Source organism: Papaver somniferum, chromosome 5, assembly GCF_003573695.1.
Source record: "Papaver somniferum cultivar HN1 chromosome 5, ASM357369v1, whole genome shotgun sequence".
NCBI classification, from domain to species: Eukaryota; Viridiplantae; Streptophyta; class Magnoliopsida; order Ranunculales; family Papaveraceae; genus Papaver; species Papaver somniferum.
In genome coordinates, this window is record NC_039362.1 from 83951198 (window position 1) to 84023286 (window position 72089).

A 72089-nucleotide genomic window follows, 5' to 3' on the forward strand; every position below is an offset into this window, starting at 1 on the left:
ACCTGAGAATGCCTGGCCTGGCCTTAACATCGCCCCATCAGACACAGAGACAGACAGGATATCTGATCCGCCCAACTTACTATAAAAAGTAAAACAGAACGAAGAGAGAGAAATCTTAATCAGGCCTGTTACTGTATTTTCCTTTTATCCCACAGTTTTTACCATAAATACCAAGACAGTAATACTAATATACCACTGCAAAGTGCGCAGCTGACCTTTTTTCCAAATATAAAACTAAGTAATATTTTAGCAATAATTAAATATAATTAACTAATAAATTCATTTGTGAGTTCCTGTTTCTTGCTCGGCTTGGACTCAACCATGCCCCATATATCTTCCTCAACTGCGCCCTTTCACCGGAGGTATATGCGAAATCAAAAGATCTGTCTTCCCCTATGAGTTATTTAGAAATGGTGCCAACCCGCACAAGTGATAATGTGCCTACTAAAATCAGTAACGATTTCACACATTTGATGAAAATGATGTTTAACTGAATCGAGAGTCCACGGTGTATTCTATTGTAAGCCAACAAGGCTGACTTCCTCAACCACTGTCAAAATACTTAAAAGGGTTTTTACTTCTTAACTTACCAATACAGGATTTTCTTTGAAGCAAAAAATATTTGGACTATTTTTTGATCTGTGCATGTCATTCTTGTTAGGAGGCCATGCTAATCTTTTCTATATCGTCCAATTTTATCGGATACCCTCGAAGGAACGCAATAGAGATATCATTTAAACTTACCTTGTTTGGCCTCGGCCTAGCTTCCATGTTGTTAAGGGGTACCATTCACCAATGCCATTGTTATAGAAAAGAGATTGACAGTCTGTGCAAGGTTTGAAAGACGGCCGTTTTTCCGAGAAAACGGTCGTTCAAAAGGTTATATCCGTATAACGTGTATGTGAGGGTCGTCGATACCTGTGTCTATATAAGACTGATAAATAGGAAATAACGGTGTTATTTAGTCCAGTAGTAACCGTTTTCAAGTATGTGATAACTGTTTTTTTTAAATTGAATTTTGTTTTTTTCTTCTAGATAACATTTTAACGTGAGTACTTTAGTTTGTACTTATGATTTTCACGCCCGTATAACCGTTTTTCCAGAAGAAAAAAAATTCTTACATAATTCTTTATAAATAAAAATAAATCATACAGAACTTTTGGTTGGTAACCTAGCAACAAGCTGGGCTCCAACTCCCCTTTGAATAGCAATGCCTAATCTACAAAAAATAAAACTACCCAAACCGCTACTAGCATCATTGCTGATAAGACAATTCTTCAGACACTTGAAGAATCTCAAAGTGTCCTCGCCAAGTTCTTCTAAAGTAGAGAAAGCTAGGACCCCAAGGCCATACCCATGTGAAACGCATTTGTCTAAATATTTAGCACGTTTTCGTGAAACCGCACTAGAAATGGCTTTACCTGGGACAAAAGAGCGAACACCTTCACCAGTGAAAGGCGAGACACATGCGACATCCATACAAACATCTTGTCCATTATCCCAATTAAGAACAAGGATATCAGCGGGCTTCAGATCTCTGTCGTCGTCTGTCAGAAAACCAAGAGAAACTTCCTTGCGTGCAGGTACATTAGCCTTGTAGAAAATGTCAGCAATAACATCTCGAACAAGATCATGTCGAAACTTGTGACCAACATCTTTAGCACAATGAAGCGCATGATCACCAAAGATATCCATAGATTTGCTACAATATGGGCATAAACTATTCTCAACAAACAGAGGGATACCAAGGCGATATCAAAGTACAGCTCTGAATTGTCTTGGACCGAGACACTGATTAAGTCCACTAATTGGTACTGCTAACAAATAATCTTGCGCATGCTTGACCCGGTTGCACTGCCATAAGATAGAATCTCTTACAGACATAGAAAAGCGGTCTGGGATTTGCTTCTTAACTGCGTCGAAATAAGTGACTGCCAGGGAGTGCATGGAAGGGGGGGGGGGGGGGGGGGGGGGGGGGGGAGTGTCATTAACACAGTATGAAGAAGGTAGTCCACATACCTGGATAAAAGTCTGAAGAGTCAACTGATAGGCAGAGCATTTGTCCGTTGAGAAAAGATCACCAATGATTACCTTTTGCAAAGAAGTAGTCTGACTCTGAGAGGCGAGGTAGCAATAGGCACGAGTGTCCGCCATGGTATAAATGCCAATTCCGCCATCTTTGATAGGCAAGGTAGCTAATCTCTGTTGTAAAGGACCAAAGCCCGCACCATCACCAGTAATAAGGAGTCTCAAATACTGATGCAACTGGTCATCAAAAAGATCAGTGGCTGCTTGCAAGTCCGTAGGATTGGTAGTACGCATTGCAAAATATAATCTAGACACGCCAGTGCAATTGCGAAGTAATAGCATCTCACTTTGAGGATCCTTGAGTTTTTTGATCGCCTCCATTAGATGAACAGTCTTGTGCACCCTGCTCAACATCATATTACTAATAAAATCCAAATCCAAACTCACAGGACCACCCAAAAGTTTAACACCATTAGAAGGTCTAGTAATGTCCGTGGAGAAACACCATCTGTTATACTTCTGGGATCAATAGAAAGCCAAAAGACCTCCTTTTTCTTTATATTGAGATGTAAACCCCTGCCAGGCCCCTCAGTTTCAATTATGCTCAAGGTTTTAGCTACCTCCAAGCTATCACCAACTATTGTACCATCATCAAGGTACCAGGCATGCAAATCAAGTTTGCAACGAGAAGCAATAGTCTTCACCAAAGGATGAAGTGTCAAAGAAAAGAGCAAGGGACCGAGAAAATAAGCAATATTCTTTAATTTTAAAATTAAGGATTAAAAATTATAATTACAATCTTAAAAATGAAAGAATAAAATAAAAAAAAAACATAAAAAAGATTGTAACAACGTTATTAGACCTGCTATAAGTCTATAACTATTCTGACACACGTTATAACCGTTAGATAGGAATTTCATATCTTAATTATTTTCTATTGTCTCATTTGCTGTTTTAATGCCTGTTAAATTAAATAACATATAGAAAACGCGTTTTTGGTTCGAAACATGCTTATACCCATTGAAAACCGTCACAACTGAGTCGTGACCGGTTTTTCAGACCTTGGATTTTGATGAGAAAAGGTACTTACTGTTTTTCAATATTGAACCGGTAGCCAGTTTCGCGAAAAAAAAGTAATTATCATGAGAAGTTAAATACGCCAGGTCCGTAGCATGGAAACAAGTCTAACCTCATTATAAATTTTAATTGCTCATACGTTAGACTACATCCAAATAGGGCATCTTGTAAGGAAATTGGGTCTCTGCATTAATAACTTAACTATTATAATTATAAATTTATTATATTAAACTATATATTTGATTTTTATCATTTTATTGTTGGCATATATACTTAAATAACTATATGAAAAGGATGTGTAAGTATTTTAATGGCATTTCATCAATATGAAATTATTTTAACAATATTTGAAATAAAATATTAAGAATAAAATTACATCTTGATCGAGATTAGTGATCGATACATTTATTATTTTATAATAAATATGATAATATATATTGCTAAGATTCGTATATAGTAATCTTTGTCATTGACATCGATATCAACACGTTAAAATCATATATCGAGATAAAATTGCCTTTAGATACTTGGAAAGAAAACAATTTTATTAATAGGAAACTTTCTCTATTGGATCCTTCTAAACAAACTTGCGTATGGATATTTGGAAAATGTTTTAAATGAAAAAAGAAAAAAAAATCCATGTTGGTTGAGTGTCGTGAACCAGGTAAAGATGAGATTTGCAAAAAAATAAATGGCAGAACAAAGCTAAGAAAATATACTCACTTCCATAATTTTGTGGACGCGGGAAGGAAAACCCGATTCGCGGATGCTTAATATCCATCCCTCTGGGAATATCCAGTGGAAGTGAGCAAACTCAGTTTTGTCAACGAGGAAAAGGCTTACCATACCAAAATAAACCTAACGTATTAAATAAGGACGGTCGTCTCAAATTGTGATGCTATAGTTGCAACTTGAGCCGGGGCTCGGTTCACATTGAGCTGACTGTCCCTAAATGAGTTGATAACGGTTATTTCCAACGGGCAAGATTTTCCCTTTATAAATAACGCACCCATTCAAACACTAAAACTTACACTGAAATTCAATCTTTTCTTGAATTTTCACCAGTAAAAATCCTTCAAATTTTCATTCTAGTATTTTAGATTTTCTTAATTAGAATGTCTCACAAAGCTATTCCACATTTTTGGTAAGCGAAACTTAAAGCTGTTGTTAATAAGATATATGCTAATTTTAAAAAAGTTGAAAATAGTAACAGGAATGGTGCAATTAGAAGTTAATCCGGGAAAATGTCCTGTTAAAAATCAAAAAAGAGCTCAAGTTTTGAAAGTTAACAATCAAAAGTACAAAAACAAAGGAAAAACAATTCACGATCGCGTTGAGTGAAAGATACGTCAAATGAAGATAACCAGGAGGCCAAAGATTTCACTAGATTTTTATTGAAGTCATTAATTAATTTCTTATACTAGATTATTATTGTCTAAATTTATATCTTGTAAAAGAAGTGGCACTGATATTAATTAATGAAAAATATTTAGACCTTAAATAAGACTTCCTTTTTATATTACGCGACACTTGAGCGACAAGCCTTGATTTATTTCGGACCGTTGTACCGAATTCATCTAGCTAACTTGTCCTTATATATCCATTTTGTACCAACAATATTAATGTTAGAGGGATAGAGCTGGAAAACGGGCGGGCCGGGGCTGGCTTGTTACGGGTTACACGGGTTCGGGTTAACACGGGTCAAAATCCGCGGGTTGATATTCTTCACGGGTGGTCATTTCTTCAACCCGCACCCGTAACGGGTTAAACCTACGGGTTCACGGGTTAACCCGTTTATGGTGAGTCAACTCGTCAGAAACCGATTTGACAGTTTCCTCAGTTTCCTGGTTTATTTTCGGCCACATTCAGGCCATCTAAAGCACTTTCCCTGCAACCTAACATTCATCTAACTCATTCACTGCACTCGCACATTCAAGATCAAGACATTACACACTGCTACATTACACACTGCTACAATCTCTACTTCAGTAGCAACAACAACAATTGCGGAAGGAGAAAGAAAAGAAGAACATCAGTACAACACCACCATATGAAAGAAACTAAAAAATGGAAAACAATGTCATACACCATCACTAATTAAGGGGTCAAAACAAGCCAAGAATTTATTAAAAAGGTTCACGCTTCCTAACTGACTGTAAACGCTTCCTAGTGAATGACTCCTTAACTGACTGTAAACGCTTCCTCTTCCTGGCAGAACGTCGAAGGTTTGTCCCACCTAACTGTAAACAAAAGCAAGAAAGGGGGAATGATAATAAGTCAGCGACAAGGAAACTTCCATTTTTAATAAGCATATACATGCCAAATAAATTCAGAACCAAATGTAGCACAAATGACACTAGCTGAAATTGCTCAACAAGTCCAAACCCATCTTTTCACAAAATCCTTGAAAGCCGAAACCAATACTCTACTATATGTTATAAAAAGAACAAAGAACAAAAAGATTCACCCCACAAGCCAAGATATATAACATTCTCTGAAGTTCAAAATAGCGACAAATATTTCCACCCAACATTTTACTTAACCAACCAAACAGCCACCAGTTCCACTTCGCTGGCTAAACAATCTAGCTTGTCAACTTGTCAGTTATATAAAGCTGACAATACAATCCCAATAATATTATTGTGTACCTATAACCAAAATTGCCATTTTATAGGAATCCAAATACTCTTTTCATATAACTGACATGCACACCTAAATTATTAAGACCAACTGAAAGAGTGGAATCTGTCTTTTCATTTCTTTTTCTCTAATTCAAGCTAAAATTCTTAGTGTTGGCAAAAATGAGATAGGCTTTTGCCATTGTAACTTACATTTTTATACAAAACAACATCACTGACTGCCGAATTTCAAAGAATACTTCACCAAAATCACAAGTCTATATAATCAATTACTAGGTTAATACAAAAACTAATCATTGAATAGGTTATCTGCATCAACATTAACTAGAACAAAACAACCAAAGGAGGGATAACTAATCAATTGAATGGGTCTGTATATATTTCTTTACTTTAATACCAAAAATCTAAATTTTGATTAGTATAATTAAACAAGATTGCATATAATTCTTCGGCTTGTTTGGTTTTAGCATGGGGATTAATTAGATTTACATACCGGTGGCGTCACAGAATAAAAGAAAAATGCAGAACACTGAGAAAAATACCTATCTAACATCGCTGCACAAGGTTGGTGTATGGTATTTCACAAATAACTGCCAAGAAAGAAGAACAATTAGTATATCACACAATATAAAAAACCAATTCAAAATCGAACTCAGATTCAAAATCAATTTCAGATTCAAAATCAAGGCAATCAAAATCTATTCAAGAAGAATAATCTTTGAAAATTGAAATAGAACAGAGAGAGACTTACCAATTCTATATGATCAATAGCCAACAAATCCTTGTTTCATCTAACAAATCGATTACTAGATTAAAGGGGCTTCTGTAAATATCGACCATTTAATGGCAAAGAGCTTCTGTAAATATGATCAAAAACACGTCAATAAGGTGAAGGGTATGAATTGCTTTGAAGATTACGTATCCAAATTTGAAGATTCGGCTGCCGAAGAACGGAGGAGAAGAGAAGGAGCAGAAGAAGAAAAGAGAGAAGAAAAGAGAACGATATCTCTTCATTTAGGTTTAGGTTTAGGTTTATCCTTTTATACCTTTAACGTATGGATAAGATTAACCCTAGAATAATCTGACGGTAGGGATTAAATATAACTTATTAATTAGGTGTTGTAGACGGGTTGACGGGTTTAACCCGCGGGTTTACGGGCCGGGACGGATAAACCCGTTTTTTCACAAGCCGCTATTTCTCCAACCCGCGCCCGGATTGTTTAGGACCAAGCCAAGCCGGGCTCGGGTTTTCACGGGCCGGGTACGGGTTAATCCGCGGGTTTCAGCTTGTTTGCAAGCTCTATAGAGGGACAAGGTACCAGTTCCCATACGTTTTGTCTTTTAAATGGATTTATCTCTTCATGCATACCATTCACCCAAAAAGGATCATTCAGAGCTTCACCAACATTTTTAGGTTCCACTTGCCAGAGATAACATCCAAAATTATAAATATTTCGGAGTTGATTTCTTGTTTTAGCAGTGGATTTCGTACCTCTAATAATATTGTCAGCATCATGATTTCTTTGAACCCACAAATATTGTGGAGTGGCACGTTCAATAGGAATACCCTTACTAGGGATTTTCTTCTGGCCACCAGAAACATCAGGATCGGTAACCGTTGGTACAACTTACACCGATTCTGGAACTTTTTTGACTTTCTCAGTTGTCTCCAACGGAGGTAACTCAGCAGGAGAGTCATCATAACGAAATTCTTTCAAATCATCAATGATAACATTTGTTGATTCCATCATAACATCAGTTCTGAGATCGTATACTCTAAAACCATGACTGTCAGATGCATAAAAATACCTTCATTGCTTTTTGAATCAAATTTTCCTCTCAGTTCTCGATCCTTAAGAATGTAGCATTTATTACCAAACACACGAAGATAATGTAAGTTAGGTTTCTTACCGTACCATAACTCATACGGAGTATATAGGGTTCGTGAGCGCAAATAAACACAATTGATGAAGTAACATGCTATAAAGATACCTTCTCCCCAAAACTTTAGAGGTAAATTTTTGTTGTGGAGCATTACTCTGGCCATTTCCTGTATACTTATATTCTTCCTTTTTGCATCTCCATTGGCTTGTGGAGTTATGAGTGGTGAATATTGTTGAATAATACCCAGTTGGTCACAGAATTCGAACACTTTAGTATCATGGAATTCAGTTCCCCGATCGCTCCTAATTTTCTTTTTTCTGCAACCTTGTTCATTCTGGATTCTATTAACAATAATCTTGAACTCACTTATGGTCTCATTCTTGTGTGCCAAGAACGCCACCCAAGTAAATCTGGTATAATCATCAACCATTATCAAATCATATTTCTTCCCTCCAACAGTAGGTTGTTGAATGGGTCCAAAGATATCCATATGAATTAAATCAAGTGGAGCCTTGGTGGTAATTCTCGAGATGATTTATGTGGAACTCTTACTTGTTTACCTTTTTGACAAGCTCCACAAACACCATCGATCTTAACATTGATTTTAGGAACACCTCTGACAAGTTTTTTGTTAATGATCTTGCCAAGAAGGCGAAAATTGATGTGACCAAAACACTCATGCCAAAGATGCGTAGATTTCACCTTTGTCAGATTGCAACAAAGATTAGACTGAATATATAAAACATAACAGTTAATTTTGCCATGTATTCCCCGAAAAATTACTTTCCCAGACTTATCTTCAATGTCACATCCTTCAGCACCGAAGATAACTTTATGGCCTTTATCACAAATTTGACTAACAAAAAGAAGATTTGCAGTCATACCTCTGACATAAACAACATCATGGATTTCAGGTACACCAGGAAGCTTGATCGTTCCATTTTTTTTAATGTAGCAACAACTCCCGTATTCGAATGTTACAAGTCCTCCATTAAAGTCTCTCGAATTCATGAACTAGAAAGGTCTCCTGTTATATGCCGGCTACATCCACTGTCAAGAAGCCATTGAAAGGGTGAAGTTGACTTGAAAGCAAAATCTCTCATACTAACATTATTGTTCCTAATGAATATTCTGTTAGATTATTAAGACTCGTAAGGTTAGAAAAAAGTTTTCTTGTTAAGAGTGCTAGTAACCTTTAATTTCTTCCTGAAGAGCTTACATGTATGTTGGTAATGATTGAAAACACCACAAAACATACAGGAGCCAACGATTGTTGAAGTAACATCATTAGATTCTTTCGAACCAATCTGAGTCGCATTGGTTTTAATGAAGCCTAAGCCTCGTTTATCTCCAGTCTGACGACAATTCTTCAGACACGATTTAAGAGAATTTCTCGAATCCTTAGAGAGATTGAAAGATTTTTCAACAGAGTTCGAAAACCCAAGAGTTTTAACGAGAGAAGACTTGGAGTGATCTGCTTCTGCAGTAATCTCTTTATTAATTTGAATATGTTCATCCAATTTATCTTGGAGAGTGTTTTCCCTTTTAGATCATTATCGAAGGTCAGAATCTTTAATATAAACTTCACATATAAGTCCAACGATTTTCCTTATCAATCGTTGTTTCTTATGACAAAGCTTTTCGATCATCTTCTTCAGATCACTGCCAAAATCATCATCGATGGTTTCTAGAACACACTCGGGACTTGGAATAATCTGAACTGGTGATACGTTTATCGAGATTTCACTCCTTCCCATATAGTCAGATTGCTTTAAACACAGACTTCTTAGGTCTTAACCGTGTTTGCCTGCTCTGATACAAATTGAAAACACGGGGGTACCAAAATACACCGCCAACTTTTTCTTAGGAAACTTGTATGGATAAACTTAAATACAGTTCTGAGAGTTTAACTTAATGACTCTACTTCTCTCACAATCAAAAACTTTACAGAGAGAAGTCTGTGAACCTGATTTACGTGTCAGAGTTCTTAGACGATTCCAAAAATCAATATCCAAGATTCAATCAAGTTGTATCCAACAAACAAGAATGCATGTATCTACTTTGATTGATTTATGTACAACCTGTGATATTTCAATTATAAAGATAAACAATATAATGCAGAAAAGAAATAACACAGACACCATAAATTTTGTTAACGATGAAACCACAAATGTAGAAAAACCCCGGGACCTAGTCCAGATTTGAACAACAAACTGTATTAAACCACTACAGACACTAGCATACTATCAATTAACTTCGGACCGCAATGTAGTTGAAACCGAATTAAACCCTCACAGGAATTCAGTTACAGTCGCGCTCCTTATGCCTCTTGAATCCCAGCAGGACTCCTCGCAATTGATTCCCTTAGATGACGTCCTTTACAGTCTAAGAGTTGCTTCAACTTAATTGAAGACTTTAAACCAATCTTCCTCCCACAGATAAGCTTATATCGTGATTTCCTTTTTGATTATAGTTCAATGTGAGACTGGAAATCGATAACAATAGAAAAAGTCTAGATAACCTCAAAACCCGGATTTATGCTTCCCGAAGAGCAACCTAGATTATTATTCACCTCAAAAGTATTAAACCTGTAGAATCACAAAGTCTGCGACGAAGAGAACGTTGCGATTTATATGTATCTTGTTCGAGTGAGCAGCCCAACAATAAAACAAGATCAGGATACACGAACTATCAAGATAAAAGATAATTAGACCTGGCTTCACGAATCCCTAAGTTGAATTTTTTTTTCGTCGCTAAAGCCTATAAGGGTTTTAGGAAGATGCCGACTCTAGTTTACAACTAGGACACACAAAGATAGTGTCAGGGATTCAAAGATCCCAGTTGCATGAGGTTCCCCTTATATAGACTTTCAAAGTATAGGTTGTTACAAGTTTAAGCTAAGATAGCTTTGGAACCAGGTAAACAATATCCACCGTTTGATGAATCTTTGAAATGAGATTAACATATCAAGATATACACTCTGGTTAGGATGAACCGTAACTGAACTGTGTACAAAGACATTGTTCATGAAAGGTTAGCCAAAACTAGCCGATTGCACCATAAGCTTAATCATTTTCATAAACACGTAAGACTTTTAAGCTTGAGTCACAACTATAGGTTATAATGTGATCAATCATGTCTATATAGTGTTTTTAGAGATTATTCAAATGCTAATTATCTAAAAAAAAATAGTTTTATGTGCATCTGAAAATATTCGACAGCGCAAGTACGTGTACTCTACCTTGTTCGTGACTATTTTTGTCATGGTACATGTACTGGGTATGTGTACCCTTAAGACAAAAATAAGTATCGGATCTTACAGAACTTTATCAGTTTGCATATGGGGTATGGATACCACACCGGTTTCAAAACCACAGTTCTTTTTCTGTATGCATACTAGGTATGCGTACCAATCCAGGTTCACGAGTTCACAGACTCTTTGTGGTATGGATATCGGATATATGTACTACTTAGTCACTATCGACATATAGCTACGCCGGTATGCATACTGTAATACGGCTCTGGACCTATAACAGTTTTCCCAGTTTGTGAAACTGATATGCATACTGCCTTGTATCCAGATTTTTAGTAGTTCTATATTTCTCTCTAAATTAATTCGAAACATTCCCAAATAACATCAACGAAACATATCACCGTTCCATGCTATTTTCGAATGATAATCTTGAATCACGATTTAGACTATGAACAATAAATTGTTCTTAACCGAAATTCATCAAGTATGAACAAACGTTCATTAAGCTTAGTCATATATATTTCGAGAACTAATTACCAAGATAAACTTGACTCGAAATTCTTTATATGCTTGCAATAGTCTAATTATTCACGCGACATCGTCTCATAGATAGAGACATGAATATAACTCGAGAAAGGTGGTTCGGTCTTCACTTACCTTTTTTTGAAGAAGTTCTCCAAAAGCTTCGGTTGATCTTCGATTTCAAACGGTAGGACGCCGTGATATCCGATTCTCAACTACACATTTATCCTAATCCGAGACTTAACTAATTGTAGACTAGAAATCAAGATATAACTTTGATAAACTAAATTTGACAACAAGCTTGATATAGATACACTTGTGAGTTCGACCGAGCAATTCTCTAACACACCGAACATTATTATTTGGCTCCATATAACAAACTCAAGAAAATACAACATTTGCTTTGACTATAAACCCTCATCCTAACCCCAAAACAACAACCGCTCGTTGTTATCAACTTGCTATGGACACCTCCTTGTCTCCCAGAAATAAAACTTTTTTTTGTGGAAAATACCAAATGAAGGAATACCTACCTTTGTCGTGTCCACCTCACCAATACCAGTATATACTCAGGGTGAATATCTTGCACCGCCTAAGGATCGTAGATGGGGAAAAAATGGACTTGATTTGCAGGAGTTTCATATGGGCTTGGTACGCATGTGCCCCAAAAAAGTCTTATATTAAGTAGGGGTCTGTGCGGTGCACCTCTTACACCGCCTCAGGGACGGCCATGTTCTCAGAGGTGAACCACCGAAAATTATTATTTGGCACCATATAACAAACTCAAGGAAATACAACATTTGCTCTGACCATAAACCCCTGTCCAAAGCCAAAAATAACAACCGCTCGTTGTTATCAACTTTCTATGGGCACCTCTTTGTCTCCAAAAAATAAAACTTTTTTTATGGAACACTAAATGAAGGAATACCTACCTTCGTCGTATCCACCTCACCTTTGTGGAACACTAAATGAAAGACTACATACCTTCGTCGTATCCACCTCACCAATACCAGTATATACCCAGGGTGCCACTTAGCCTCTAAATCTGCAGAAACACCTTATTCTTCACTGCAAGATAACCACTAGACCTTGGAATCAACTCGTTTCCCACCTCTTGCATGTCAATGGGCTCAGCAACAACGAATAACCTACTCAAACAGACCATTCTGCCATAATCCTTAAACAATTTCAAATCAAAGTCCCCCCAGACATCTGTACCAATCTATTTTTTGTTTTGTTTTGGCCCTATGTTAGTCAGGATGGTGCTCTAGCTACAACAAGATTTCACTTGGGAAAACAAGATCCTTTCTTCAGACCTTCCCGATATGCAACCAGAGGTAAACAACAACCGTCCAATCCTACCATTTTTACGCGCATGATTCCTCTCAATCCAGATTGGATCAAAATAAACATGGACAAAGTTGCTAAAGGACATTATGAACCCGCTGGAGGGGGGTTTATATGCAGGGACGCGATGACATCAACAGTCAATTTAGTGGGAATGCTTATGGCATAGTATATAGAGAGACAATTGTCAAAGGTTTGTTTCAAAACAGACTCATAGCCTCTCATACACACTTCATTATGAAGAGGAAGAAACCACTTTGATGAGATTTGAAGATGCATTACACCTACAAAGAAGTCAATCATGCAGCAGACGGGCTATCCAATCATGCAGCAAACGACAGTTAGCAACACACTTTTAGGATAACGACATGGGATCACTTGATCCATAATTTTTTAACCCAAATTATACTAAATGACTCTTGGGAATGACTTATCCTCGTGTAATTCTAATTTAACCTTCAACATACATATTACTCTCTCATTTTATTACTCTCTCTTTTTTAAGCTTCAAAGGAAAAGAAAAAAAGGGATGTTAAATAATAAACTAGATTTTGTGCCCGTGCTACGCACTGGACGGACCCAAAAATAATCCACCATCATAATTCTTTTTACCATATTTTGATTATGTGTGGTTCGGCTTCGCCTCGCCCAGTCGCGTAGGATTGTTGTGGCTCCGCCTCGCCTCGCCCTGTCGCTTAGGATTTTTAATTTGTTGTGGCTCGGCTTCGCCTCCACTCATCTCGATGCATGCTTAGGATTTTTGATTTGGTATGGTTAAATTATGAAGTGTGTAAAGTAAACCCCAGAAGAAATTGAGAGTACATAATCCAGGTTAAGAAATGATTAACAAAAATCAGTAATGAAAATAAGAAAATTTAAAATGACCTCCATGGAAAGACCGGACTATCTAAAAAAATGCATAATATTGGATCATGTGGAGTAGAGGATCAAACAATAACCATATAAGAGATATGACTTAAACTGCATTCACTTAAACTCAATTCAAATAATAAATTCAATATATTCAAGCATATACATTTCCCTATGAGCACCTATATCTACTATGTTTTGAGTCGGAGTGCCAGAATTACTCCAAATCGTGAAAAATGGCTCCACGAAGTGTAATCAATGTTTCAAATGGGCAATTGTAGCTGTGAGTCCATCTGAAGCATGCACTAATCCTATAACGATGATAGTTTAAAGTTAAACTAAACACATAAATATCCAAACTTTCAATTAACGAGTTTTAAATCATATTTAACTACAATGGGTTTTATTTAGTTCAGTTCATAGATAAAGAATTAGACAATTATCTCTTCCCAGCACCATGCAGCAAACCCTGGTTTTGCAACACCAACCATGACACGACCATCTCTACTTTCGAAAATTCAAATACCAACATTTAACTCCGTCTCAAGTATACCAAACACTTAGCAGGCTTCAACAGCTCAAGGCAACAGCGATATCACTCATACCAAAGATGATTGTATAAGCTCAGAGATCATCCTCAAGCGAAGTATGATATTATAAATAAACTGATCCCTCTTATGTGCATCAAACGCATGGTCTAAAATATACTTCTTGCAAAATATTTCACTCATTTGAAAGCCAATTTAAAACTATTCTTGAATATATGGGAGCAGCAGAGGCATTAAGTCATACTGATAAGAGTAAAACAGATCACCGTGTGCAATGGCATGTGTTAACATCTGTAATAACAGTAACAAATACAACCTTCTTCTGAAGGCTCTGCCATTTAAGCACCCATAAGGGAATGTGTTGCATAAGGGGATGCACACTAATGATGATGTCTAGTTTGTATTCCATCAGACCAGCTTCCACAGCTTCCACCTCTCTGCACTCACAAAATAAAAAACATATTCCATTAAACATTTTACGACTTCACTTGAATCAGATTCAGTGTTCTCTCATCATTGTATATCTGAGTCACAAAAACATAATTAGGCCTCCCCCATGATTTATGACCTAACTACTTTTTAAATTGTCAAACAAATATAAACATAATTCTAAATCAGAAAATGAATCTAGGTTTCATGTAAGCTGCAGGTGATTCGAGCGGCCAGATCAAAAATCAATATTTGATTTCAGCTAGAAGTGGCTGACATGGCTCTCATTAAAAAAATCCAAAGTCAGACCTACCTCATGATTTGTGCACCACCAGCAGAATTATATAAAGGAATCTCTCCATTATATATGAGTAAATTACCATCCACTTGCAAAGCATACAGATAATTTAACAGAAAATTTTTGTTTGTTTCTTTTGGTTTTCCTAATCAACATTTTGTTGTTATAAGATTGATGAACATGGCATAGGAAGAAAAGCAAACCTAGGGTAAAAAGAGCCAAACCCACTGCTCCCAGACCTTCATTCATTACCATCAACAATACACTCTTGTCATAAATCCCAATCGATTCCAAGAGTTTCTCCCAGATAACCATCACCAGAAACAATTGGTTTTCTTGGAGTTGGATGAAACCTATAATTTTTTTTAGGTACGTACTCAAGGGAGTTTGAACACAATCAGGCAATCTGAAACCAAAACTTTCACAAAAACTAATAAATTCAAACCGTACTTCTGTTGTAGTATTGTCATATATGAAAATTATCAAATTGATGAACCTTTTCCATGATGCTTCCCTCATCCTGCTATTCTCACCGACCATTTTTACTTCTAATCTTGCTCCTCTTGTTGAGTTGTCAACTGTTTGAGAGCATCGTTCTCTTCTTATGATATTCACACATTTCAGATTTTTCGAAACCTAAAGGATGATCCTGAGGAAATAAACATGAACATTAAAGAAAGAGAACGCCGTTCTCAATCTGGCTTTTGGTTTCTATTTGAAAATTGCCAAATTCTATTCTTCCTCTTGAGTACACAGTCCCTTCACTGTGTTTCACCATATTTAATAAATTAAACAATTACTTAAGGATAAGGCAGTACTTAGGTACATATAAATAGGTTCTACACATAGTACAGATTAGGAAATGATTTTTCTTGCAAAAAAAAAGGAATGATTTTTTCTTGCATATTTCAGGAACAATGGACACATATAAATAAATAATTTCAAAACATTGAGCATTAGTTTTGCGAATGAAAAAGAAGAAATAGTATACTTCATCTAATCCAGAGATGTGTACAAAGTTTCAGCTCTTCAAAGCTGACATGGTCATATTTCTAAAAGATTAGAACAAACAAAATTTCTGAAAGGCTAATAATAAGTTGTTCATTTTCTGAAAGGCTAAAATGATGTTCATCAGTTAATGTCACCTCATAAACCCTAATAAACATATTAGGGGCAACAAAATACTAAAGTTAATTACTTAAGCCTTCAGGTACATATGGGCACAATTTTTTGTTTTGCACTTACAGGAAATAAAGAGAGCCTCAGAAGTCCAACCAAACGAAGTACGATCAGCAACGGTTTTCTAAAAGTCTGAGTTGAATCCTATAGTCATGAAATCCACATATTTACAGATGTTGGAACAACATCAAATCATGTACCAAAATTCAAGACCTAAAGATATAAAATTCAAAACAACACTAAACGAAGTACTATTAAGTTCACAACTACAATCTAGTTCCTTTCAATTTTGTGTAGTAAAGTTCAAGACCTAAAGACGTAATCAGCAAACCTCTGTAAGTTTTCTGATTAGATATCCACCTTGATAAAGGTTCATTGTAAATGACACTTCACATGGCAAAAGAAAAAGTCAACAGAAGATGTACTTGATATTCCGGCTACATGTCTTACTAACATCCCCTAGACACATAAAAATCAGAAACAAATGTTAAACAAACTCTAATTAAGCAAAATCCACACCTTTTAATCTAAAACACCAATTTCAATGTAAATCTTTTTCAAGTTCACCAGAAAACACAAAATTACAAACTAAAACATCAATAAATCCAAAACTACCTTGGGTTTTAGTAATAATCGATTGAGTCGCAGAAGTAGCAAGAACAACAGTGTTAACCTTCAAGTAAGGCATACAAAAGTCAGGAAAGTCCGTTACAGAAGCAACAACAACAACAACAACAAACAGAATGCTCGATGGTTAAAACAGATAGACCTTTCGCAAGAGCAGTAATTATATCGTACTCGACAACCTTACAAACAACTGCTTCCACCACAACCAACAAAACATCTCGATGAGTTACCTTGCATATTATAAGGCATGAGTAGTACTTCCAACGATTAGGATATATCTGCCACACTACAACTGCTGCATCTTTTCTTTCGCTGCAAAATATTCAACTCCAGCATCAATATCTACATGCAGCAATACTATTGTACTATAATATGTCGAAATAACCCTCATTAAAAAAAACATGAGCATAAGTATTAAAAAAAAAACAAAAAAATCAAACTTTCTTGAGTTATACAGAAATTTGATTGCAAACCTAGAAATCCAAAGATATAGATCAGGAAACAAAACAAAAGCAAAGTAAAATCATACATGCACGATGACAGAGAAGGGGTTAGGGTTTGCAATAGCAAAAAATCGTTCAGGCAATAACAAAACTCGATACTGTTGTTCAAGCAAAACAAAAACCGTAATTAATATATGTCTGTTACATATATGTGTCTTACTTCTTCGATCCTGTTAATCAATAACACAATGAGAAATCAAAAGACAAAATAAATCAAAGGAGACCAGAGAAAGAAAGAGGCGAGAGATGAAGGGCGGCAGAGAAGAATAGTTTTTAGGTTTTTTTAAGGGTTTTATTTTTTTTTGTTCTCTCGATTTTTTTCTTTTTATTTTCCTGGATTTTGTTTTTATTTTTCTCAGATAAATAAGTTTGTTAATTTTGTGAGTAAAAATCGTTTTTTCCTTTTTTTTTTTTTTTTTTGAGGAAAAATGAAATGAACAATTCCGTGAGTGGGTGAGAGTCACCGTTCAACATGGAGCCTTATGAGTTTAGGATTTTAAAGAAGTTAGACGGGTTTATTGCATTCTCGAACAAAAAGAGGCACAATATTGCAAAGATAGGGCCACTGGCCAGAGCTGACGCACAAGCTGTCTTGTCTCGGTGCTCAACTATTTCTAGTGCATTATATCTTTTTGTTATTTCACCCGATTAGGGGCGGAATGAAAGGACCAACTCTCTCTTTACAGCACGAATGAATTACCAAAAAAATATTATCTTTTTAATTTCTTGACTTAATTAGCAGGTAATCAAAGTTGTCAAGCAGGAATCAAACTGTATTAAATCCCCTACCTAATGGCACCAGTTCAAAGACGCATCATTGGCCAAATAAACCAACAGATTCCACATTTGGTTACTTCCAAATGAACCCTATCTAACCCTATCTCAGTTTTATTTAGTTATCAAACCTAAATGCAGCTTCCATTTCCATAACGATGCTTTCTGTTTGTAACTGGTCTGTATCACTAGGCATCAGAAAGAGTGTACAGAAGTTATTTTTCTCTTTTTATAGTTCTTGATCTCAATAAATTTTCTAAAGTTAAGAGGGAAATTAAATATCCTACTGAGAATAATACAGTGAAGTAGTACAGAAAATAAGGAAAGTTGGGAGAAAAATAGAGAATCGAGAAATAAAGTGGACCAAACTATCAATAATGAACATGTGTTTATGGACCTCTGAACATACCATCAGGACCACTTGATTGGTGGGGTATCTGATGCAATAGAAGAAAGGGTGGTCCGTCAACTTTATTTCAGTGGTCCTGATTCATTCGATTAACTACGGCTTACTTTAAACGGTGGATCTGTTGTATCTTGTATTATTGGCTATACTTTTTTATCTTTTCTTTTTCCATGAAATAATCCATAGATTAAGACTTGAAATAAAAAGGTGACTGGCTAAAATTTCTGTCCTCTATTCTATTTTCGTCTGTCCTAAAATACTGGTCAGTTTCTATTTATAATCATATTTTTTAGTCAAACTTTCAAATATATCCTTCAACCTTTTATCATTATAAAATTATTTATAATTATAACCAACCAAAAATTTTAAATGATATTTTCCTCAATAAGAAACAAATCTACAAAATCAATCCATAAATACTTTTATTTTTATCTTCTATTTAAACGTCTTAAATGATACATTCCTCAACAGGAAACAAAATTTCTAAGTCAATCCATAAATATTTTAATTTTTATCTTTTATTTAAACATTTCTATAAATAATAAAATTACCAAATATGTATTTTTCTTACATGGTCCATATACCACTTTTAATTTTAGTAATAACATAGTATTTAATAGGATAGTTCTGTACACTCCTCCAGTCTCCTTAATTTTTTGATTTAGTCAAAGCGGACTAATAATTTAGGACGGAAGGAGTATTTATTAACTTTTTTTGTTTCTTATTTTCACAAGGTATAAATATATATTCGTATATGACTCTCTTCTAGACATATATATGTTCATTATGAAAATATATCCGGATCAAATTTAGAGTCAAAATCAACGTAGACAATTCAGGATTTCGATCGGGCCGAGATGCTCGAACATTTTGTTTTGGGAGATTTTCGGTGAAATCTCGAAATTACTTCCAAAAAATTTAGTTTATGAATTTCATGCCCATATTATGGTATCAAATATATTGCACACATTGCACATATTAGGTTATCTATAGCTATGATGAAATATTACCACCGTTTTACGAAAACCAAGTTTTCGTTCAAAAGAAAGGGCAAAAACTCATACAAATTTCAAACTAAAAGCACAAGAGGAATAAAACTCAACCGAAATTTTCGAGTTTTAACCAATTCTGGCTGAGTCAACTGAGATTTCCAGCTAAATATTCGTTTCAGCGAAATCAAATATTTTCTAACAAGATTTCGGCCATCTTGACCGAGATTGTCTGCGTTAATTCAAATATAGCCCCATTTTGTGAATCGCTCCTCAATTGCAAAGTTGCTAACGGGAAGGTGCCAATTTGATTTGGAGTGTACCAACGCAAAAGCAAATGGTTATTTTGTCTATATGTCAAGTGGTACAACCCAAGTAATTTGATACTCCGTATTAGCAATCTTGCTCAATTGGTCATGCCTTCATGGTACTTAATCCATCGCTTCCCCAACAAAAAAAAAAAGGTCCCCATGTAGCGTTTAGACGGTGACTACTAAGTCGGTCTCTATATTTGGACTGATTTCTTTTAGTCCACCTTTAGTTGACTCATTGTTTAACCAAATTGACCAACCCACAGTGCCATTACCAATTTGTTATCCGGCCCGGTTCAGACACCAAGTAGTCGTGATTCGTGAAGGTTGTTTAAGTGTGAATGTGTGATAGATAAGAGGGACCCCAGAAGAAAACTGTAGTAAACGTGGAGGACATAGGATACTTGACCAACAGTAGTAACTCTCAGAATCTGTACCATGCAATAATAAACAATTAATGTTGAAACTTGAACGACCGTATAAATTACCCATAAACACAATCTGCTAATTTAATTTAGTAAAATGATGAAGGGGGAGATGTACTACTGTACAGAAGGTGAAGAAGAAGCCGCCAGAACAGGGGAGGAACGCTCAAACACAGGATCGAGTCTCTCGTTGCGTGAGCTTTTCATTAATATTAGAAAAACTAAACGGCCCAATTAAAATGAGGATAACGGGACCACCATCAACCGTTGAAGCTAGACACGTGTCACGATCACATGGGTAACAGAATTTAGCAAAAAAGATTAATAGCCAGCCAGCCAGGTAGAAGAGATAGTGCTGGTGGTGTGTCAGTGTGGTGTCCGTCTGCTGCTGCCTGCCTGCTCCGCTTCGCTCTATCTCTCAGACTCAGAGACTCAGACTCAGAGACTCTTCTCTCTGTGTTCTCATTCAAATTGTTGGAAAGGAGTCCATCGTGCGGACGTCACGTCTGAATGTGGACGCCATTAGTAACCACAACACCCCTTGGCCCCACCTCCATTAAGAAAAGGCAGGCGGTATTTGGTTCGGGAATTGGGAAGGGGCTTGGTTTTCCATAACACCGTTAGCTTTAACGCCACTCTTTTTGCTTCTCCATGTTACGTAGGTTTCAGTGGGATGATGAAATGGGGTGAGGGTCATGTAACAGATGTGAATGTCTCTATGGTCTATCCTTGGTCTCCCACGTGTAGGGTAACCCCACATATTTTACTTTCTGTTCCTTTGTTACCTTACATTTTTACTCCCTCTTACCCCATTTAGCCTAAGAAAACTTGCTCACTATTGGTAACTGTAACTAATTACTACAATCAGTGTAGTAAAAATAGGAAAGAAATACATCCAAAAGGAAGTTATATCTTTAATTATCACTTTGACAAAAAGTACGTAAATACAGGAGAACCGTATATTTGTACAAAATACAAAATTTGAGAGGATATAAATATGTCTAGTTAGTTATTGAAAGAGAGTGATATATAGAGACTCAGTTAGACACATCATAAAAGAAGATGAGTAAATAGAACTAGTCATGAATCAGAGAAAAACAACAATGAATGAGACTGAAAGTTTTTAGGGTTCTTTTCTTTCTTTCTGTTTTCCTTCCTTCTTATGATCTTATCTCTTCTTCTTTGCCAAAAATCTAAGAAAGAAATGGTTTTCTTCTTTGGAGTACGCGCCTGTGATGAACTGATGAAGCCCAGCCCATGAATAGCCGGCCCAAAGTCGGTCAGATTCTTCAGAGTTTCTTTGTTTTCTCTGTGTAATAATCAGTTTATCTGTATATTTCTGTGAAGAGAAAGTAAACCTAGAGGGAGAGAGAAAGAAAAAATAAAAAAAAAAATGAAGAGAGAGTATGAAGAAAGTAGTAGTGGCGGTGGTGGTGGTGGTGGTTTAGGAGGAGGAGGAATTGGTGGTGGTTCTCGGTCAGGTGGAGGTTTGTATTCAATGGTGGAATCATCAGTTGGAGGAGGGAAGAGTAAAATGATGTGGGATGAAGATGAACAACAAGATGCAGTAATGGATGAATTATTAGCAGGATTAGGTTATAAAGTGAAATCATCAGATATGGCACAAGTAGCACAGAAATTAGAACAATTAGAAATGGTTATGCAAGTGAATAATAATAATGCTAAAGAAGATGGATTACTATCACATCTCTCATCAGATACTGTCCATTATAATCCTGCTGATCTTGCTACTTGGCTTCAATCTATGCTTACCGAAGTTAATCCTGATAATTTTGATCCACTCAGTAATATTCTTCCTCCTCAACAACAATTATTCGATGATCCTTTTAATAATATTCTTCCTCAACAACAAGAAATACCTGAATCTTCAATTATTACTAGTCTTGATTTCTCTAATTCAAGACAGATCTATGAAGAAACTACTTCTGATTATGATTTAAGAGCAATTCCAGGTGGTGCAATTTGTGAACCTGATAAAAAGAGATTAAAACCATCGTCGCCACCGCTACCAGCAACAACTGCATCTGGATCAGGTTCAGCTTCATCGTCATCATCATCAGCAATAGTTACAGTAGGAGGAGGAGGTGGTATTGGAATTGGATCTTCCGCAGCGAGTCTTACAACTGAGTCAAGTCGTCCTGTTGTCTTAGTCGATTCTCAAGAAGCAGGAATACGTCTCGTTCATACTCTAATGGCCTGCGCAGAAGCTGTTCAACAAGAAAATTTAACAGTGGCGAGTCAACTTGTCAAACAAATCGGCTTGCTTGCTGTTTCTCAGGCTGGTGCCATGAGGAAAGTAGCTACTTACTTCGGTGAAGCCCTAGCTCGTCGAATTTACAGTCTGTACCCTCAAGAGTCCCTTGATTCATCCTTTTCAGAAATCCTCGAGATGCACTTTTATGAAACTTGTCCGTATCTCAAATTCGCTCATTTCACTGCTAATCAAGCCATTTTAGAAGCTTTCGAAGGTAAAAGTCGTGTTCATGTTATTGATTTCAGTATGAAACAAGGTATGCAATGGCCGGCTCTAATGCAAGCTTTAGCATTAAGACCTGGCGGTCCTCCGGCTTTTCGATTAACAGGTATCGGTCCACCCCAACCTGATAATACTGATGCTTTGCAACAAGTTGGTTGGAAATTAGCTCAAATTGCTGAAGCTATTCATGTGGAATTTGAATATCGTGGTTTTGTCGCCAATTCTCTAGCTGATCTTGATGCGTCAATGTTAGATATTCGTCCTAGCGACGTTGAAACCGTTGCGGTTAATTCAGTTTTCGAACTCCATCGATTACTCAATCGATCAGGTGCAATCGACAAGGTATTAACTTCAATTAAAGAAATGAAACCAAAAATTGTTACAATTGTGGAACAAGAAGCAAATCATAATGGACCAGTATTTATGGATCGTTTTACTGAGTCATTACACTATTACTCAACTCTGTTCGATTCGTTAGAAGGTTGTGGTATGTCTCCAGTTGATAGCCAAGATCAGTTAATGTCTGAAGTTTATTTGGGTCGTCAGATCTGTAATGTTGTAGCTTGTGAAGGCATTGATCGAGTTGAAAGACATGAGACACTGAGTCAATGGAAAGGGAGATTAGAATCGTCGGGTTTTGCACCTGCTCATCTTGGTTCTAATGCTTTTAAACAAGCTAGTATGTTGTTAGCTTTGTTCGCTGGTGGCGATGGTTACAGAGTTGAAGAAAATAATGGTTCTCTTATGTTAGGTTGGCATACTCGTCCTCTCATTGCTACTTCGGCTTGGCAACTTGATTCTCAGTAAGTCCTTCAGAGCTAAGTTTGTTCTTCTACCATGTGAGAAAATGAATCCACACTCCAATGTGAGTTTTTTTTTTCTTTTATCTTTGTTACTACTCCTTAGGTAATTTTTTTGGTTAAGTCTCTTTTTCGTGTTGTTTTAGTTTTTTTTCCGTCATGCCTCAAGTTCTCAACTAAAATGGTGGTTGTATTGTATTCTATATATTTCCCTAATAAAGTAGAAAATTTAATTTTTCTTTTTTGTTGGTCTTTAGCTTTCATGTTGATTATCTAATGTTATTATGTACTTCGACCATATTCATTAAGAATTCGCATAGATGGACATGAAATTATTTTTAATATGTTAGGAGGAAACGTTTTTACTTTGTGTACTTAAAAACTAGTATTAGATTAATTACTACACGAATGGGTTTAAGAAAGTGAAATTTATTTAGAATTGGATAGAAATTAAGATAATATATATGGAGGTGTGTACCAGAAACAATAATGGTGGAAGTGGAAAAGGAAACACTATATACCATTTAAGTCTGCAGGGATTGGGACTTCATTTAATAAATAAATTTATAAATACCAAACAGTTCTAAATTACTATAGATTGGTTGAATTGAAGTTTGAATATTTTTGCTATTCTTCTTCATCTTCTTCTTCAACATATCTTCTTGTTTCATAATTTCAACTTGAAGTTATCAAGTATGTATATGTTGGGTTGGCAACGTCCCTACTAGAGAAGAGAACCCTATCTATTCTCCCCACAAACAGAGTTTTCCAATAACTACACATACAATACACCCATATGGTCCATACTCTATTGATTCTTAACCTAACTAAATAAACTTTATTTTTATAGACGCATCATGATTTAAAGAAGGTGATGGGTTCAATTCTTGTAATGTTTTCTTTTTGATGATTTCGATTTTTCTTTGATAAAAAATACTAATAATTTCTTTGATTTTTGTAACCATTTTGGGACAGGGTCAATTCTCTGTTGCTTCTGCAAGTAGTAAACTATAACAAAGCTATCATTCCCAATTGGATTTTCGCTGCATTTAATACAAGCGAAAATAAAATCTTTAACGTGCGTATCTAGACAATTTTAATACAATAAATTGGCGTGGATTGGGGCTTTAATACATAGCTTTTCTTTTGCACAATTTTGCAATGAAATGCAAACAAATCCCTGCTTCATTATGAACACTATGTCAAGGTCTGTATCCAAGGTGGTCGCGTCGGCTCATCTTCCTCGATCATTGCCAAGTCGCCGGATAATATCCATTATAAAAGATCGAATGATTTATATGATGAAATGAATTGTTTAGTAAAGTCGCTCAATAATTCATACTAAATAAGTTTAAACAATCTAGCATGTTATAGTCTATGTTTAGAACATCAGCAGTTCAGCTGCACTTAAAAGTCCAACTCGAGACCCCTCCTGGCCCTTGGCTTTAATTCTACCAAACGACACCTTAATTATTTCTTTTTTATTTTGTCTAATAATTATTGTAAACAAGTAAATAAAGGGTCATGTTTAATCACATGGTTATCAGTAACCATGATTTTGCTTTCCTGGTGAAAAGAGAGGTAGAGTAGACTAGATGCTAGGGAAGGGAAGGTCATAATCAAGTTGATGATTTTGTATTTCTCTTATTAGCTAGTACCCATTAGAAAGCCAAGTCATAATCAAAGACTAGTAGTGGTAATCAATATAGAAGAATGTCTACGACTATACTAAACAGTGTTAAGTGTGAGCCCACTGCAACAGCCAACAAACATGACCCGTACTACACACAGGAATGTGGTTAATTCCTCTCATTTTGTTTTCACTGGTACACTACTCAAATCCATAATGGGAACCAAATACTTAACAAGTTATTTGTATTTGTACTTTTGAATTATAAAGTGATTTAATGCACCAAAGAGGATACACATGGGAGTTAAAATCTTTTTTTGATTGTTTGCGAAGAATTTATTAAAACAAAAATGTACAAAAACTACAGGAAATAGCAAAAAATTTAAAAAATTGTTTTGTTGATAATTATTAATCTATATATTTTTAAATTTTTTTTTTTTACTTATAAATATTTTTATTATTGGATAAAGAGTATTACATTAATTAGTTAGCTTGCCCCCTTGTGACACAGTTTCAGCCTCATCCGCTTCGCGGAAGAATTCATTAAAAGCTTATTGTTAAATAAATGTTTTTTTCAAAAGAAAAAACAGAAGAAGCAAAAAAATATTATATAAACAATAAAGCATCCCAGTACTGAACTATCTATGAGATAAATCGAATGACCGAAAGCCACTCCGCAAAATTACCAAGACCATCATCAGTTTTGTAAGACCATCCATAGTGTTCGAAAAATATAGCATATATGATATAATTTTGCTCATGATGGGGCTTGCTAAAGCTAAATTACAGCATATATGCTATACTAGAATGCCATATTTGATAATTAAAAATAGCACGAACTCTTAAAAAGAGGAATCGTTCAAAGTCCTTCTAAGAAAGGGCCTGGTGACTGGGTTAGATTTGGGATTGAGCCGGACATAAGGTTTTTTTTTTTTTTTTTTTTTGTGAGAAAAAAAAGGATATATTAAGAAAAAAGAGGATATACAAAGGTATTTACAATGTGGTCTTAGAACACCCCAACAATAGCAAAAGAAAAAAAAATCCTCAAATTACATATGAATTATGTCCTCCCAATGGTGAATGATTTGATTCATTGATAAGTTCTGAAACACGTTAGTCTACGAACTCCACAGACAAATATGCATCTTAATTGCATACACTAATTCATTCGTATCCCGATGTCTTCCTCCATGTCTCCTTCTGTTTCTTTCTATCCATAATTCCTAGCTGATTGCAAAAGGGAGTAAATGATATATTACCTTAACCCTGCTTGTCACTCTGTTCAATCTCCAATTCAGTAACATACTCTTAAAGTCATCTGGAAAAACCCATAAAATTTTTAACGACGAATGCAACACCTCCCAGATATATCTTGACAAATCGCAATTCATAAAAAGATGGTTTTGAGATTGTACTTCTGTATTGCATAGCAGACATAAGTTTGAAGGTATTTCAACTCCTACCGCCTGCAACATGCCTCTAGTTGGTATCGAGTTATGCATAGTATCCCAAATCATGAACTGAACCTTTGGAGGAGAAAAATTGCTGTGCACAACTTTGTAATATTCCCAATCCGGCTCATTCCCAGCAATTTTGGTGTAGATAGCTTTTGCAGACCAATCACCTACGACTTCATCATCCTCTTCTTGATTTAAAACTACATTCCTTAAGCCATGCTTGAGTTCCAACAGATCAATACGTTCAGCAGGGTCTAGAGTCTTTGAAAACTCAAAATTCCATGAATCACTCTTCATATCAGCTACCATCAATAATTTTTGTCTGCTCAGTTTGTAAAGTCTAGGGTATTTATCCTTTAGAGTCATTTTTTCCAACCACCAGTCATGCCGGAATCTAATACTTCTCCCATTCTTCAACTGTAAAACAACAGAGTTAAAATAATCATCATTAGCCTTAAGAATCTCCAACCACATACTTCTGCCAATTGTCTCTTTAACCTGTAAAGAAACTAGAGCTGCCTCCTCTGACTTAGATTTTTCACACATTAACTGCCTCCACCAAGCACTTTTCTCCTTGCAATATCTGCGATGCCATTTTTCCAACAAAGATCTATTTATGAATCTTAGTCTCCTTATGCCTAAACCTCCCTTTCTCATTTGGTTTGAAACTTTTTCCAAAGAAACCCAACTCATCTTTTTATTATTTTCATCCTCACCTCGTAAGAACTTCCTTATGGTACTGTTTAACTTTTTTCCACAGAGACAGGCATACCATAAACTAACAAGAAGTTGATAGCAACACTTTCCAAAGAGCTCTTAATAAGAGTTACCCTTCCAGATTTATTTAGAAACCTTCTTTTCCAAGGAGCCAACTTTTTCTTCATTCTATCAATGACTACATCCCAGATAGCTACACTTCTCTTACTAGCACCAATTCGCATTCCCAAATAAATAATTGGAAGCCTATCTATCTTACAAGCCAGTTCTAAAGCCAAATCTTGAATCACCTCATCAGCACCAATATTTGTTCTGGAACTTTTATCTAAGTTCAGCTTCAGGCCAGTTAAAACTTCAAACATCAACAAGATAATTAATAATCTTCTCACCTCTTCCTTTGAAGCACTAAGAAAAATAATAGTATCATCAGCAAATTGAAGATGAGACACCATAGAACCAACAATTCTTCCTTCACTTGAAAACCAACAATTCTTCCTTCAGCTACAGCTTCATTAATCAGAATAGAGAGAACTTCCACCACTAACAAGAAGAGAAAGGGTGAAAGAGGGTCACCCTGTCTTATTCCTTTAGAAGGTTTTATTCTGTTTATTGCTTCCCCATAACCAAGATAGAAAACTGAGCACCTGTGACACACCAGTGAATTCATTTTATCCACTTACCTCCAAATCCATTTCTCCTCAGAATAATAAACAAAGATGTCCAATTGACATTGTCAAAAGCCTTCTCCATGTCTATCTTACATAAGATTTCAGGCTTCTTTTGTTTTAATCTACTATCAATGCATTCATTAGCCATTAAGATGCCATCAATAATTTGCTTATTTTTAACAAAAGCACCTTGAGCATTTGAAACTAGACTAGGCATCACCACCTTGATCCTTTCTGCTAGAAGTTTTGAAATTATCTCATAAAAGCTACTAATAAGACGCAAAGGCCTAAAGTCTATTACAGTAGCAGAATCCTCCTTCTTTGGAATTAACTTAATGAAAGACATATTTAGTCTCCAATCAAGCTTACTTTTCCTGTGAAATTCATTAATAGCAGCCATCACCTCCACCTTCATGAAGCTCCAGCAAGCTTTGAAAAACTCAATATTGTAACCATCTGGGCCTGGTGATTTGTTATCTCCACAACTTCCAATAGCAGCAACCACCTCTTCCTCTTCAAAAGGTCTTTCCAGCCAACTTTGTTGAGTATTATCAATGCTCTTAAAATTCATATTCTCAAAAGAAGGAGTAACTGAAGTTGAAGCTGTAAAAAGTGAAGTGTAATACTGATGTATCTCCCTTTTTATCACATCTTGATTGAAAACATCCACTCCTGAAATTTCCAATTTTGAAATCAATTTCTCCTCCTTTTTGCATTATCAATCTTGTGGAATAGTTAGTGTTCTTATCTTCATACTTGAAACCACTAACTTTTGCCCTTTGAAAACCCATTCTTGCTCTAGTTATCTTAACATTGTTTAGATTAACCAGCAGCTTATCCCTTTCTTCTCTTTGCACTGCAGTTAAACCAACACTTTCTTCTGCCCAAATTTAAAACCTTTATCTTCTCAGGTAGCTCCTCTTCTTCCTTCCTAACATTCCAAAGACTGTTATGCTCCAATTTTTAATAAAAAACTTCAAATTTTGTAATTTTCTAAAAATGACATAATCTGGAGTGCCTACAAACTTCATAGCCTTCCACCAATTCTCAACCAACTTCACAAACTCAGGATGTTGCAGCCAGTGATTCTCAATCTTGAAGCTACAATGAACTTTAAAATTAGGAGTTAACTCTAACAATAAAGAATTATGGTCAGAAATAGTTCTTACCAAAGGTATTTGAGTTGCATTTCTGAACTTAGAATCAAAGGTAGTGCAAACTAGAAATTTGTCTAGTCTACACAGTAAAGGATCATCTTGCTTATTACTCCACGTAAAGGCTCCACCATTCAAAGGTAAATCAATTAATTCCTGACCAAGAATGAAATCATTAATGAAATTTGAAAAAGCGGGGGTCTAACAACCACACCCAATGTTTTGATTAGCAATCTGTATGGACAAACTCCAACATACTTTCTAGAGAATCAACTAGACAGTCAGACTCAATCTAGATAAAAAGTATATCAAAGAGTTTATATCTCTCTCACTTGATTTGATCTTTACTAAAGCAAATAGAAATCTGCGAGTCTTTATCAAATACAAGTAGATAACTTGGATGGTACCAAAGACCGATATACAAGTGTCAATCAATTTAAATCAACAACCAAAAGGTCGGATATTCTAATTGATTGAACAACGCACAACCTGTGATATTTCAATTATATAACAAAATATAATGAGGAAAAGAAATAACACAGACACTAGAATTTTGTTAACGAGGAAACCACAAATGCAGAAAAACCCCGGGACCTAGTCCAGTTTGAACACACACTGTATTAAGCCGCTACAGACACTAGCCTACTCCAAATTAACTTCGGTCTGGACTGTAGTTGAACCCCGATCAATCTCACACTGATCCAAGGTACAGTTATGCTCCTACGTCTCTGATCCCAACAGGATGCTACGTACTTGATTCCCTTAGATGATCTCACCCACAACTAAGAGTTGCTACGACCCAAAGTCGAAGACTTTAATAAACAAATCTGTATCACACAGAAAAGTCTACGGTAATAGATAAATCTATCTCCCACGAATATACCTATGAGTTTTGTTCCGTATTTTGATAAATCAAGGTGAACATGAACTAATTGATAAACCAGACTTATATTCCCAAAGAACAGCCTAGTATTATCAATCACCTCACAATAATCTTAATCGACGCAGCAAAAAAAAGATATTACGGAATCACAAACGATGAGACGAAGTGTTTGTGATTACTTTTATATCTTGCCTATCGGAGATATCAATGTCAAGCCAATTATTACAATTATACTCGTACGATAGAAACAACAAGATCAGATGACACAACTACAAGAAAGTAGTATCCGTCTGGCTTCACAATCCCAATGAAGTCTTTAAGTCGTTAACCTGGTTTAGAAGAAGAAACTAAAGGTTAAAGGAGAATCGACTCTAGCTTAGCATAACTAGTATCACAGAGAAGGTCTGGGGATTAGGTTTCCCAGTTGCTAGAGTTCTCCCTTATATAGTCTTTCAAATTAGGGTTTGCAATCAATGTTAGCTTGGTAACAAAGCATTCAATATTCACCGTTAGATGAAAACCTGATTAGATTCAAGCTAATATCTTTCAACCGTTAGATCGAAAACTAGCTTGTTATACACAAATGAAATGCACGTTTCTAGGCTTGTGTAACCGTACCTAAACTTGTATATTTGTTGGTTCAACAATATTTAACCAAATGGTTATCCATATGATCACTTTCATATCAACCATATTCTTCTTCACCATAACTAGTTCAAGTGACTCAAATGAACTAGTTAGAGAGTTGTTCAATTGCAAGGAAATCTTATGTAACTACACAGGACACAATCGAAGCAAAAACCGATTTGATTCACTCGAATCGGTTCATGAACTATATAGCCACGGTTTGCAATTTGCATTCCTTAGTTTATATAAGAATAAGTTCACAAACATCGTTTTTAGATATAACCTACTCAAGTTCGCGGACTGGGTTGCAGACTTAAGTTCCCGGACAGAGTTCACAAACTCCAGCAGAATTTCTCGGGTCGAGAACTTCCGCCAGTTCGTGGACTGGGTTCGCGGACTGAGTTCGCGGGCTTAGCTCACGCCACTATTCTGGTTCTCTTGATCAACAAAGTTCGCAAACTTCGGTTCAAGGAATAAGGACTTATACATATATGTGTTTCCACAACAATGCTTATATCCTCCAATGGTTGTAGAATCTAAACTCTCATTTCAATCATGGAAACATTCTTAAAGGACGTTATATAGTTGTTATTCACAAACCATTTTTCGTCAAAGAAATTTTCAAAGTGATTGAAACATAACATGACTTTCATCACTAGGTAAAGATGAACTTGGCTAAAGCGAAAGCTTACCAACACATATTTCAAGAAATAGACAGGCGAGATAAACTCGGCTCGAAATAGCAAATGCGTATAATCTAAGTCTATATAGCAAAACGACTTTTGTCTCAAGATAGGAGATAAATAGACTTTTGAGTGATAGATAAGTTCAAGTCTCCACATACCTTTTAGTCGATGAAGATCCACCGGTTCCTTGAGTAGTCCTTCGTCTTGTATGATGATTGCCATGGAGTTCTTGAGATCAACTACACTTTCTATCCTAGTCCGAGACCTTAGCTATAGTAGACTAGAAATCAAGACTTATAGTTTTGATCACTAACATTGACAAACATGCTTGAGATAGCAACGCATGCGAGTTCGACCGAGCAATGCTCTAACAATCTCCCCCTTTGTCAATTTTAGTGACAAAACTATCAATACATATGGAATACAAAAAATAAATAAATTAACTTTTGTAGCTCCGATTCCACATGTCTAATCTTCAACATTACTTGAAATCTTCATCACTTCCAAGTACTCCAATGATCCCAAAGGTTGTAAGTCCAGCATCATCGTTGTTGAAAATCCGTAGTTATAACAACGAGAAAACAAGAGTTCTCAATCATTGTTATACAATTGCATAGTATCATTACACAGCGTCAAAGTTCAATTATATCACAACTTCAACAACAATACTATGGTGATATGTATCACTCCCCCTTAGTCAATAATCCATCTCACATGGAAACCACTCCCCCTTACATAATGATCCGAAAACCATATGTATTTGTAGTGTGAACTACATATTAATTCTCCCCCTTTTTTTCAATAAAATTCGCAAAGGTACAAGAACGGGATCCTAATGAAATTTCCGAAAGAGATATTTCTTGACCAAAAGAAAGCAAAAATATATCATCTTATTTAGATGCAATCATAAAGCCGAAGCTAAATGCATTCATCAAGGAGTTTATAAATATACAAGATAACCCCTATAATATTCCACAGCCGCACTCCCCACAAAGATTTGGCAATTAAGCACAAGTTCAATTAAGAAATCTCCCCCATAAAATGACATTCCCGAAAGAACAACAAGAGCGACCTTAATTTCGAAAGAAAAGAAGGATTTCTTTGGACATAATAAATTACATACAAGTATGAATTTGAATCCAAGTACTCAATTAAATTAACCACAAGAGAACCCATGATTAATTTAATCGAAAATGCTCAACATAAGTGAACTTATGGAGACTCAAAAATATACAATTAGATTAATCACAAGAGAACCTATAATTAATCTAACCTAAATACACAACCAAACTAATCACAAAAGTAATTAGTTTAATTGGTCATGCTCGACATAAGAAAATTTACGGAGCAACAACTAAATAACCAAACAAGATGATTAATTTAGTTGAATATGCTCGACATAAAGTATCTCGAGGAACAACAACTAATCTAATCATAAAAATAATCAACTTGGCCATTTTAGTGCTCAACATAAGACACTTTACGGAGCCTCACAGTAATACATAAAATATGGATCAAAAAAGATCAATACTGCGGAATACACAAGGATTCATTCTATTTTCCATCACTATTCGCATAACGACATTCAATAGACATAATCCTTGCAAACAAAAGATTTTAACCTATCTTCCATCAAAAATTGACATAATACGCTTAACTTTTGTATTTGTCAAAAGTCTATTCATTCTTTTATCAATACATGCATATCGACATACGAAAGGCTTTACTTTTGACAAGGTATGGGACAATCATGGTTCACGGACGCAAACACACATATCTCATAACAATATTGCAATATATAAAATCATAAAGAATAATACTGCAAAGATCATCTTCCAAACAAATTTAGAATTTAAACCAATAAATCTAAAAACATGAAGATGAAAACGTTGGACATATCTATGCGTAATCACAATAATGGATATTCCAAACTCTAGTTATTCTTCTAACAAAACAAGAAAAATAGAAGATTTACTAGGCAATAACACCTTTGAAGAATTCTTTATCGTCCCCGAACTCCTTGTCGTCAACAACCATTGGAACATAAGGTTCATTAAGGTAGGAGTTTATATCAATAAACCTTCTTGGCTGATGATGTCGAACCAGGGCCTTCTGAATCTCATGAGTCTTATACACAAAAGCCTTTATTTGTTGAATCTCCTTTCGTATCTCCTTCAACATGTCAAGAACATCAGAAAACTTCTGAGAGTTTGAAGGAACGGCTCTCTTGGCTTCCTCACATTCCTTCTTTTTATTTTCAAGGTAGGAGATAACAGAGATTTCTCTTTTTCCTTCATGATTGATGGCTTAATAATCATATTAACATCTTTTCCATCAGAAGACATCATGCTTGGAGTATCCATAACGTATGGTTTTGTGAGAGGAAATACAAATTGAACTCAACAAGTAGTATTGAGATAAAAAGAGGTTTTGAGGAAGGAAAAAGGAATGTAGGGTTTTGAAACCTTTAAACAGGTTCGTACACGTCCAACTCTCATCCATATAAAGAGTAGAATTGTCGATAATAACCCTCCTTTGTTGATAGACAGGGAAATCCAAAAACTAAGAAAAAAAAACTTTTCCTAAAGCCTGAGAGGTACAAAATCATTGTCTCTTTTGATCAGGCACATGAGACAAGATTTCCAAAATAACACAATCAAGTAGCGTTGTGGTGAAAAACAATTTGTCCACCATGTTTCTCTTGAGAGGAATCCACAGACCTTTGTCTATCAAAACGACTTGACCATACTTTCTTCTCTAATTGTCTTGGTTTATCCTTAGAAACTAACTTCTTAGACGAAGATAAAATCCTATATACCTCAACGGTCTTTTGAGAAAGTTTAAGCTTATTTGCTAATTGATTTGCTCTTCGTTGAAGTTTGTTGACGTGCCTCAATTGGTGTTTGTACTTGTAACACTTTGAAAGTTCATGACCCTTTAGAGAAAAATATGAGCACGTCAAACTAGGATAAAAGTCAGGCTTCTGAGATGTGCATGCAGCTAGACACATAGTGGAACCTGAAATATTACAACCAAAGTTTCCAAGAAATGGGTCAATTTTTTCTTCCAAAATAGTTGGATTTTCTTCTGAAAGAATATCGAGATTGATGTATGTATTGCTATAATTATCAAAATCAATATTTTCACCAAGAAGTGCAACACTTGATTTCTCGTCTTCATTAGAATCATAGTTGTCAGACATTTCATCAAGAGTTGTAGCAAGACCTTTGTTCCCAGTGTATTTTCTACGATTTTGGAACTCGTTTGCAAAATGACCAAATCCCTTACACTTAAAGCACTGAGGCATATCCTCATCATCAGTTTCATCTGTTTCCCTGCTTTTAGGAGGAATACGATTATGAGGTTTAACTGATGCTTTAGGATTATCTCTGGAAAACCTATTTCTCTTCAACAGAAGATCCCTAAACTGTCTTGTGATCATCGAGACCGACTTGTCAAGATCTTCATCTGACGAATCTGTCTCAGCGTGATCATCTTCAGAGATATACACTTTTTTACTCTTATCAAGTAATTTAGTGTCCTTTTGTGCTTTGAACGCAACATCCTTAGATTTGGATGAATGTTCATGATCAAAGATCTTAAGTTTCCCAACCAGCGTATTCTGGAGAGATTATCAAGGTTATTTCCCTCAACGATGGCATGCTTCTTAGAGTCGTATCTAGATGGCAGCGATCTGAGAATTTTCATCACAATGTCCTTTTCAGGAATAGTCTTACCCGATGCAAAAGATGCATTAACAATTTCAGACACTCTGTGATTAAACTCATCAAATGTATCTTCATCTGCCATACGAAGGTTTTCCCAATCAGAATTAAGGTTTTGAATCCTAGCTTCCTTTTCACTGGAGTTACCTTCGAATACGGTTTCTAAGATATCCCACGCATCTTTAGACCTCGTGCAATTTGACACATGGTGCTGAAGATTTGGGGTAATGACATGTATAATGGCATTCAAACCGTCGGAATTTTTCTTTGCAGCATTTATCTCGGTAGGGGTGTATTCACCAATATCCTTGGGAACGTTTACATCTCCAACTGTCACGACGGGAGCATTATAGCCATTAATTACAAATACCCATGATTAAAAATCACGTGCTTGAAGAAAAACTCGCATAGCAATTTTCCACCATAAGTAATTAGAGCCATCGAAGACTGGTGGTACGTTAATTGAGATAACACCTCTGTCCATAGAGTCAGATCGCTACAAACACAGACTTGTAAGGTCTTGAACGTGTTTGCCTGCTCTAATACCAATTGAAAAAGCGGGGGTCTAACAACCACACCCAATATTTCGATTGACAATCTGTATGGACAAAATCCAATATACTTTCTAGAGAATCAACTAGACAGTCAGACCCAATCTAGATAAAATGTGAAAAAGCGGGGGTCTAACAACACCACCCAATATTTCGATTAGCAATCTGCATGGAATAACTCCGAAATACTTTGCTAGAGAATCAACTAGACAGACAGACTCAATCTAGATAAAAGTATCTCAAGGAGTTAATATCTCTCTATTGATTTGATTTTTACTCAAGCTAAAAACAATAACGAGTCGTTATTAAATACAAGGATTACTTGGACAGTACCAAATACCAATGTCCAAGGATCAATCAACATCAATAAACAACCAAAGGTTGGATTTCCAATTGATGATTACGAACGCACAACCTGTATTATTTCAATTATATAAATATAATGCGGAAAAGAAATAACACAGACACCAGAGATTTTGTTAACGAGGAAACCGCAAATGCAGAAAAACCCCGGGACCTAGTCCAGATTGAGTACACACTGTATTAAGCCGCTATAGAAACTAGCCTACTGCAAACTAACTTCAGACTGGACTATAGTTGAACCCCAATCAGTCTCCCACTAATTCAAGGTACAGTTGTACTCCTACGCCTTTGATCCCAGCAGGATACTGCGAACTTGATTCCCTTAGCTTATCTCACCCACAACCAAGAGTTTCTTTAACCCAAAATCACAGACTTGATAATAAACAGATCTGTCTCACACAAAAAAGTCTATAAGAGGATAAATCTGTCTCCCACAGATAAACCCTAGGTTTTTTTCCGTCTTTAGATATAAAATCATGGTAACAGGAACCAATTGATAATCCGGTCTTATATTCCCGAAGAACAACCTAGATTAATCAATCACCTCTCTACAATCCTTCCTGACTACATAAGCGGATTGTCGAGGAATCACAAACAGTGAGACGAAGATGTTTGTGACTTCTTTATATTGCCTATCGGAGAACTCTCACGATCTCAAGCCAATCAATCGATTGTACTCATACGATAGAAGATGCAAGATCAGACCATACAACTACGATAAAAGTAGTATCGTTCTGGCTTCACAATCCCAATGAAATATTTAAGTCGTTAACCTGATTTTAGAGAAGAAAATCAAAGGTTAATGGATATCGACTCCAGCGGGGGCACTAGTAGCACACAGACGTGTGGGGAATATTTTTGCACAATGCTAGATGTCTCCTTTATATAACCTTCAAATCAGGGTTTTGCCTTAGGTACAAAGCAATCTTTATTCACCGTTAGATGAAAACCTGATTTAGATTCAAGTTAATATTTCTCAACCGTTAGATCGAAAACTTAACTTGTCACACAAACTTGGGTAGACGTTTACTGGATTCGTGAAAACCATGCCCAAACGTGTACGTGTATGTTGGTTCAACATAGTAACCCAAAAGGTTAACCATATGAGCATTTCATATTAACCTTGTTCTTATTCACCATAACTAGTTCAATTGACTCAAATGAACTAGTTAAAGAGTTGTTCAATTGCTATGAGATCTTATGTAACTACACAAGACACAATTGAAACAAAGATGATTCGATTCGATTGAATCGGCTCATGAACATTATAGCCACGGTATGCATAAAGCATTCCTTAGTAATTTAATGTTTCATATTCAGAGCACATCTTTAGATCATAACCTCTTAAGTTCACAAACAAGTTCGCGGACTTAAGTTAACCGGTTGAGTTTTCCAAACTCAACAGAAATTCTCGGGATGAGAACTTCCGCCAGTTCGCAGACTGGGTTCGCGGACTGAGTTCGCGGACTTAGCACACAAATGAGTTTTGGAAAATCCCAGCAGAAATTCTCGGTGGAAAACTTCCGTTAGTTCGCGGACTTGGCAAGCCAATTCCATAATCCTCCTGATTTCTCTTGATCAACAAAGTTCGAAAACTTTGGTTCAAGGAATACATGGTTATGTAATCTAAACTCTCATTTCAATCAACGAGACATTCTCAGAGGACGCTATGTAGCCGTTATTCACAGACCGATTCACGTCAGAGCAATTCTCAAAGTGATTGAAACTTTTCATGACTTTCGTCACTAGGTGAAGATAAACTTGATCAAAGCGAAACGCTTTACCAACACACGTTTTCGAGATAAAAGATAAGCAATGAATGCTCAGCTCGAAATGTCAAATGTGTATGATCTAGTCTATATAGCATACAACTTTTGTCTCATAAGAAGTAGGAGATAGAAGAGATAGACTTTTGAGTGATAGATAAGTTCAAGTCTCCACATACCTTTTTGTTGATGAAGTTCCACGGTTCCTTGTATAGATCTTCTTCGTTGTATGATGAATCTCCATGAAGTCCTTGAGCTCAACTACACTTTTCTATCCTAGTCCGAGACTTAGCTATGGAGGCTAGAAATCAAGACTTATAGTTTTGACCACTAACATTGACAAACATGCTTGAGATAGCAACGCATGCGAGGTCGACCGAGCTATGCTCTAACAATCTCCCCCTTTGTCAATTTTAGTGACAAAATTATTAATACATATGGAATACAAAAAAGATAAACTTTAGTGGCTCCTATTCCATAGTCTAATCTTCAACGTTCCTTGAAATCTTCGTCCTTCCAAGTACTCCAATGATCCCAAAGGTTGTAAGTTTAGCACCATCGTTGTTGAAGATCCGTAGCTATAACAATGAGAGAAATCGAGATTCTCGATCATTATTATACAGTGTCATAGTATTATTATATAACATCAAAGTCCAATTGTATCACGACTTTAACAATAATACTACGGTGATATGTATCACTCCCCCTTAGTCAATACTCCATCTCGATCATGGAAACCACTCCCCCTTACACAATGATCCGAAAACCATATGTATTTGTAGTGTGAACTACAATATTTCTCCCCTTTTTGTCAATAAAATTGGCAAAGGTACAAGAATGGGATCATAATGAAATTTCCACAAGAGACATTTCATGACCAAAAGAAAAATACATACCAACTTAATTTAGATGCAATCTAATAGCCGAAGCTAACAACATTCATCAAGGAGTTTTAAGATACAAGATAACCCCTATAAAATTCCACAGCCGCACTCCCCGCAAGATATTACCATTAAGCACAAGTTCAAAAGAACTCTCCCCATTTGATGTCATTCCCGAGAGAACAACAAGAGCGACCTTAATTTCGAAAGAAAAGAAGGATTTTTTATTGGACACCAAAAACCATAGGAATGATTTTCTATATCCAAAGCTCAACCAAATTAATCACAAGTAAACCCATGATTAATTCAATTGGAATACACAACTAAATCAAACCACAAAAGTGATCAATTTAATTGAAAGTGCTCAACATAAGTAAACTCACGGAGCTACGACTAAGTCAATCACACGGAGATGACTAACTTAACCGTTCAAATACTCAACATAAGGAAAACCTTACGGAATATATGACTACATTAACCAAAGAACATGATAGTGTAGCCTTTCATATACTCAACACAAGAACTTGTGGAATATATGAAAACTCAACTAGATTAACTACAAGAGAACCAATAATTAATCTAATTGGAATACAAATAACCAAACTAATCACCGAAGTAACCAATTTAGTTATTTTGGGCTCAACATAAAAGAACTTATGGAATCCCGACTAAGTTCATCATAGAATATGACAACCTTAACCGTACATGTACTCGACATAAGAAAGAAAACTTATGGAGTACAAACTAAATAACCAAACTAGTTGATTAATTTAGTTCTTAATGCTCGACATATAGCATCTTATGGAACAATCAACAAAGCCAAGGTAAATCGACTTAGTTGTAAGGTGCTCAACATAAGACAGACAATGGAGCCTTCACGGTAAAACATAATAAAATGGATTAATGAAGATCAATACCGTGGATAACATACAAGGATCTATTCTATTTTCCATCATAACGACATAATAGACTTTATCCTTGTTGAACAAAAGATTTTATCCTATTTTCCATAAAATTAATGATTACATAGGATTAACATTTGTATATGTCAAAAGTCTATTTCGTCCTTTAATCAATACGAATACCGATTCATGAACGACTTTACTTTTGACTGCAATATGGGACCTTCAAGTTCACGTACGTAAACAATATATATCCCATAAAAATATTGCAATATCACAAACCATTAAAATACTGCAATAAACATCATCCTACAAATATTTTTAGAATTTAATAACCAATAAACCTAAAAAATAACATAAAAAGATGAAAACAAAAATAGCTATGTGTAGTCACAATCATCGCTATTCAAAGCACTAGTTATTCTTCCAACTAATCCAAAAAGAAGACATACTACGCATATAAACTCAACAAAAATAGATGACAAGCTTAAAGGGAAATGGATTCCGGTGGATCCTCAACAACGAACAGGGACACATGAGGTACAGAATCCATATGAGACATGAAGTCTGTGAGCTTGTCATCGACAACCTTCTCAGCATCAACGGAGGGATGATTCTCTTTTCGAAGATCCTTGATTTGAGATTTTATGAGACCAAGGTCAGACACAACCTTTTCCAACTCAGTTTTCACCGTATCAAGACCTTTAAGAGTATCAACAAGCTGTTGTTTTGCTTCCCCAAAGTACTTAAGAAACTCATGAAAAACTTCAGCAGAGATCATATCATCCTTTTCAGCATCTTCATGAGTATAAGTAAAGAATCATGAGGCATTTGGATGATCTTCATCTACAAGTGTTCTCTTCCTCTTAGATTCAACCTCAACACCTTTTTCAAGAAATCCTTTTGCAAAACCACCATAGCAAGAAGATGAGGAAGACATTCTTGAAAATCCAAAAACCACCAGGAGTACACGTACGTGACTTGTAAGCCTAAGAGGTTGGATATTTTATCCTTGGGGACAACAATTTAGGGTTAAAAGAAAACTGTTGACTCGGGCCAGAACAGAATCCGTTCGAGTACAACAAATACCCAAGAAAGAAAGTCCTTCAAACATTTTGAAAACAGGAACAAAATTTAAGACAGTATGCAACAACTTCTTTTGACTTAACCAATACTTGATCTTAGCGGATCTTCCAACACAAGTTTAGCTATGAACGATAATAAAATAGTTTAACTTAACAGATGCAAGCAACAAGCATACCTGTTTTAACACAACTTACTCAACAAGATTTTATATGAGTAAGTTCTCGAACATTGTGATTAATTAGCACAAGCCCCGGGATCATTACGAGGTTTATGTCTTTGGTTAAGTTTGTATTTCCTCTTAGTCTTAGAGAAGGATCCTGTTTGACATGAGAAATTATCATAAAATTTACTGTCATCAAAATAAGAGACATAGTTAGAGTTCTTACCAGAAGTGTCTTGACATGAGGAAGAGGATAATCTGTCGACAAGCTCTTTATATCTTCCAATTATCTTTTTAATATCTTTTCTCATCTCATTGATTTTCCTTTCTTCTGGGATGACTCTCTCAACATGATCAACGTTTCTTTCAGGAGCACAACGGTTAACTTCCTTAGGATGATGTTTATTAAGACGTCTATTCCGCCTTTAAACATTGGAGGAACTCATTGTACTGACATTCCTGGTAGCATTCACAGGATGTACGAAAACCAATTGGCTCAATCATACGTATGTCAGTCACACATTTGAGAATCAAATCTAGGTTGTGTTGAAGTTGAACTAAGGAGTCTTTATTCAACTTAGGGTTTCTCTTCTGTTTAACAGAACTCTTGGTCTCACAGACGAGACATACCTTTTGATCATAAGAATGATTGGAGGAAGTCATCTTAATATCATCATCAGAAGATTTGTGATTTTTACAGAATGTCCTAAGTTTGGTGGAAATATTAGGAACACCTGTTTTTACTCCTGAATGTAAAGCATCAGAAGTTCTTGGTATATTAGATTGCTTTGAACAACCTTGAACGGAGAGTTTATTCAAACGGCGTTCAATATCCAAGGCATCCTTTTCGAGGCTGGCCTCAAGAGTTAAGCACGAAGAATGATCTTCAGCATTGCCATGGACTTTGCAATCTCTTACAACACCAAGAAGAACATTGACATGGTGTTTTAGCTGATCCAATCTGACAGCTTGAATTCTAACAAGATTTAAATCAAATTACTCTCTTCAGCTGTATCCCACTCATTAGAAGAGAAGATCTCTTTCGAAGGGAGATCAACAACACACCTTCCATTATTTGTATGTCTCGTCGAACCACAAGGTTTTTCTATATGCGAGATAGAATAGTTTTTCTCTTAATAGAGTTAGACGAGAGAGAATCTTTATTACTGGTAACGCGTTTATCAGAGATAGTACTCTTGCCCATAGAGTCAGATCGCTACAAACACAGACTGATGAGGTCTTAAACGTGTTTGCCTGCTCTGATACCAATTGAAAAAGCGGGGGTCTAACAACACCACCCAAAATTTCGATTAGCAATCTGTATGGACTAACTCCGAAATACTTTTCTAGAGAATTAACTAGACAGTCAGACTCAATCTACATAAAAGTATCTCAAGGAGTTAATATCTCTCTCTTGATTTGATTTTTACTCAAGCTAACAACAATAACAAGTCTTTATCGAATACAAGGAATACTTGGACGGTACCAAAGACCAATATCCACGGATCAATCAATAACCAAAGGTTGGATTTCCAATTGATGATCACGAATGCACAACCTGTATTATTTCAATTATATAAAATATAATGCGGAAAATAAATAACACAGACACCAGAGATTTTGTTAACGAGGAAACCGCAAATGCAGAAAAACCCCGGGACCTAGTCCAGATTGAATAGACATTGTATTGAGCCGCTATAGACACTATCCTACTGCAAACTAACTTCGGACTGGACTATAGTTGAACCCCAATCAGTCTCCCACCGATCCAAGGTACAGTTGTAATCCTACGCCTCTTATCCCAGCAGGATACTACACATTTGATTCCCTTAGCTGATCTCACCCACAACCAAGAGTTGTTGTAACCCAAAATCACAGACTTGATAATAAACAGATCTGTCTCACATAGAAAAGTCTATAAGAGGATAAATCTGTCTCCCACAGATAAACCCTAGGTTTTGTTCCGTCTTTAGATATAAAATCAAGGTAACAGGAACCAATTGATAATCCGGTCTTATATTCCCGAAGAACAGTCTAGATTAATCAGTCACCTCTCTACAATCCTTCCTGACTACACAAGAGGATTGTCGAGGAATCACAAACAGTGAGACGAAGATGTTTGTAACTTCTTTATCTTGCCTATCGGAGAACTCTCACGATCTCAAGCCAATCAATTGATTGTACTCCTACGATAGTAGATGCAAGATCATATCATACAACTACGATAAAAGTAGTATCGGTCTGGCTTCACAATCCCAATGAAATCTTTAAGTCGTTAACCTGATTTTAGATAAGAAAATCAAAAGTTAATGGAGATCGACTCTAGCGGGGGCACTAGTAGCACACAGGCGTGTGGGGATTATTTTTGCACAATGCAAGATGTCTCCTTTATATAGCCTTCAAATCATGGTTTTTCCTTAGGTACAAAGCAATCCTTATTCACCGTTAGATGAAAACATGATTTAGATTCAAGCTAATATTTCTCAACCGTTAGATCGAAAACTTAGCTTGTCACACACACTTGGGTAGATGTTTACTGGGTTCGTGAAAACCATGCCCAAACATGTACGTGTATGTTGGTTCAACATAGTAACCCAAAAGGTTAACCATATGAGCATTTCATATTAACCTTGTTCTTCTTCACCATTACTAGTTCAATTGACTCAAATGAACTAGTTAAAGAGTTGTTCAATTGCTATGAGATCTTATGTAACTACACAAGACACAATTGAAACAAAGATGATTCGATTCGATTGAATCGGCTCATGAACATTATAGCCACGGTTTGCATAAAGCATTCCTTAGTAAATTAATGTTTCATATTCAGAGCACATCTTTAGATCATAACATATTAAGTTCACAAACAAGTTCGCGGACTTAAGTTAATCGGTTGAGTTTTCCAAACTCAGCAGAAATTCTCGGGATGAGAACTTCCGCCAGTTCGCGGACTGGGTTCTCGGACTGAGTTCGCGAACTTAGCACACAAACGAGTTTTGGAAAATCCTAGCATAAATTTTCGTTGGAGAACTTCCGTCAGTTCGCGGACTTGGCAATCCAATTCCACAATCCTTCAAATTTCTCTTGATCAACAAAGTTCGAAAACTTCGGTTCAAGGAATACATGGTTATGTATCCGTTATTCACAGACCGATTCACGTCAGAGCAATTCTCAAAGTGATTGAAACTTTTCATGACTTTCGTCACTAGGTGAAGATAAACTTGATCAAAGGGAAACGCTTTACCAACACACGGTTTAGAGATAAAAGATAAGCAATGAATACTCAGCTCGAAATGTCAAATGTGTATGATCTAGTCTATATAGCATACGACTTTTGTCTTATAAGAAGTAGGAGATAGAAGAGATAGACTTTTGAGTGATAGATAAGTTCAAGTCTCCACATACCTTTTTGTTGATGAAGTTCCACGGTTTCTTGTATAGATCTTCGTCGTTGTATGATGAATCGCCATGAAGTCCTTGAGCTCAACTACACTTTTCTATCCTAGTCCGAGACTTATCTATGTAGGCTAGAAATCAAGACTTATAGTTTTGATCACTAACATTGACAAACATGCTTGAGATATCCACGCATGCGAGGTCGACCGAGCTATGCTCTAACAATCTCCCCCTTTGTCAATTTTAGTGACAAAATTATTAATACATATGGAATACAAAAAAGATAAACTTTAGTGGCTCCTATTCCATAGTCTAATCTTCAACGTTCCTTGAAATCTTCGTCCTTCCAAGTACTCCAATGATCCCAAAGGTTGTAAGTTTAGCACCATCGTTGTTGAAGATCCGTAGCTATAACAATGAGAGAAATCGAGATTCTCGATCATTATTATACAGTGTCATAGTATTATTATATAACATCAAAGTCCAATTGTATCACGACTTTAACAATAATACTACGGTGATATGTATCACTCCCCCTTAGTCAACACTCCATATCGATCATGGAAATCACTCCCCCTTACACAACGATCCGAAAACCATATGTATTTGTAGTGTGAACTACAATATTTCTTCCCCTTTTCGTCAATAAAATTGGCAAAGGTACAAGACTGAGATCATAATGAATTTTCCACAAGAGACATTTCATGACCAAAAGAAAAATACATACCAACTTAATTTAGATGCAATCTAATAGCCGAAGCTAACAACATTCATCAAGGAGTTTTAAGATACAAGATAACCCATATAAAATTCCACAGCCGCACTCCCGCAAGATATTACCATTAAGCACAAGTTTAAAAGAACTCTCCCCCATTTGATGTCATTCCCGAGAGAACAACAAGAGTGACCTTAATTTCGAAAAAAAAAAGGATTTTTTATTGGACACCAAAAACCATAGGAATGATTTTCTATATTCAAAGCTCAACCAAATTAACCACAAGTAAACCCATGATTAATTCAATTGGAATACGCAACTAAATCAAACCACAAAAGTGATCAATTTAATTGAAAGTGCTCAACATAAGTAAACTCACGAAGCTACGACTAAGTCAATCACATGGAGATGACTAACTTAGCCGTTCAAATACTCAACATAAGGAAAACCTTACGGAATATATGACTACATTAACCAAAGAACATGATAGTGTAGCCTTTCATATACTCAACACAAGAACTTGTGGAATATATGAAAACTCAACTAGATTAACTACAAGAGAACCTATAATTAATCTAATTGGAATACAAATAACCAAACTAATCACCAAAGTAACCAATTTAATTATTTTGGACTCAACATAAAAGAACTTATGGAATCCCGACTAAGTTCATCATAAAATATGACAACCTTAACCGTACATGTACTCGACATAAGGAAGAAAACTTATGGAGTACAAACTAAATAACCAAACTAGTTGATTAATTTAGTTCTTAATGTTCGACATATAGCATCTTATGGAACAACCAACAAAGCCAAGGTAAATCGACTTAGTTGTAAGGTGATCAACATAAGACACACAATGGATCCTTCACGGTAAAACATAATAAAATGGATCAATGAAGATCAATACCATGGATAACATACAAGGATCTAATCTATTTTCCATCATAACGACATAATAGACTTTATCCTTGTTGAACAAAAGATTTTATTTTATTTTCCATCAAATTAATGATTACATAGGCTTAACTTTTGTATATGTCAAAAGTCTATTCGTCCTTTCATCAATACGGATACCGATTCATGAACGACTTTACTTTTGACTGCAATATGAGACCTTCAAGTTCACGGATGTAAGCAATACATATCCCATAAAAATATTACAATATCACAAACCATTAAAATACTGCAATAAACATCATCCTCCAAATATTTTTAGAGTTTAATAACCAATAAACCTAAAAAATAACGTAAGAAGATGAAAACAAAAATAGATATGTGTAGTCACAATCATCGCTATTCAAAGCACTAGTTATTCTTCCAACTAATCCAAAAAGAAGACATACTAGGCATATAAACTCATCAAAAACAGATGACAAGCTTAAAGGGAAATGGATTCTGGTGGATCCTCAACAACGAACAGGGACACATTAGGTACAGAATCCATATGAGACATGCCCAAACGTGTACGTTTATGTTGGTTCAACATAGTAACCCAAAAGGTTAACCATATAAGCATTTCATATTAACCTTGTTCTTCTTCACCATAACTAGTTCAGTTGACTCAAATGAACTAGTTAAAGAGTTGTTCAATTGCTATGAGATCTTATGTAACTACACAAGACACAATTGAGACAAAGATGATTCGATTCGATTGAATCGGCTCATGAACATTATATCCACGGTTTGCACAAAGCATTCCTTAGTAATTTAATGTTTCATGTTCAGAGCACATCTTTAGATCATAACCTCTTAAGTTCACAAAAAAGTTCGCGGACTTAAGTTAATCGGTTGAGTTTTCCAAACTCAGGAGAAATTCTCGGGATGAGAACTTCCGCTAGTTCGCGGACTGGGTTCTCGGACCTAGCACACAAACGAGTTTTGGAAAATTCCAGCAGAAATTCTCGGTCGAGAACTTCCGTCAGTTCGCGGACTTGGCAAGCCAATTCCACAATCCTCCCGATTTCTCTTGATCAACAAAGTTCAAAAACTTCGGTTCAAGGAATACATGGTTATGTAATCTAAACTCTCATTTCAATCATTGAGACATTCTCAGAGGACGCTATGTAGTCGTTATTCACATACCGATTGACGTCAGAGCAATTCTCAAAGTGATTGAAACTTTTCATGACTTTCGTCACTAGGTGAAGATAAACTTGATCAAAGAGAAACGCTTTACCAACACACGATTTCGAGATAAAATATAAGCAATGAATGCTCAGCTCGAAATGTCAAATGTGTATGATCTAGTCTATATAGCATACGACTTTTGTCTCATAAGAAGTAGGAGATAGAAGAGATAGACTTTTGAGTGATAGATAAGTTCAAGTCTCCACATACCTTTTTGTTGATGAAGTTCCACGATTCCTTGTATGGATCTTCCTCGTTGTATATGAATCACCATGAAGTCCTTGAGCTCAACTACACTTTTCTATCCTAGTCCGAGACTTACCTATGTAGGTTAGAAATCAAGACTTATGGTTTTGATCACTAACATTGACAAACATGCTTGAGATAGCAACGCATGCGAGGTTGACCGAGCTGTGCTCTAAAAAAAAGTATATCAAAGAGTTTATATATCTCTCACTTAATTGAGATAGGACCTCTTTCCATAGAGTCAGATCGCTACAAACACAGACTTGTAAGGTCTTGAACGTGTTTGCCTGCTCTGATACCAATTGAAAAAGCGGGGGGTCTAACAACCACACCCAATATTTAGATTAGAAATCTGTATGGACAAACTCCAATATATATTTTCTAGAGAATCAACTAGACAGTCAGACTCAATCTAGATAAAAATTATATCAAATAGTTTATATCTCTCTCACTTGATTTGATCTTTACTAAAGCAAATAGAAATCTGCGAGTCTTTATCAAATACAAGGAGATAACTTGGATTGTACCAAAGACCAATATCCAAGTGTCAATCAATTTAAATCAACAACCAAAAGGTCGAATATTCTAATTGATTGAACAACGCACAATCTGTGATATTTCAATTATATAACAAAATATAATGCGGAAAAGAAATAACACAGACATCAGAATTTTGTTAAGGAGTCAACCGCAAATGAAGAAAAACCCCGGGACCTAGTCCAGTTTGAACACACATTGTATTAAGCCGCTACAGACACTAGCCTACTCCAAATTAACTTCGGTGTGGACTGTAGTTGAACCACAATCAATCTCAAACTGATCCAAGGTACAGTTATGCTCCTACGTCTCTGATCCCAGCAGGATGCTACGTACTTGATTCCCTTAGCTGATCTCACCCACAACTAAGAGTTGCTACGACCCAAAGTCGAACACTTTAATAAACAAATCTGTATCACACATAAAAGTCTACAGTAATAGATAAATCCGTCTCCCACGAATATACCTATGAGTTTTGTTCCGTCTTTTGATAAACCAAGGTGAACATGAACCAATTGATAAACCAGACTTATATTCCCAAAGAACATCCTAGTATTATCAATCACTTCACAATAATATTAATCGACGCAGCGAAAAAAGATATTGCGGAATCACAAACGATGAGACGAAGTGTTTGTGATTACTTTTATATGTTGCCTATCGGAGATATCAATCTCAAGCCAATTATTATAATTGTACTCGTACTATAGAAACAACAAGATCATATCACACAACTACAAGAAAGTACTATCGGTCTGGCTTCACAATCCCAATGAAGTTTTTAAGTCGTTAACCTGGTTTAGAAGAAGAAACCAAAGGTTAAAGGAGAATCGACTCTAGATTAGCACAACTAGTAGCACACAGAAGGTGTGGGGATTAGGTTTCCCAGTTTCTAGAGTTCTACCTTATATAGTCTTTCAAATCAGGGTTTGCAATCAATGTTAGCTTGGTAACAAAGCATTCAATATTCACCGTTAGATGAAAACCTGATTAGATTCAAGCTAATATCTTTCAACTTTTAGATCGAAAACTAGCTTGTTACACACAAATGAAATGCATGTTTCTAGGCTTGTGTAACCGTACCCAAAATTGTACATTTGTTGGTTCAACAATAGTTAACCAAATGGTTAGCCATATGATCACTTTCATATCAACCATATTCTTCTTCACCATAACTAGTTCAAGTGACTCAAATGAACTAGTTAGAGAGTTGTTCAATTGCAAGGAAATCTTATGTAACTACACAAGACACAATCGAAGCAAAAACGATTTGATTCACTCGAATCGATTCATGAACTATATAGCCACGGTTTGCAATTTGCATTCCTTAGTTTGTATAAGAATGAGTTCACAAATATCGTTTTTAGATATAACCTACACAAGTTCGCGGACTTAAGTTCCCGGACGGAGTTCACAAACTCCAGCAGAATTTCTCGGGTCGAGAACTTCCGTCAGTTCGCGGACTTAGCTCACGCCACTATTCCGGTTATCTTGATCAACAAAGTTCGCAAACTTCAGTTCAAGGAATAAGGACTTATACATATATGTGTTTCCACAACAATACTTATATCCTCCAATGGTTATATAATCTAAACTCTCATTTCAATCATTGAAACATTCTTAGAGGACGTTATATAGTTGTTATTCACAAACCATTTTTCGTCAAAGCAATTTTCAAAGTGATTGAAACATAACATGACTTTAGTCACTAGGTAAAGATGAACTTGGCTAAAGCGAAAGCTTACCAACACATATTTCGAGAAATAGATAGGCGAGATAAACTCGGCTCGAAATAACAAATGTGTATAATCTAAGTCTATATAGCAAAACGAATTTTGTCTCAAGATAGGAGATAAACAGACGTTTGAGTGATAGATAAGTTCAAGTCTCCACATACCTTTTAGTCGATGAAGATCTAGCGGTTCCTTGAGTAGTCCTTTGGCAGGCCTTAAAAGTGTGTAAAAATGATGCGATGAAAACGCGGGCCTACAGTAATACCGCAAGTGCACGGTCGTCAGTTGTAGCTCGTGCAAGTACGGGTCGATCCACAGAGATCGGGTGTGTTTCGGAAATGTGTCTTAGCTAATTGGGTTCCTGAATTTTGCTTTGGGCTTAGAAGCCCTTTGGAAGTGTTGGGCTTAATGTATTATTGGGTTTGTTAATAATGAAAGGAACTGAGCTTGGGCTCAGTTTGTTCTTTTGAAATACAAATGGGCTTTGGCCTTTGAGTTTAGGCTTATGGAATAAGCCCACAAGTTGGTTGCATTGGACTGGGCCTTAGTGAATTTGGGGTTTTGGTTTAAGACAAATGGGCTTTGGTTAAGCCCACAGGTTGGCTGAATAGGGCTTCAGTTTGAGTTGAGCTTTGGTCTTCAGATGAGCTCAAATTGTGCTCTGGGCTTTTGGGCTCAATGGGTTTTTGCCTTTGCTTGGCTGCAGGAGGCAGCAAATCTGCACAGCAGCTGCACAAGCAGTGCAAGTAGCAGCTAGGCAGCAACAGCTGCAGCAGCAGCTGAAGAGAACAATGCAGCAAAGGAGCTGCACAGCAGATAGGAAAGCAGCAGGAGAAGCAAATAGAATGTACAAGCAATGGAAAGCAAAGCAAGAGAGTTGCAGGGCAAATGGAATAAGAGAAGCAACAGAACAAAAGCAATGGAAAGATTAAACAGCAACAACAGAACACAAAGGCAAAACAAAATGACACAAAGGATGAACCAAGGCCTAAGGCCAAGGGCAGGGTTATGGTGAAGAAATTGAAATGAGGCAAGCTAGGTAGAAAACATTCAGGAGGTAAACTCAAAGAATGGGAAGAAAACTAGCTTGCTTTAAGCACTAGTTTCCCCCAATGCACAACCAATACTACAACCTAAGCATACATCAAGAATGGCAAGAAAATCAGCTTGCTATGAGCACTGATTTCTTGCCATTGCACAATTAGCATAAAGCTTCAAAGAAATCTAGCCTAGCATTCCATCATGTACTGACAGTGACAGGAGCAACAACAAACATGAAGTGAATTGATACTGACAGTGAGCAATGAGAGAGTGATACTAAGGTTTTCAACTCCACCACTAACTTATGTTTAAGCATTCACTGAATACACTCTTGTTCTTGTATTGACATGGGTGAAGATATTGATCTTACCTTTATCTAAGAAGTTTCTCCATCAGAGAAATCAAAACCAACATAAGTATTGCTCCATAGTACTAAGTGTCTGGCTAAAGTACACCTAGTCTAAGGCTCAACAGTGGCCTGGTTTAGCATGATTGGTGGCTATGTCCACATAGAGGGAGTCTAACTACAATGCATACAGGGCATGAATTGTGAAAGCTAAATGAAGACATTGCAATTTGATTTTCTACTAAGCATTTTTAACAATCAAGCATGCATTATCAGTGGACACAAAACACATGTTAGGGCTTCATTGAGACCCTAGTAACTGAAATAAAACATGAACTGAAATTAAAACTGGAATTGAAATTGAACTGGACTCTTGAGCTTGGCTAACCCAAGTCTCAATTGGTGCTCTGGCTAGCCCAGGCATGAGTTCTACAACACCCATAACATCAATTTATAGTTTACAATTTATCTCAAAAAAAATCCCTAATTTCAGAATTAGGGTTTTGGAAATTTAGGTTAAACAATCTCACCACAGCTCTGAATGTTGTCTCCTCTGCCTTTTGTCGACAACCCATGCTCCCAATTGCTCTGCCACTCGTCTCCATCGTGTATGAAAGCCATCTGCTACTCGTACTCAAACCCTAGTTCTCTTAGATTTATCTCATAGGGTGAATGAGATAGAGGTGAGAGAAGTAGAGTGATGAGTGATGTTTATGGGGGAAGGGTAGAGGGGTTGTGTGGTTGGAGAGGCTCGAGATGGTGAAGTGGTACAGGAGTTCGAGAAGGAGAAATTGCAGGGGTCTGCAACTGTCGGGGGAAGAAGGGTTTTTGGGTGAAAACGAATGTTTGGCTCGACTGGTGTAGGTGATGGGATATTTGATGATACGGTGTTGAGCGGAATCATCTGAAGTTGATGCGCAGCGAGTGGATGATGATGGTTCGTCACGACTGGGCTGAATCGAACGACTACGGATAGAACGTGCTCTGACTGACCGTTGGATTGTGTAGCACAACAAAACTGATGGATCCAGATGGAGTTAGGTGCTGTAGTATGTGTCGAGAGCAGCAAGTTTGATGTCCAACGAATACGAAACCGTAGGATGCGTAGATGATGGATCAGATCGGACGGATGAGAGCTGAGGCGGGCTTTTGGGCTTGGTCTTGGACTTAGGTTTAGAATTTGAGCTTGGGCCTTAATTTTTCTTAGCCCACTTCTTCTCTTAAGAGTAATTTCTTCCTCTTCAAGCCCACCTCTAGTTGATCCGGCTCTTGCGAACATCATTCTTCGATGCCTTTCTGCGGGGAGCCTTTGCCGTTTCTTTGCTCTTTTTGCTCCGTGAGTTAACCAGGCTTTATTTGGTACCTAAAAATGCAAAATTAATTAATAAAAGTATTTATTCTTGAAAACAACGAAAACACAGAATATGGGATAAAATGGAGCGTTAGTGCACAAAAGATGAGTTAAATGCCAACAAAAAGGGATAAAATATACAATATTTGGCACTCATCAAATACCCCCAAACCTGAATTTTACTTGTCCTCAAGTAAAACAAAACTAGGAAATCCTAACTATACCACTGTCGCTGGTCTCTCGAATGCATTTAGCGTATGCACTAAGCCTTTTAAACCACTAAGTGTCCCTAGTGGACGAGTTGAAGTCTCGTGAAGGTTTACCAGAGGTGTGCCTACAAAACCTAAGGACAAAATATAAGCTCATATTCCATCAAATGTGACATGTGCAAAACAGTTTAAGCTCACAGCAAAATGGAGATGTCAATCTAGCTATCGAAGGCTCAATCCTAGCACTGATAACAAATAAGGACATGTGATAAGAGTGTAAAGTGTATCTACACATGTGTAAAGAAAGATCTGAAGTTATGACTACTAATCACCAAGAGATAGTTTCTCAGGCTAAGAACTGAGGTCGAAATCTAGCTAGCTGTCCGGACTTTACGAGAATTGTGAATGAGTTGGAGGTATTTCACAATTACTCGCGTTGTACATCAATGGCATACACCCTCCTTGCTTATTACAATGAAACAACAAAAGACTATTTACATGACTCTTATTTACATTGACAAATCTCTTTTTATTTTTTTGGAACAAGAGATGATGGAATTGATAAATACTTGATTTTTTTTTTTTTTTTTTTTTTTTTTTTTTTTCTGAATATATACATCGTTTTTTTTTTTTTTTTTTTTTTTTTTTTTTTTTTTTTTTTTTTTTTTTTTGAACAACACTTTTGATACAAATACAAAAGGAAACAAAAGATTACATGACACTTTGCAAGAGGTAGCCCTTTTTGATGCACCCAGTTAAATTCGATGGTTGTCTTTCTTAATGTAACCTCCATCTTCTATCCCAACCAACCAAAGAACAAGCTAGTCAAGTTTCGTTCAGTATTCTAAAGTGATTGGCAATCGTAACTTCCTATCCAACACCTTGAAGATCGAGGCCATACATGTATTGGTAGATCGTGCGCGTGCAAATTTCTTATCACTATGTGAATTGTGCTAGAATCAGGGTGCCTAAATATCTAGACTAAGACTCCTAATAATAATACATATTTGCACAAGAGTCAACATTTCAAGGTAAATGAGCTCCATTTTTATGATTTTTCATTTTTTAATTTTTTTGAATTTTGAGTTTTTTTTTTTTAATTTTTTTGGAATTTTTCAATTTTTTCAAAAAGAAGGAGTTCGTTTTTAATTATGGCATATTTATGGCATATTATCGTGGTATCTACTCTATACCCCCAAACCTAAACTAAACATTGTCCTCAATGTTTCAAAATATGGAAAGAATTAAAATGCAACATATGGAAAGGGACATGCTGAGTAGAGTAAAAGGAGAGAGAATACCCGATTCGTCGAAAACACGAACCGAACTCCATTATTCACCGGCTAGAATCCAACATTTTCAACTTAGATTATATTGGATTAGCAAAAATATATACAAAAGAAACCAAAAAGTTTTAAAATTTATCTACTGGATTATATACAAAAAATTCCCCATACACCAAAAGTCTAAAGAGTTGAGGATCAACCCAAAAGACAAAGTGTAAAGGTTTCAACAGCTTCACACAATAATAACAGGAAAGAAACACAAGTGAAACTGTGAAACAAAATGAGCTACCCCCAAACCTGGATTTTACAGAAGATATAATTTTGAAAACAAAATCGCGCAGTTTTGGGGGTTCATCATGCACAAGGTCTAGCTCAAAATGAACTGTGCTAGGGACGGGCAAACATGCTATTTCCAACTGTGGTTCCTCAAATGTATTATATTTGGAAGCAAAATAGTCCAAGAGGACTTGGGAAGCACACAGTTCCAAACCTAGGTTGGGCATTCTCAGAAAAATTGGTTTTACAATATTGGTACAAACCAAATCTAGGTTGGGTGGAAGGCCATCAGATTGTGACTTAGGTAGAAGAATAGGCATATCATTATCAATCAAATCAAAATCTTCTAACTCATCTACACATGTCACATCATGCTCACAATCATCACTCACATTGGCAAATTCACACTTAGAATCATCAACATTATCAACAAATTTATTCTCATGCATCGGCAAATCAGGAGAAATATCACAATGTGACCTAGGTAGAGAATCAGACACATCAAATATATTTTCATGCATATTAGTGTCTACAGAAGATTCAACTATTCCTATGTCATGTTCATCTTCACAGAATAATTGTACGAATCCCATGTCAATATCAAAATCATATGAATTACAATGAGTATTAGAAAGAACAACATTCATGCAGGTCGAGGGCGAGAAGCCATATGTTATTGAACCAATAGGTTCCACAATATTTTCATGTTCTTCTAACACATCATCATAATCATCATCATGGTAGCATGCATATTGGTCCTCATTAAAAGTGGTGGTGTCGTTAGTCGATTCATGTTCCTCTAAATTAGGTTCATATTCAACATCATTTACATGAATGGGACTAGACACTTCATTAGGGACAACATACATTTCCTCATGAATTTCCTCCTTTGTAGGTGAAGCAAAATCTGATCTAAATATGCTGCTGAATTCGTGATGTAGATCTATCGAAGTTTTGCTCACTAAGTCTTAAAGCTTCTGTGGTGGAGTCTAAATTCATGGGAGTACAAAATTCTTCATGTTCAAATTGTGGTGAATGGTACATGTATGCATGGTCATTAGGGTCTACAAAATATTGATCGCAACCCTCAAAGGATTGATTATGGTCCCAATGACTACCATTCTCACAATTTATGGGCATTTCATACCTTGGATTTTCTCTAGATTGCCTAAAATTATGCAAAATATGACAATTCTCAACAGGGTGGTCTAAACTACCACATGCGGGACATGCATAGATTTCAGGTTGCCTAAGAAAATTAGATGTGACAGATTCCTCATGTGATTGCATTTCTAAAGCTGTGATTCGAGCTTCTATTTGATCCATAAGTGATGATTGTGTGAGTGAGGCACTAGCAAAATGTTCATTTTCACGTTGTGGCGAATGATGCATGTATGAATAGTCACTAGGGTTCATGTATTGCGGCTCGGGACTTTGAAAATGTCCATAATAATTCCTATGACTATTGACATCATGGTCCGTGGAAGGTTCATAACGTGGCAGATGCCCATAAGCAAGTTCTCTAAGAGTTTTATTTCCATCTCCAGGAGCAGACCAATATCCAGACATGATTGGCTCAAAAACTAAGTAACTATGTTACAAAGCTCAGAATTTGGTTTTTAAAGGGTTTGGATTTTTGGGAAAATTTTGGTTTTGGTGGGAGACATTTGAAAATTTGGTTTAAAATGGGAGTAAAAATAAAAATTTGGTTTAAGATGGGAGCAAGTAAAATTTGGTTTTTTTTTTTTTTTTTTTTTTTTTTTTTTTTTTTTTTTTTTTTTTTTTTTTAAAAAGAAAATAAAATTAAAAAAAATAAAATTTGGTTTTTGAATGGGAGCAAGCCCACTGTGCAAGCCTCTAATGAAATGGAAGGAAGGCTGCGGCCCACAATCGGTTATCAGCTGGGTTTAAACCCAGAGTCCAAAATACAAGTCCAATGGAAAAATTTAAACAAGCCCACACAAAATAAATACAACCCCAAATTAAACAGCAAGCCCAAAAATAAATTATTACAAACCCAAAATAGAAAAATAAAAAGCCCAAAAAAATTGGGTTAATTATTACAAGCCCACAATTAAAGAAATTTGGAAGCCCACAGGTTGGGTTCTCTCAATGAATGGGTTTAGGCTTACCTTTTTAGCACAGCCCAGCTGCTCTGATATTGTTGCAAAAACCCAGTTGGGTTTTGGTTCTTTTCCTTGGTGGCGTCCCAGCAGAGGAAAAACAGGTTCAGAACAGCAGGTCCAATAGCAAATGAAATGAAGCAGATGCAGATGCAAATGCTATGAAATGAAATGCAAAATAGCTAAGAAAAACACAGATAAAACACAGCACCAATCCCCGGCAGCGGCGCCAAAAACTTGTTGGGCCCGGAAAAGGGTATAGAAATGATGCGTAATGGAAACGCGGGCCTACAGTAATACCGCAAGTGCACGGTCGTCAGTTGTAGCTCGTGCAAGTACGGGTCGATCCACAGAGATCGGGTGTGTTTCGGAAATGTGTCTTAGCTAATTGGGTTCCTGAATTTTGCTTTGGGCTTAGAAGCCCTTTGGAAGTGTTGGGCTTAATGTATTATTGGGTTTGTTAATAATGAAAGGAACTGAGCTTGGGCTCAGTTTGTTCTTTTGAAATACAAATGGGCTTTGGCCTTTGAGTTTAGGCTTATGGAATAAGCCCACAAGTTGGTTGCATTGGACTGGGCCTTAGTGAATTTGGGGTTTTGGTTTAAGACAAATGGGCTTTGGTTAAGCCCACAGGTTGGCTGAATAGGGCTTCAGTTTGAGTTGAGCTTTGGTCTTCAGATGAGCTCAAATTGTGCTCTGGGCTTTTGGGCTCAATGGGTTTTTGCCTTTGCTTGGCTGCAGGAGGCAGCAAATCTGCACAGCAGCTGCACAAGCAGTGCAAGTAGCAGCTAGGCAGCAACAGCTGCAGCAGCAGCTGAAGAGAACAATGCAGCAAAGGAGCTGCACAGCCAGATAGGAAAGCAGCAGGAGAAGCAAATAGAATGTACAAGCAATGGAAAGCAAAGCAAGAGAGTTGCAGGGCAAATGGAATAAGAGAAGCAACAGAACAAAAGCAATGGAAAGATTAAACAGCAACAACAGAACACAAAGGCAAAACAAAATGACACAAAGGATGAACCAAGGCCTAAGGCCAAGGGCAGGGTTATGGTGAAGAAATTGAAATGAGGCAAGCTAGGTAGAAAACATTCAGGAGGTAAACTCAAAGAATGGGAAGAAAACTAGCTTGCTTTAAGCACTAGTTTCCCCCAATGCACAACCAATACTACAACCTAAGCATACATCAAGAATGGCAAGAAAATCAGCTTGCTATGAGCACTGATTTCTTGCCATTGCACAATTAGCATAAAGCTTCAAAGAAATCTAGCCTAGCATTCCATCATGTACTGACAGTGACAGGAGCAACAACAAACATGAAAGTGAATTGATACTGACAGTGAGCAATGAGAGAGTGATACTAAGGTTTTCAACTCCACCACTAACTTATGTTTAAGCATTCACTGAATACACTCTTGTTCTTGTATTGACATGGGTGAAGATATTGATCTTACCTTTATCTAAGAAGTTTCTCCATCAGAGAAATCAAAACCAACATAAGTATTGCTCCATAGTACTAAGTGTCTGGCTAAAGTACACCTAGTCTAAGGCTCAACAGTGGCCTGGTTTAGCATGATTGGTGGCTATGTCCACATAGAGGGAGTCTAACTACAATGCATACAGGGCATGAATTGTGAAAGCTAAATGAAGACATTGCAATTTGATTTTCTACTAAGCATTTTTAACAATCAAGCATGCATTATCAGTGGACACAAAACACATGTTAGGGCTTCATTGAGACCCTAGTAACTGAAATAAAACATGAACTGAAATTAAAACTGGAATTGAAATTGAACTGGACTCTTGAGCTTGGCTAACCCAAGTCTCAATTGGTGCTCTGGCTAGCCCAGGCATGAGTTCTACAACACCCATAACATCAATTTATAGTTTACAATTTATCTCAAAAAAAATCCCTAATTTCAGAATTAGGGTTTTGGAAATTTAGGTTAAACAATCTCACCACAGCTCTGAATGTTGTCTCCTCTGCCTTTTGTCGACAACCCATGCTCCCAATTGCTCTGCCACTCGTCTCCATCGTGTATGAAAGCCATCTGCTACTCGTACTCAAACCCTAGTTCTCTTAGATTTATCTCATAGGGTGAATGAGATAGAGGTGAGAGAAGTAGAGGGATGAGTGATGTTTATGGGGGAAGGGTAGAGGGGTTGTGTGGTTGGAGAGGCTCGAGATGGTGAAGTGGTACAGGAGTTCGAGAAGGAGAAATTGCAGGGGTCTGCAACTGTCGGGGGAAGAAGGGTTTTTGGGTGAAAACGAATGTTTGGCTCGACTGGTGTAGGTGATGGGATATTTGATGATACGGTGTTGAGCGGAATCATCTGAAGTTGATGCGCAGCGAGTGGATGATGATGGTTCGTCACGACTGGGCTGAATCGAACGACTACGATAGAACGTGCTCTGACTGACCGTTGGATTGTGTAGCACAACAAAACTGATGGATCCAGATGGAGTTAGGTGCTGTAGTATGTGTCGAGAGCAGCAAGTTTGATGTCCAACGAATACGAAACCGTAGGATGCGTAGATGATGGATCAGATCGGACGGATGAGAGCTGAGGCGGGCTTTTGGGCTTGGTCTTGGACTTAGGTTTAGAATTTGAGCTTGGGCCTTAATTTTTCTTAGCCCACTTCTTCTCTTAAGAGTAATTTCTTCCTCTTAAAGCCCACCTCTAGTTGATCCGGCTCTTGCGAACATCATTCTTCGATGCCTTTCTGCGGGGAGCCTTTGCCGTTTCTTTGCTCTTTTTGCTCCGTGAGTTAACCAGGCTTTATTTGGTACCTAAAAATGCAAAATTAATTAATAAAAGTATTTATTCTTGAAAACAACGAAAACACAGAATATGGGATAAAATGGAGCGTTAGTGCACAAAAGATGAGTTAAATGCCAACAAAAAGGGATAAATATATACAATATTTGGCACTCATCATCCTTCGTCTTGTGTGATGATTTCCATGGAGTTCTTGAGCTCAACTACACTTTCTATCCTAGTCCGAGACCTTAGCTATAGTAGACTAGAAATCAAGACTTATAGTTTTGATCACTAACATTGACAAACATGCTTGAGATAGCAACGCATGCGAGTTTGACCGAGCAATGCTCTAACAATCTTCCCCTTTGTCAATTTTAGTGAGAAAACTATCAATATATATGAAATACAAAAAATAAATAAATTAACTTTTGTAGATCCTATTCCACATGTCTAATCTTCAACATTGCTTGAAATATTCATCACTTCCAAGTACTCCAATGATCCCAAAGGTTGTAAGTTCAGCATCATCGTTGTTGAAAATCCGTAGCTATAACAACGAGAAAACAAGAGTTCTCAATCATTGTTATACAGTGTCATAGTATCATTACACAGCGTCAAAGTTCAATTATATCACAACTTCAACAACAATACTATGGTGATATGTATCACTCCCCCTTAGTGAACACTCCATCTCACATGGAAACCACCCCCCCTTAATCAATACTCCAACAAGTTGTTTGATCTGGTCGTCTGTAAAGGCGTCGAGATTTCAACCATCTCAGAAGAAAGCAAAGGCTCCACCTGCATCACACTGTCATGCAACACAATCTGAAGGTCTTCAGGTATTCCTGAGGAACTAAACCTTCTGTCTACATGCATAAAATCAGAAATGTCTACCCAAATAGTAGGAACCTCGTCTTCACATCTACTATTACTAGGTATAGAAACTTCCTTAGTTGCCAAGACCACATGGTTACAAGAATGCTTGGGAACTACATCATCTCTTCCAACCAAATTCATTGAACCGTACACCTCAACAACCAACAAACTATCAATAATATCCAATCTTGATGTGGTAGGCACTTCATCTTCCCCTCCACCATAAGCAAGATTTTGGAATTTATTAACAGAATGCACAATACCTCTATACTGAGAATAGGGAACTGCTCCTACACATACTACTTTCTCAATAGTAGATACATTCTTCTCAACAGCTTGAGTAGATTCTCCCCCTTCTAATCTATTCAAACTTTGAGGTACAGAAGAAGATAGCTCACCCCCATGAACTCCTTCCTCTGCAAGTGGATCATTCTGAGCACTCGAGTTAGCCACTTTGTTTTTTGGCTTGTACAACATGACAGGTCTTGATTCATCCATTCGAGATTTTTGACTCAGATCAACAGAGACCGATTCTGATACATGGACCGATTTAGCACCAGAATATGCAGGAGGATTTATTCTGTTTATTCTCAAACTCAATTAACAGTCTATTAAAATCCTCCAAAGAAGCCTTATTTTTAGAATCATACTTGTAATCCCATTCAATGGAAATAACCCACTTTTGGTCACCGTCTTCCACCACAAGAATCGTCGGGATCATAGAGAAATCTCCTTTGACTGAGATTCTGAAAAAAATTCAAACTTTCCTTTCTCAATGTGTTATCTGCAATCTCCATGAAACCACCCAAAGATTCTCCAACTGATTTGAATAACTTGTAGCTCCAGAATCTATGAGGGATGCCATGATATTTAGCCATTTTTGATATCTTGACATAGCTTGAATTGGAATGATACCTTGATCAGAGTTATTTGTAACTTTAACAATCTCCACCTCCACAGACTCAGAGCGTACCTGCGACAAGGTTACCACTGAGCCATCAACTATAATCTTCTTTGGCTTCCACATATCGAGCCAATTATCCTTAACCAAATCGATATAAGAAGACTGCTCATCAATTATCTCCAGTTCCAAAAAAGAGTCCCACTGCATCTGTTTCAGTACCTCTCTTGCTACCCTCTTCCATCTTACAAACCCCTGGATCTTTATCACCCCTCTATAATTCATAATCCTTCCAACTTTTTATGGGAGAGCATGTTGAAAATCAGATTTAGCTGGTGGTTTCTACAATGATCTCCTGTCCATGTTATTCTCCTTAAGGACCTTATTGATCTCCTTAAAAAGAACAGACCAATAATAACATCCGCAAGGAATACAAAGGGCATAAGATCACTAACATTGACAAACATGCTTGAGATAGCAACGCATGCGAGGTCGACCGAGCTATGCTCTAACAATCTCCCCCTTTGTCAATTTTAGTGACAAAACTATTAATACATATGGATTACAAAAAAGATAAACTTTAGTGGCTCTTATTCCATAGTCTAATCTTCAACGATCCCTGAAATCTTTGTCCTTCCAAGTACTCCAATGATCCCAAAGGTTGTAAGTTTAGCATCACCGTTGTTGAAGATCCGTGGGTATAATGAGAGAAATCGAGATTCTCGATCATCATTATACAGTGGCATAATATTATTATGTAACATCAAAGTACAATTGCATCACGACTTTAACAATAATACTACGGCGATATGTATCACTACCCCTTAGTCAATACTCCATCTCACATGGAAACCACTTCCCCTTACACAATGATCCGAAAATCATATGTATATGTAGTAGAACTACACATTAATTCTCCCCGTTTTTGTCAATAAAATTAGCAAAGGTACAAGAACGGGTTCCTGATAAAATTTCCGAGAAGAGACGTTTCATAGACTAAAAGAAGAAATACATACCAACTTAATTTAGATGCAATCATAAAGCTGAAGCTAAATGCATTCATCAAGGAGTTTTAAGATACAAGATAACCCCTATAAAATTCCACAGCCGCGCACCTTGTAAGATATTACCATTAAGCACAAGTTTAAAAGAACTCTCCCCCATTTGATGTCATTCCCGAGAGAACAACAAGAACGACCTTAATTTCGAAAGAAAAGAAGGATTTGGAAACACAACATAGATACTAAAAAGATAACAAAAATCCTACAGAAACTGAACTGGAAAGTACCTACTGGAGTTTCAGACTCAATTGCCCAAAATATAAGGATAAGCATAGGGGAAAGAGTCATCGAAACGGTTTAATGAACCAAAACAACACCAATAGACTGCCACAAGTGTTGAAAAATTGCAGTGTCTAAGGGTTTGGTGAGAATATCAGCCAATTGTTGTTCGGAAGGCACACATTCCATACCAATGATACCATTTTCATAAAGATCATGAATAAAAGGGTACCTTATGTCAATGTGCTTTGTTCTTGAGTGCTCAACAAGATTCTCAGTAATTCGAATGGCACTGGAGTTATCACAAAATATCTTCATTATTCCAGTATCAACTTCATAATCAACAAGCATTTGTTTCATCCATAGGAGTTGAGTACAACATGATCCGACAACAATATATTCTGCTTCACATGTAGACAGGGATTGAGATTTTTGCTTCTTGATATTCCATGCTACAAGATTGAGACCCACATAGTAGAAGCCCCCGGATGTACTTTTTCTGTCTTCTACACATCCTGCCCAATCAGCATCAGAATAAGCAGAAAGGTCAGTATTAGTATCAAAAGTGTATGAGAGACCATACCCAACAGTGTGATTTATATATCATATGATTCTTTTTGCAGCTGCAAGATGAGATTCTTTTGGATCCGCCTGAAACCTGGCACAACAACCGACGCTGAAGGAAATATCAGGTCTAGTAGCTGTTAGATACAAAATGCTACCTATAATGGATCGATATAGTTTTTGATCCACTTTTGCTCCTTTCTCATCCCTGTGCAATTTACCAGTAGTAGGCATGGGAGTCAGCTTAAGAGATGACTTATCCAGACCGAATCTTGACACAAGATTACGTGCGTACTTCTCTTGGGATAAGTAAATCCCCTTCTTATGTTGTTGAATCTGTAATCCTAAGAAGTATCTTAATTCACCAACATTGGTCATTTCAAATTTTTTAGCAAGAGAGACTTGAAAGTCTTTTGAGAATTTTTCAGAAGTTGATCCATAGATGATATCATCTACATAGATTTGAGCAATAACAACATCTTTCCCACTCCATTTGGTAAACAATGTTTTATCAGCTCCTCTTGAAAATCCGTTTCTAATAAGAGAGGTAGTAAGTTTCTCAAACCAGGCTCTTGGTGCTTGCTTCAATCCATATAATGCCTTTTTGAGCTTCAACACATGATATGGGAATCAGGATTTTCAAATCCCTTAGGTTGAGCGACATAGACTTCCTCTTTTAGAGTTCCATTCAGGAACGCTGATTTTATGTCCATCTAAAACAGCTTAACCTTGAGAAAGCAGGCACGGGCCAATAAAAGTCGAATGGACTCAAGACGTGCCACAGGTGCAAAGGTTTCGTCAAAATCGATTCCTTCAATCTGTGAATATCCTTGAGCGACAAGTCTAGCTTTATTTCTAACAATTGTGCCAAATTCATCAGACTTGTTATTGAATATCCATTTGGTACCGACAATATTGACATTTGGAGGACAAGGTACACGTTCCCAGACATCTTGTCTTTCAAATTGATTTAACTCTTCATGCATCGCATTTACCCAAAAAGGATCTTTCAGAGCTTCATCAATATTCCCTGGTTCCACCTGCGAAAGATAACATCCAAAATTGCATATATTTTGAAGTTGAACCCTTGTTTTGGCTGTAGAATCCCTTCCCCCAATGATATTGTTGGGGTCATGATTCCTTTGAACCCATAGATGTCGTGGAGGGACACGTTCTTGTTCATCAGGAATGGCTTGATCAATGATTTTCTCCTCGTCACTAGAAATGTCAGGATCAGTAACAGTTGGGACAACTTCAATTGATTCTGGAATTTCTTTGGCTTTCTCAATTGTCTCTGTTGGAGGCAACTCAGCAGGCGAACTATCTTGACGAAAATTACTAATGTCGTCGATGATAAAATTAGCAGATTCCATCATGACTTGTGCTCAGAGATTAAAAACTCGAAAAAACACGACTATCAGACGCATAGCCAAGAAAGATACCTTCGTCACTTTTGGTGTCGAATTTCCCTCTCTGTTCTCGATCTTTCAGAATATAGCACTTACTTCCAAACACCCTGAGATAGTGTAGGTTGGGTTTCCTTCCATACCATAAATGATAAGGAGTGTTAAGGGTTTTAGACCGCAAATACACATGGTTGATCAAGTAACATGCTGTAAAGACAGCTTCTCCCCAAAATCTTAAAGGTAAGTTTTTGTTGTGGAGCATTACCCTAGCCATTTCCTGGATGTTCCTATTCTTTCTTTCAGCAACTCAATTAGCTTGAGGAGTAATCGGTGGTGAGTATTGTTGAATCATCCTCAGTTCGTCACAGAGCTCAAATACCTTGGTGTCTTTGAATTCAGTGCCACGATCGCTTCTAATTTTCTTTAGTTTGCGACCTTGTTCGTTCTGGATCCTTTTAACAATAATCTTGAATTCACCAAGGGTTTTATTCTTATGGGATAGGAATGCAACCCAAGTAAATCTGGTGTAATCATCTACCATAACTAAAGCATACTTCTTACCGGCAACCGTGGGTTGTTGAATTGGTCCGAAGAGATCCATATGAATTAAATCAAGTGGAGCTTTAGTGAGAATATCTCGAGATGATTTGTGGTGAACTTTTGTTTGCTTACCCTTTTGACAGGCACCACATACACTTTCAATCCTTGCATTGATTTTGGGAATGCCTCTAACAAGTTCTTTGCTAATGATCTTAGTTAGAAGGTGATAATTGATGTGACCAAAACGCTCATGCCAAAGATGTGTAGATTCCACCTTAGTCAAATTGCAGCGGTTGCTAAACTGAGTATCAAGACGATAACAATTGTTTTTACCACGAGTTCCTTGGAAAATCACTTTCCCAGATTTGTCAACAATGTCACATCCATTTGCATTAAAGATAACTCGATGACCCTTTTCGCAAATTTGACTAATAGAAAGAAGATTAGCAGTCATACATTTAACGTATACCACATCATGGATTTCTGGAACACCGGGTAGCTTGATCATTTCATTTTTGCTAATGTAGCAACAAATTCCATCTCCGAACGTTACAGGGCCTCATTCATAGTCAACTGACGAAACAAACCATGTGAGGTCTCCTGTCATATGTCGATTACATACACTATCAAGAAACCATTGAAAGGGAGATGTAGATCTTAAAGCAAAGGCACCCATACTACTAGTACTTCTCGATTTAGAGTTTCTTGGTAGTGTTGTATGAACTTTTAGAGAATCATACAGTTGTTTAGCTTTCTTACAAAGATTACTTGCAACGTTAAGACTCGTTTGAAAAGACATACATGCTTGCTTTATATGATCGGATGGATCACAACATGAGCCTATGCTTTGAAGACTGGTTCCTTGTCATATCAGTTTTCTCAACAACTTGTCGTTGATTACTATCTGACTTATGACATTTCTTGAGAGAGGAACAACTGAGATTTTTCAAATTCTCAAAGGGAGTATTTCCACATATCAAATCCTTAAGAACTCCAATTTCTGCAACAAGACCATGGCTGATCCGGATTTGTTCATCCAACCCTATTTGAGGAGACATCAGTTTGTCAGACCTTTTCTTGCGGTTGTTTTTTACACTTGGTGACGCGTCAATTGAGACTTTATGGTCCATATAGTCAGATCGCTATAAAAACAGACTTTTGAGGTCTTTAGTGTGTTTGTCTGGTCTGATACCAATTGAAAAAACGGGGGTCTAAAAACACCACCCAATATTTCGCTTAGCAATCTGTATGGACTAACTCCGAAATACTTTTCTACGGGATCAACTAGACAGTCAGACTCAATCTAGATAAAAGTATCTCAAGGAGTTAATATCTCTCTCTTGATTTGATTTTTACTCAAGCTAAAATAATAGTGAGTCTTTATCAAATACAAGGAATAACTTGGACGGTACCAAAGACCAATGTCCAAGTGTTAATCAATGAAATCGACAACCACAAGGTCGGATCTCCAATCGATTAACCTTTAATGCACAACCTGTATTATTTCAATTATAAAGATAAAAAATATAGTGTGGAAAATGAAATAACACAGACACCAGAAATTTTCTTAACGAGGAAACCACAAATGCAGAAAACCCCCGGGACCTAGTCCAGATTGAATACACACTGTATTAAGACGCTACAGACACTAGCCTGCTCCAAGCTAACTTCGGACTGGACTATAGTTGAACCCAAATCAGTCTCCCATTAATCCAAGGTACAGTTGTACTCCTACGCCTCTGATCTCAGAAGGATACTGCGCACTTGATTCCCTTAGCTGATCTCACCCACAACCAAGAGTTTCTGCAACCCAAAATCGCAGACATGATAATAAACAAATCTGTCTCACACAGAAAGTCTATCAAAGGATAAATCTGTCTCCCACAGAAAAAACCTAGGTTTTTGTTCCGTCTTAAGATGTGAAATCAAGGTGAACATGAACCAATTGATAATCCGGTCTTATATTCCCGAAGAACTGCCTAGATTAATCAATCACCTCTCAACAGTCTTACTTGAATACAAAAGAGGACGTCGGGGAATCACAAACAGTGAGACGAAGATGTTTGTGACTTCTTTATCTTGCCTATCGGAGAACTCTCACGATCTCAAGACAATCAAAGATTGTACTCGTACGATAGAAGATGCAAGATCAGATCACACAACTATGATAAAAGTAGTATCGGTCTGGCTTCACAATCCCAATGAAGTCTTTAAGTCGTTAACCTGGTTTTAGAGAAGAAAACCAAAGGTTAGAGGAGAATCGACTCTAGCGAGCGCACTAGTATCACACAGACGTGTGGGGATTAGTTTTTCCCAATGATAGATGTCTCCTATATATAGTCTTCAAATCAGGGTTTTGCCTTAGTTACAAAGCAATCAATATTCACCGTTAGATGAAAACCTGATTTAGATTCAAGCTAATATTTCTCAACCGTTGGATCGAAAATTTAGATGTCACACACACTTGAGATATACGTTTACTGGGTTTGTGAAAACCGTGCCCAAACGTGTACGTGTATGTTGGTTCAACATAGTAACCCAAAAGTTCAACCATATGAGCATTTCATATTAACCTTGTTCTTCTTCACCATAACTAGTTCAATTGACTCAAATGAACTAGTTAGAGAGTTGTTCAATTTCTATGAGATCTTATGTAACTACACAAGACACAATTGAAACAAAGATGATTCGATTCGATTGAATCGGCTCATGAACTTTATAGCCACGGTTTGCATACTGCATTCCTTAGTAATTTAAGTTTCATGTTCAGAGCACATCTTTAGATCATAACCCACTCAAGTACGCAAACAAGTTCGCGGACTTAAGATAACCGACAAAGTTTTCCAAACTCAGCAGAAAATCTCGGCAAGGAGACTTCCGCCAGTTCGCGGACTAAACACGCAAACGAGTTTTTGGAAAATCCCAGCAGAAATTCTCGGCAAGAGAACTTCCGTCAGTTTGCTGACTGAGTTCGCAAACTGAGTTCGTGGACTTGGCAAAGCCAATTCCTCCGGTTTCTCTCAATCAACATTCGCAAACTTCGGATTAAGGAATAGGACTTATGCACATACGTCTTTCCTCACAATTCTTATATCCATCATTGGTTATATAAACCTAAACTCTCATTCCAACCATTGAAACATTCTTAGAGGATGTTATATAGTAGTTACACTATTTCTCGTCAAAGCGATTTTCAAAGTGATTGAAACATTATGACTTTCGTCATTAGGTGAAGATAAACCCGATCAAAGCGAAACGCTTTACCAACACATGATTTCGAGATATAGATAGGCGAGATATAATCGACTCGAAATATCAAATGTGTATGATCCTGTCTATATAGCATACGGCTTTTGTCTCATAAGAAGTAGGAGATAGAAGAGATAGACTTTTGAGTGATAAATAAGTTCAAGTCTCCACATACCTTTTTGTTGATGAAGTTCCACGGTTCCTTGAGTAGATATTCGTCGTTGTATGATGAATCTCCATGAAGTCCTTGAGCTCAACTACACTTTTCTATCCTAGTCCGAGACTTAGCTATGTAGACTAGAAATCAAGACTCATAGTTTTGATCACTATCATTGACAAACATGCTTGAGATAGCAACGCATGTGAGGTCGACCGACCTATGCTCTAACAGAGGCTCGCACAACCATCCCTTTACTAAATTAAAAAATAAAATAGGAAAATACCAAGACTAGTTAAAAGGAGTTGGCATAAACTAAACCCTAAAAGTAACCTTGCAATGTAAAAGAATTTGATCTACAGATTGATCACACCCTAAAAGTAACCTTACATGTGTGTTTAGCTCGAGTTCAATCGTTTGGATAAAGAGTCAAACTAGATTTCATTGAGTTTGTTGGTGCACACGAATTACACGATGAGTAATGTCTGCATCCCCATGAATTATAAGATGATTTCTTGTATCATAGGGTTGTAAATGACAAAATATAACATCTACCCAAAAACTAACAGCTGAAGAGTAATACAACTGAGATACGAAATAATAATCAAGGTCAGACGTTGAAGACCTGAACCATATGTCTATGGATCGATCTATAGACGAATGAACAAGATAGAGACACGGAGCTAGGTGTAGAAGACTTGAGTCCATGTGCGAAGCTAAGAAGATTCTCGATGATGTTAGATGAAGGGAGGCTTGGAAAGCTATCTCAGGTCGGTACAAGCATAAGGCATAAAACTATCAAGTCCAAGTTGTAGGATCAAAATCTCGCAATGACAATGTTTCAGCGAAATTATCAATGACACAGCACAACAGCGTCGCAGAACAATTTCAGAAATGATAAAATAAATGACGTCATCTAAGATCACGAGAAAGATATGATAGTCCTGCGAAAATTAGAGAGTTTGCGAAATTAACATTTGTAAGGTTGCGAGAATGTCGCATACCATACCCGAAAATAAAGGACAGATTAGCTGTCATCTACTATGTATTTCCTTATAAATAGTCGTTCGCGTTGTAAAGAGGGGGAGATCTTTTTTAAGTAAGAAACAAGTAAATAGGAGAGAGAAAGTCTAGAGCAGAGGTCATTCTTGATTTTTTTATCTTTTCTTGTAAAAACATTCAAAGATTGATCAATAAAATTAAGAGTGTAAACCTAAAAATGAGTTGATTAATAATGAAATCATATGAGGGGTGTAGTGTAGGATTTCCTGCAACTACATAATGGCGCTAGAAACAGGGAGGTGTTGAAGATTATTTTAGAAAAAGCTGAAGATTGATATTGAGATTTGTGAAAATTTAGAGTGATTGATTAAGAATTTTCCATAATTTCTTGCAATATTGTTAACATTGAAGAAATGGCTAGAAGAAGAAATACATCTGAACAACCGACTACTGTTAGAAGAAGCAAAAGAATTGCTGGAAGAGAAAGAAGTTAAATGGGAGAATCTACTAGAATGAGAAGTAATAGAGAAAATCAAATTCAACCACCAATTCAACAAACACTAGTTCAAGGGAGGAATACAGATTATGATAGGGGTGAGCATACACACTTGGCAATCAAATTCGGCAGAAGAAGTAGAAGAAGAGCAACAAAACAGAAATTATAGACACGGGAAGAGAGAAATCAAGAAGCAGATGAAGGAATAATTCATGGAGATGAGGAAATTGGAGCGTTAGAAACGTTGAGACGAAGAATACATGAAGAAAGAAGAGCTGAGGCAGAAGAACGTGCAAATTTAACAAGGAAAAATCACGAATTAAGGATGGAGAATATAAGACTACAGAATAGAAGATCGAGAAGTATTACAAAATCATATTCAAGATCGACTAGAAGATAAATGAGGCGAAACTCACCCACAATCAATGCTGGAAACAATATTCAAGAAGAAATATCAAATCCTAATGAAGAATATCGCGAAAATAGAGAAAGAGTTGATGATTGTTACGTTCCACAAAATGAAACTTTTGACGATGGGCAAAATGGTGGAAATCAAGAAAACGAACAACATCAGGGACGAAATGACCAAGATGGCGAAGGAAATCGAGAGGAAGGAAGAAGAATTTTACATGTGAGAGAAACTCAAAGAAATCAACAAACAATTGAAGAAGAAATTGAAAGATATTATGCTGAACAAGCACGTTTAATCTGCGAACGTGAAAGATTGAGAGCGGAAATGGAAGAACAAGAGCTTCAGGAGACAATTCGCCAGAACAATCATGACAATCGAGAAAGAAGACGTACACAAAACCGGAATAACGGTAATCTCAATGAGGAGTATGATAGAGTAAAGAGGATGGCTGAAAGACATCGAATTGAATTGATAAGAAATGAACAAAATCATGGAGGGGAAAATGAAAGGCATCATCATATGCGAATTCAAGATAGAGATGAGGAAGAGAATCGCAGAAGAAGACGAGATGAGGATAATGAAGAAGAAATGCAAAATTTCGCGAGAGAAGATAGACATGAACGCAGAAGAAGAGAGGCGAAATTAAAGAGACCAATGGATCAAGATTCAGGTGTAAATAAACAAATCTTGAAAGAATTAGAAGAAATGAGAGGAATGCTAAATAATAGAGGAGAAGTAGGTAGAAGACAATTGGATGAAGCAATAGAAGAAGCTGCGAAAACTCCATTTACAAGGGAAGTACAATTAGGAGGAATACCACCGAAATGCAATTTGCCCGCATTAACCAGCATTTTTGATGGAACAACTTGTGCAATTCAACACATTAAAGCCTATGTGAGGTGCATGTTACAATGGGAAAATCATGATGCGTATTGTGCAAATATTTCGCATCCAGCTTAACAGGAGAGCGTTAAAATGGTTTGAAGGTCTACCAAAGAAACAATAACCTCCTTCAATCATTTGCAGACTACATTCTTGGGGGCATATATAAGTAATAATTCCTCGCGACCTGGTATAGAAGATGTGTTTGGATTAAAACAAAGGATTGGCGAAAGTTTGAAACACCTGACTAAAAGATGGAGAACTATGTGTAGCGAAATGGCTGGCCGTGTAGATGAGAGATATCTTATATTATCATTTATCAATGCTATGTTTGCAACAAACCTATTGTATGTCCAAATTTTCAGAGTCAAGAATACGATCACAATGACTGAATTGCGAGAACTTCAAGAAGAATACATTGCTCTAGAGGAAAGGCAAAATGAAATGGAATCATATCCAGTTGCGAACACCAGCTCACAAACAGCGAATGCAAGCTTATTACCCAAGCTAATAAACACAGTGGCGAATACTTCGCAAGTACAACAAGAGAAGGTGACAAGTAACAATCAACAGAAACTGGTAGCTATGGGAAGCCGAGATCAAGAAGAGTATGAAAGAGAAAGAAATTTCTACAATCGTGGAAATAACAAGATTCAAAGACTCGATCAACCGCAAGAAACTTATGGAGGTCAAAGACAAACTATAATAGAGGACAAGGAGGTCACAAGGTAGTATGGGAAGAAATCAAGATGCCACCTCTAAATGCAAGTGTGGAGAAGATATGGGAAGCTATAATCTTGATGGAGAATATACCAACACCATGGAACATGGGAACGGAACCACCTCCAAACCACAGAAGTCATGAGTTTTGTTCTTATCATCATTTTCATGGACATACCACAAATGATTGCAGAAATGTAAAAAATTATTTTGAGAATGATAGATCAAGGAAAACTAAACGACTTTCTGGTAGGGCATCCACAATCTCAACCACTGCCACCACCACCAGAACATCACAAAGTGAATACGATGAAAAAGAAAGAAACATTCTTCATAGAAGTTGGTGCAAAAGCAAAAAATCTATTTGTCACTCTATCGTACATTCATATAAGACAATTGAAGATTTTCATGATAATGTTTTGAGTAGAGTGTTCGCAAGAGATAATGATGGAAGAGAAATTATGAATATTGCGAAAATCTCGCCACTAGAGGAATGGCAGAAACAGATCATTTCTTTTACCGCAGAAGAAATTCCCGAAGGAGAAGAGGTGCATGACAATCCATTGGTAGTAAAATTAGAAATTAATCCAAAACCGAAAGAAGATGAGGATGATGAAGCTGAAGATTCATGGGCAATCAATAGAATTCTAATCGATACTGGAAGCTCTGTGAACATCTTATTTTATCATACTTATAAAACCATGGGTGGAAGAGATGATGATCTTATACCATCAACATATAAGATATATGGTTTTAATGGTACTGCTAACAAGCCTAAAGGGGAGGTTACTAT

General features: G+C 36.7%; 1 protein-coding gene, 1 long non-coding RNA gene and 1 other non-coding gene across 6 annotated transcripts; 1 reads left to right on the forward strand and 2 right to left on the reverse strand.

The window, feature by feature from the left end:
- Positions 1-616: 616 nt before the first annotated feature.
- Positions 617-718, reverse strand: LOC113284756. Its single transcript, XR_003328372.1, has one exon. It is a non-coding gene; the product is annotated as a U6 spliceosomal RNA (small nuclear RNA).
- Positions 719-13959: 13241 nt separating this feature from the next.
- Positions 13960-17503, reverse strand: LOC113282064. 4 transcript variants are annotated; one of them, XR_003326516.1, is made up of 4 exons: positions 17231-17503; positions 16932-17013; positions 16690-16747; positions 13960-14605 (listed from the first exon to the last, which is right to left on the reverse strand). It is a non-coding gene; the product is annotated as an uncharacterized LOC113282064 (long non-coding RNA). The 4 variants fall into 4 exon arrangements; XR_003326517.1 differs by having other exon boundaries at positions 16844-17013; XR_003326514.1 differs by having other exon boundaries at positions 16932-17503.
- A 3629-nt stretch (positions 17504-21132) lies between these two features.
- On the forward strand, positions 21133-23650 carry LOC113282065 (DELLA protein GAI1-like). Its single transcript, XM_026530997.1, has one exon. It carries the CDS (start codon positions 21503-21505, stop codon positions 23411-23413), a length of 1911 nt encoding a protein of 636 aa, XP_026386782.1. The 5' UTR covers positions 21133-21502; the 3' UTR covers positions 23414-23650.
- Positions 23651-72089: the final 48439 nt, after the last annotated feature.

What these genes read in the sequence shown, in the direction of transcription:
- LOC113282065 (XM_026530997.1), top strand. Translation starts at nt 21,503, where the DNA reads ATGAAGAGAGAGTATGAAGAAAGTAGTAGTGGCGGTGGTGGTGGTGGT.